This window comes from Scyliorhinus torazame, chromosome 3 (assembly GCF_047496885.1).
Source record: "Scyliorhinus torazame isolate Kashiwa2021f chromosome 3, sScyTor2.1, whole genome shotgun sequence".
Taxonomy (NCBI): Eukaryota; Metazoa; Chordata; class Chondrichthyes; order Carcharhiniformes; family Scyliorhinidae; genus Scyliorhinus; species Scyliorhinus torazame.
In genome coordinates this window covers 271,336,218-271,408,306 of record NC_092709.1, presented here as the reverse complement: position 1 = coordinate 271,408,306, position 72,089 = coordinate 271,336,218, and positions in this window count along the sequence as shown.

The following is a 72,089-nucleotide window of genomic DNA, read 5'->3' as shown; positions in this document are numbered from 1 at the left end:
TTGGGCTTTCAGGAGGATGGATTTCTGGCTGCAAGAGGACTGTGGCTGTCTTCCCAACTTTTGCAAGTTGAAAGCTCTGCAGGTGTCCCCACTGAGGAGTGAAGAAGGCTGATTTTGCACAACATATGTAACTTCTGTGATCTGTTTATCGTTACTCCTTGATAATTCTTTAATCTTTCCAATGAATGTGATTTGGACTCCCCCTGCAACATAGAGTGGAGTGTCCTTGGTTCAGACCCAACAGCCTTGGAGCCATGGTTCTTTGTCCAATAAGATGATTACTCTGATGCCAGAACCTAATTTGAAATTGGTAGATGACCACTTACTGAGTGTTCACATTCCAGTAGGGGGAGCTGTCTATTTTGATGTCACCAAGGAAGAAGGGCTGTGTGGCTTCTTGGTCAATGATCTTGACTCGATTAATGGCTCCTGAATTGTCTGCCAGATGTACAGGGAGTGGGTGACAGAGGCTGCTGAAGGAAATTAATGTAGTAACTATCACTAGAGAAAAGGTACCGGGGAAACGAATGGGGTTAAGGGCAGAAAAATCACCTGGACATGATTAGTAGTAGACCATAGAATTTACAAAGCAGAAGAAGTCCATTCAGCCCATTGAATCTGCACCGGCCTCTTGGAAAGAGCACTTTATTCCCATAACCCAGTAACCCACCCAACCTTTTGGGCACTAAGGGCAATTTAGCATGGCCAATCCACCTAACCTGCACATCTTTGGACTGTGGGAGGAAACCGGAGCACCCAGAGGAAACCCTTGCAGACACGGGGAGAACAAGCAGACTCCACACAGACTGTGACCCAAGCCGGGAATCGAACCTGGGACCCTGGAGTTGTGAAGCAACTGTACTAACCACTACTGTGCTACTGTGCTGCCCAGTACATCTGAGGACTTTAAAGGAAGTAGTTACAGAGATAGTGGATGCACTAGTAGTAATCTTTCAAGAGTCTTTAAATTCTGGAAAAGTCCCAGAGGATTGGAAAGCTGCCAATGTAACATCCTTATTCAAAAACCGACAGACACAGGAAACAGGTAACTATAGCTTACCATCTGTCATTAGAAAAAATGATAGCGTCCATTATAAAGGATGTAATAGCAGAACATTTAGAAATACATGATATAATCCAGCAGAATCAGCATCACTTCATGAAGAGGAAACCATAATTTTTAAAGAATTCTTTGAGGTGGTAATGAACAAAATAGATAAAGGGGAACCAGTAGATGTAATATACTTGGATTTCCAAAAAAGCATTCGCGAAGGTACCGCACAAAAGGCCACTTAATAAAGTGAGAGCCCTTGGTGTTAGGGGTATTACATTAGCATGGATAAGGATTGTCCACCTAAAGAAGTAAGATAGTTGGCATAAGAGGGGCATTTGCAGGATGGCACCCTGTAACTATTGGAATGCCACAGGGATCAGTGTTGGAGCCACAATTATTTACAATGTATATTAGTGGCTTGCACAAGGGAATGAATGTACTGTTCCCAAGTTTGCGGATGACACAGAAATAGGTGTGAAGGCAAGTGGTGATGATGGCAAAAATAGTCTATGGAGGGATATAGACAAGTTAAGTGAGTGGGCAAAAACTTTGTAGATGGAATATAATGTAGGAAAATTAGAAGTTATTACATTTTGGGTGAAATAAAAAAGGAGATGAATATTACTTAAATGGAGAAAAGCTTCAGAACATTGAAGCCCAGAAGGATTTGTGGGACCTTGTGCATAAATCGCAAAACATTGGGATGAAAGTTCAGCAGGTAATTGGGAAGGCAAATTAAATGGTGGCCTTTATTTCAAAGAGAATGGAGTATAAAAATAGGGACGTCTTGCTAAACTATACAAGACACAGTTACACCCTACCTAGAATTCTGTGACCAGTTTTGGTTCTCTTATCTAAGGAAAGATATACTGGCATTGGAGGCAGTCCAGAGAAGGTTCATGAGGTTGATCCTGAGTATGGGGGGATTTTCTTATGAAGAGCGGTTGAGTAGATTAGGCCTGGACTCACTGGAGTTTAAAATAACGAGAGGTGACCTTATTGAGACATACAGGATTATTTAGGGTGCTTGACATGGTAGATGCTGAGAGGTTGTTACCCCTTGTGGGAGAATCTAGGACCAGAGGGCACAGCCACAGAGTAAGGGGTCACCCATTTAAGATAGAGATAAAGAGGAATTTCTTCTCTCAGAGAGTAGTGAATCTTTGGAATTCTTTACAACAGAGAGCTATGGGCGTTAGGTCATTAAATGTGTGCAAGATAGACAGATTTTTAATCAGTACAGGAATCAAGAGTTAGGGGAAAATGCAAGCAAGTGGAGTTATGGATTATTACATCGGATCAGTCTTTTTTTTAAGTAACTTTATTGGCTTTTCATGATTTACATTAGTGTATACGGAACATACCGGGAAAAAACATGCGGCTGGATTCTCCGTTTGGGAGATTAAGTCCCCATGCCGGCGTGAAAACGGTGGTGTTTTACCCCAGGAAAACTGGCACAAAACGATCACCGATTCCCCGTTTTGCTGGGGGTTAGTAGGGGGGCAGTGTAGAGCTCGCAGCTCTAACTGCCGATACGGCCCTGAGCATTTCCGGTTCCATGGCCGCGCATGGACACAGCGGCGGCCTGCAGCGGCCGTGCCGTGCTTCATGGCGGACTCAGCCCGTGGACCCGGACCACAAAAGTAGTGCCCCCGTTTGCCCGCCCACAGTGCCCCCAGCCTCAAATAAAGCTCCCCCTGCTCACGAATTGGCCCTCCCCCGACTGTGGTGGGGCCGGACTGAGTCCGCAGCTGCCATGCTAAGTTCACGACGGGTGAGGCCATGAGAGTTCCATGCTGTTGGGAACTCGGCCGGTCGGGGATAGAGCATCGCAGGGCAGGCCTCAGGCAATGGGCTGAGGCTGTGGATACTTGGCTCGTGTACTCCTCAAGTACGCCGCTTTTCAGCGGGCGCAGAGTACGAAAATCGGCGCCGCCTCCGATATTGGCGTCAAAACGGATTCTCTGCCCCGTCGCCGAACATGGGGCGAAATTCTCCGTTATCGGCGGAAAGTCCGCCGATCGGCGCAAAAAACGGCGCAAATCCGACTTGAGTCACGTCGGAAAAATGGGTCGATAGTCTCCGGCCCGAAATGGGCTAGCAGCGACGTAACGGGATCCGCGCTTGCGAGTGGTTCACGCCGTGCAGCGTCATACGCGCCGCACGGCGTGACGGCTCATAAGGCCGCGTTGCTCCCCCCCACCCGACTGGAACACCCGACCGCAACACCCGACTGGATGGCTGGCCGCCGCTCAGCCCCGAGGTTCGAGTCACGGGATGTGGAGGCGCTCCTGGACGCGGTGGAGCAGAGGAGGGACGCCCTGTATCCCGGGCACGGCCGCAGAGTTGCCCCACGCCACAGCCGGCGTCTGTGGAGGGAGGTGGCAGAGGCCGTCACCGCTGTGGCCCTAACACCACGGACAGGCACCCAGTGCCACAAGAAGGTGAATGACCTCGTCAGAGCAGGCAGGGTGAGCCTCCCCATATCCCCCCTCCCCCATATCCCCCCCTCCCCCATATCCCTCCCTCCCCCATATACCCCCTCCCCCATATCCCCCCCTCCCCCATATCCCTCCCTCCCCCATATACCCCCTCCCCCATATCCCCCCTCCCCCATATCCCCCCTCCCCATATCCCCCTCTCCCCCAGATCCCCCTCCCCCATATCCCCCCTCCCCTATATCCCCCCTCCCCCATATCCCCCCTCCCCCATATCTCCCCTCCCCATATCCCCCCTCCCCCATATCCCCCTCCCCCATATCCCCCCTCCCCCATATCCCCCCTCCCCCATATCCCCCTCCCCATATCCCCCCTCCCCCATATCCCCCCTCCCCCATATCCCCCCTCCCCATATCCCCCCTCCCCCATATTCCCCCTCCCATATCCCCCCTCCCCATATCCCCCCTCCCCCTATCCCCCCCTCCCCCATATCCCCCCTCCCCCATATCCCCCCTCCCCCATATCCCCCCTCCCCATATCCCCCCCTCCCCCATATCCCCCCTCCCCATATCCCCCCTTCCCCCATATCCCCCCCTCCCCCATATCCCCAAGTGAATCCAGCCCTAACCTTAACCTCTGCAATGCACGCGCAACCGATGGCGTGCATTCATATACCTGCCTAACAGTGTTGCCTTTTACCCCTGCCACCCCGCCCCCCCCCCCCACAGGAGAAGCGCGCACACAACAATAGGGAGCATGTGAGGACTGGAGGAGGCCCCGCTGATGAGATGCCACTGACCGAACACCAGGAAAGGGCCCTGGAACTGGCTGGTGGACCTGAGGACCAGGAGGTTGCTGATGCAGAGGTCGGGGGCGTAGTAGCAAGTGAGCCACCGACAGCCCGTCCCCATATCCCCCCTCCCCTATATCCCCTCCCCCGTATCACCTGATCACTCCCTGATGTCTAACCATGCATGCTTCATTGTGTATCGCAGGACCAAACGTCCAGGCACCCATCCCCGCAGATGCAGACCGCCCGCAGGATGCCCCTCGGAGGCCACGGGAGACGGAGAGACCCGCACCCTCCGGCATGCGACGCCCGCAGGATGCCCCTCGGAGACCACGGGAGACGGAGAGACCTGGAGCAACAGGGAGACGACACCCCCGTCACGTGCGGGAGCGACCACCCAGCGATGAGGGGGGCAGCCACAGGCCCCTGTCACATCCGAGCCAGGACACCACTACCCAGGACACCACTACCCAGGACACCACTACCCAGGACACCACTACCCAGGACACCACTACCCAGGTCACCACTACCCGGGACACCACTACCCGGGACAGCAGTACCCGGGACACCACTACCCAGGAAGACGAAATACCGGACAGTGACTCAGAGTGGATGGGTGGAGACGAACCCCCACCCCAAAGTGCCATGGACTCAGAGTGGGACGAAGAACATGACACAACGCCACTGCTGTCACCAACATCCTCCACCATCGCAGAAACACTCACCTCGGTTGGGCACTTTAGTGATGAGGCGTCTGGTACACTCACTGGTGCGCACAACACAGCCGTCCCGGTACAGCAGGTGGAGGTAGGAGCAGCAGAGGGGCCGGGCGGTCGGAGGGCAGCCCAGCCCAAGCGAACATCTGCCGCCCAGATGGATCCCGGGTTCCTGGAGTTTCCACACCCACACATAGATCCGATGCAACCACCGACCCGGAGACGAGCGAAGAGGGTGACGGGCGGCTTGCGGCGGCTGCGGTCGCAGGTGGAGGAGTCCACCCGCGTCCAGGAGCTGGAAGTGGTGCCGGTCATGCGTGCCACCCAGGCCGACACTGCACGGGTGGCGTCCGCGGTGGAGACAATGGGTGCGACGGTGTCAGACATGGGGAACGGTTTGCAGGCGGCATCTGTGGCCCAGGAAATGGCTGCCCTCTCACAGGAGGCCATGAGCCAGTGCCAGCGCCAGATGGCAGAGGCGCTCAACGCCATAGCCCAGTCTCAGCAGGCCATGGCCCAGTCTCAGCAGGCCATGGCCCAGTCTCTGCAGGCCATCGCTGAGGGCATCGGCGCCAATGGCCATGTGCGAGCCGGTGTCGCACTGTCACAGACAGGGTTTGCCAACCCCCTGGGCTCCATGGCTGCAAACCTGCAGACCCCTGTCGATACCAGCACGGGCCTCCAGGACTGGCAGCGCCAGATGTCGGGGGGGCGTCGGATGGCCAGTCCGTTCGCATCCCCCACCCATGTAGAGGCCTGGGGGCCATCGGGCACCCCGAGGGAGGAGGAGGTGGTGTGGTCCGTCCCGGCTCCCTCTGTAGGGGAGGTCCCGGTACTCCGCGACACCTCGGACTCCCCCCCCTTCCGTCCCAGGTGCATCGGGTGGGCAACGGGCAGGACAGGCTGGCAGCTCGCCATCCCAGTCGCCCGGGCCGCAGCCTGGCCCATCTAGGCCAGGACGCCCCAGGAAACGGCCGCCAAAGGGATCCAGTGTCAGAGGGCAGGAATCACAGGAGTCCACCTCCAGTTCTGCTGTACCGTCTGGGGAACAACGTAGACGTAGTCAAAGGGCCCGTAAGGCCAAACAATTAGACACTGAGTAAGTTGGCATGGTTGCAGGGCACAGATGAGTTTTAGGGGCTAGGGCACATGCATGAACGCCTTTGGTTATTGAAGTCAATGTTACACCTACAGAAGCTGCCTTTGTGCTCTGTCCAAAGTGTGCGGGGGTGTCATGTACGTTGAGCGGAAGTGTGTGTGTGAGGGGTGGTCTTACCTCAGCCCCAGGTGAGTCTGCCCCCTTCCCCCTGGGCCGCCATCAACATCCCCCGGGCAGAGGACGGGACCGTGCGCTGCTGTGTCACAGCCGCATGCAGGGATGGTCCGGGTGGATGGTGGTACTGTGGCCATGGGTCAGACATAGTCCAACGATGTAGAGCCAGGAGCTCACCGCAGGGCGGGTTGTCATCATCCTCCATGGCCTGCGATAGACACGCGTCCACCCGCAACTGTGTGAGCCCGGCCCGTTGTGCCGCAGGTGGATCGGCAAGTGGGGGGGGGGGGGGGGGGGGGGTGGTGTGCATGCGGGTGGGGTGGGTTGGGGAGGGGGGTGAGGGTGCTGGGTGGGTGGATGGGTGGGGGTGTGTGGGTGGTCGGCTGTTGCCATGGTGTGCGGTCTGTGGCCATACTACCCGATTCCCACGCCCATCTAGTCAGTGAAGCGGGCGTCTATCAGTCTGTCCCGTGCCCGCTGGGCCAGCCGGTAACGGTGGACAGCCACCCGCCTGTGTCTACCCCGTCTGCCCTGACCATTACCCCCATCCCCCTCATCTGGGGAGGACTGCGCCTCTTCCTGCTGCTCCTCCACTCCGCCCTCCTCTGCCTGCGGCACATCGCCCCTCTGCTGGGCTATGTTGTGCAGGACGCAGCACACCACAATGATGCGGCCGACCCTATCTGACCGATACTGGAGGGCACCCCCAGAGAGGTCCAGGCACCTGAAACGCATTTTCAGCACGCCAAAGCACCTCTCTATCACTCCCCTTATCGCTACATGGGCATCATTGTAGCGGTTCTCCACCTCATTGCGTGGCCTCTGTACAGGCATCATCAGCCACGATCGCAATGGGTAGCCCCTGTCGCCCAGCAACCAGCCCCTCAGCCGGGGATGGCGTCGTCATACATGCCGGGGATGGATGACCGCGACAACACGAATGAGTCGTGTACACTGCCTGGGTGACGGGCGCAGACGTGCAGGATCATCATGCGGTGGTCGCAGACCACCTGTACGTTCATCGAATAGGTCCCCTTCCTATTAGTGAACACGGCCCTGTTATCTGCAGATGGTCGCACGGCGACGTGCATCCCATCGATCGCGCCCTGGACCATGGGGAACCCGGCCACGGCAGAGAAGCCCATTGCCCGGGCATCTTGGCTGGCCCGGTCCACGGGGAAGCGGATGTAGCGGTGCGCCATGGCAGATAGGGCATCTGTCACTGCCCGGATGCACCGGTGCACCGATGTCTGCGATATGCCGGACAGGTCCCCACTCGGTGCCTGGAATGACCCCGTTGCATAAAAGTTCAGGGCCACCGTAACCTTGACGGACACGGGGAGAGGGTGTCCCCCGCCAGTGCCACGCGGTGACAGGTGTGCCAGTAGGTGGCAGATGTGTGCCACGGTTTCCCGGCTCATCCGGAGTCTCCTCCTGCATTCCCGGTCCGTGAGGTCCTGGTATGACTGCCTGGGCCGGTACACACGGGGCGCCCTCGGGTGCCTCCGTTGCCGTGGGGCCGCGACGTCCTCCTCCCCCTCCTCGTCCTGTCGGTCGGGTGTCCCTCCAGCCTGGGCGGCTGCCGCCTGCCCCTCTGCAGCAGCCTGCGCCGCCTCTCTGGCACGCTCCTCCTCCTCCTCCTCATCCAGGGCAACATAGACATGAGCGGCTGCCGCCACGGCGGCCAACATCGCTGGATGATCTGAAAACATGACGGCCTGGTGGGGGGAGGGGAACGACGACATGTCATCATTGCCCATATCCCCTCCTCCAGGTGGCATGGACCGCATGGGTCCAACTGTTGGAGGCTGGCACCTGGCCAGGTGGACCAACTCACTTGCCCTCCCATCCCCCTCACCGGCACGGACCCCCCCCCAACCTCCACCCCGGCACGGACACCCCCATCCCCCTCCCCGGCACGGACCCCCCCCCCCCAACCTCCACCCCGGCACGGACACCCCCATCCCCCTCCCCGGCACGGACCCCCCCCAACCTCCACCCCGGCACGGGCACCACCATCCCCCTCCCCGGCACGGACCCCCCACAACCTCCACCCCGGCACGGACACCCCCCCCAACCACCACCCCGGCACGGACCCCCCCCCCAACCTCCACCCCGGCACGGACACCCCCCTCACCCTCCACCCCGGCACGGACCCCCCCCCAACCTCCACCCCGGCACGGACCCACCCCAACCTCCACCCCGGCACGGACCCCCCCCCAACCTCCACCCCGGCACGGACCCCCCCCCAACCTCCACCCCGGCACGGACCCCCCCCCCAACCTCCACCCCGGCACGGACCCTCCCCCCCCCAACCTCCACCCCGGCACGGTCACCCCATCCCCCTCCCCGGCACGGACCCCCCCCAACCTCCACCCCGGCACGGACACCCCCATCCCCCTCCCCGGCACGGACCCCCCCCAACCTCCACCCAGGCACGGACACCCCCATCCCCCTCCCCGGCACGGACCCCCCACAACCTCCACCCCGGCACGGACACCCCCATCCCCCTCCCCGGCACGGACCCCCCACAACCTCCACCCCGGCACGGACACCCCCCCCAACCTCCACCCCGGCACGGACCCCCCCCCCCAACCTCCACCCCGGCACGGACACGCCATCCCCCTCCCCGTCACGGACCCCCCCCCAACCTCCACCCCGGCACGGACACCCCCATCCCCCTCCCCGGCACGGACCCCCCCCCAACTTCCACCCCGGCACGGACACCCCCATCCCCCTCCCCGGCACGGACCCCTCCCGGCACTCCCCCGGAGCCCAGCCTACTCTAACCACCCACCTCCCCCCCGCCGCACACACACACACACAACCCGAGACACACCTCTCCTCACGCATTCAGACTGCGGCCACGCCATCGCCTGCCCAGAGCCAACCCCCCAGGCCGTGACTCACCTCCACGTTGCTCGGCGTGAACCTGGAGCACCGGGTCACGCCAATGAAAAGGAGGTTTAATTTACGTCGACGTGAACGGTCATCACGTCGACGGGACTTCGGCCCATCCGGAAGAGAGAATATCGGCAGGCCGAAAATCGGCTGCCTTGCGCAGACCCGTGACATTCTCCACGGCAGCGGCGCCATTAACGCCCCGCCGACTTTTCTCCCTTCGGAGACTTCGGCAACCGGCGGGGGCGGGATTCACGGCGGCCAACGGCCATTCTCCGACCCTCTGGGGGGTCGGAGAATGACGCCCATGAATACCGCATTGGGGAGCGGTGAATCCAGCCCATGGTGTACAATAACAGAGATAAATATATCAATAAACTAACCATAAATATCAGAAGGGTAAAAAAAATCACATGGAATAACCAAGTAAGTTAATATGCAAATTTTGATATAGCTACTACAGCCACGAATAGCCTGTGGTATATTTACATTGCCTCAATCGGTTGTGGTGCAGGACTAGGTAGATGGCCTTATTCTCTGAGTCTCCTTTCATTTCTCAGTGTTTCTTGGGCCAACCAGCTATTTCCATGTTGCCCCGGTCTTTCGTGTGCGGGGACTTTCACCCCTCAGAGTGTAAGGTATACTTCCCCTCTTCTCCTTGATGGTGTGTGTGTATGTCCCTTCCCCCACCCCCTCTGATTGTTCCTCCTTCACCTCCCCTCTGTTCCCTCCACCATTACTTTCTCCACCTTCCCTCTCTACCTGTCCCTCCACTCTGCCCTCTAGTCATTGGTTACAAACAGGTCTTCAAAGAGGCTGGTGAATTTTTTCCACACATGGTAGAATCTTTCATCCGATCCCTTAATTGAGTATTTTATTTTATACAACTTTAGGAACTCGGCTCGTTCGGGGAGCTAGTCTGAGGCTCTGGTTGGTGCAGCCGACCTCCATCTGAGCAGAAGCCTCCGTCGGGCGATCCGGGAAGCGAAGGCCAGTGCGTGACCCCTCTCCCCATGAGAACTATGGATGCTCCGATACCCCAAGACCGCGACAAATGAGCACAGTTCCAGTTTCACCCCAACCACTCTGGACATAGCCTTTAAGAAGATCGAGTCTAGTGCACGATCAGAACATGGTGGTTGGCTGGACCCCCCCCCCCCCCCCCGAAACTACTCACATTTATCCTCTACCTTCGGGGAGAATCCGCTCATCCGTGTTTTGGTTAGGTGTGCTCTGTGGACAACCTTTAGTTACATTAGGCTCAGCCCTGCACATGAGGAGGTGGAGTTGATCCTGTGCACCGCTTTGATCCAGAGTTCTCCCCTTATTTCCATGCCCAGCTCCTCCCCAATTTCTGTCACGTTTTGTCCAGTGGGGTCCTGACCTCTTCCAAAAGTCATCCATATGTGTCGCCACATTTGTCTCCCCCTAACCATAAAGGTTTGGCTGGATAGCTCGGGGAAGTCTTGGTCTGCTGGCAGAAAAAAATCTCGCAGCTGTAATTCCTGAAGCTTATTCCCTTTTGTGAGTTGAAGCTTCTCTGATAGTTCCCCAAAGTCGCTATTCTACCATCCATGTACATGTCCCTCACCATCAGTACCCCTACATTCTCGTTCCATGTCTTGAACGTGGTGTCTATTCTTGTCGGTGTGAATTTCTGGTTCTTTCAGATGGGGGCCTCAACTGACATACTCCGAGTTTAAGTGGTGCCTGAACTGGTTCCCGGTCTTTAATGTGGCTACTACCACCGGGCTCCTCGAATGTGTGTGGGGGGGCTGGGAGCGAGGTGGTGGCTAGCGCCCAGAGAAACATCCCCATACAGGAAACCCAACCTCGCCCCCATACTCTCTCTACATTTGCCGCTCAGTGGTACAATAGGAGGTTCGGCAGGGCCAGCCCTCCCTTGTGTTGGTCTCTTTGCAGGATAGCTTTCGTACCCTTGGATACTTTCCCACCCAGACAAAGGCTGTGATTAACTTGTCAACCCTGGTCAAGAAGGATTTGGGGGACAAACATTTGGCGTGTCCTTAATAAGAAGAGGAACCTTTGCAGTACGTTCATTATTAGAATCTGTACCCTTCCCGCTAGGGATAGTGGGAGTGAGTCCCACCTTTGCAGGTCCCTCTTCACCTCCTCCATCAGGTAGGACAGATTCCACTTGTGGAGCTGCGTCCAGTGTGAGTTATCTATACCCCCAGGTCCTTGAATTTGGCCTGGGTCAGCTTGAACAGTGGCGCCTCAGGCTCTGCCCCCCCCCCCCCCCCCCCCACCCCCTCCACCCTTGACGGGTCACTGGGAAGACTTTGCTCTTTCTCAGGTTGAGTGTGTAACCTGAGAATGCTCTGGACACCCTCAGGAGTTCCATTATCTTGCCCATGCTAGCTAAGGGGAGCACAGCATCCACATAGAGTGAAGCTCTGTGGTCCCTGCCCTCTCTCCGAATGCCCGTCCACCCCTCCACTGATCTAAGAGCAATGGCCAGTGGTTCAATTGCCAATGCGATCAGCAGTGGGGACAACAGCCACCCCTGCCTCGTTCCTCTGTGCAGTCAAAGATATTCAGAGTTTGTGGCATTCATCCACATGCTCACCATTGGAGCGCTGTACAGTCATTTAATCCACAAGGTGAACCATGGTCCAAATCCAAACTGTTCAAGTACCTCCATGAGGCACCTCCATTCTACTCGATCAAAGGATTTCTCAGCGTCCAGGGAGATGATGACTTCTGGTATTTTCTCCCCGTTGGGGTCATAATTCAGCGGGAGTCTGATCTTCCCTGTTAGCTGTCTTCCCTTGACAAACCCGGTCTGATCTTCCGCAATCACTTCTGGCAAGCAACTCTCAAGTCACCTCGCCAGAGCTTTCACCAGGACCTTGGCGGCAGTGTTCAAGGGTGAGATGGGTCTATATGACCCACATTCTGTCAGGTCCTTGCCTTTTTTGGAGATCAGTGAGATTGAGGCCTGTGCCAGCACAGACAGCAGGGATCCCTTCGACAGCGAGTCGGCGAACATCTCCCGTATGTGCGGGGCCAGTCTAGCCAAAAACCTTTTGTAAAGGTCTGTCGGGCCCCAGTGCCTTACCTGACTGCATGGAATTACTGCATTCCATGATCTCATGCAGCCCTCGCAGTGCTTCCAGCCTCTGTTTCTTGTCTTCTCCCATAACTGGTATATTCAGTCCACCGAGGAACTGTTTCATCTCCGAGTCCCCCTCTGGGAAGTTTGCAAAGGTCTCAGTGATCTCGATTTGGGCCATGACCATCTTCCCATTCCCGTCCTTTACCTGTGTTACCTTCTCTTGAGGCACCCTTTTTCCTTTGCTGATGTGCCAGGAGGTGGCTGGCCTTGTCTCCATGCTCGTAGAAGGCACCCCATGACTGGCGGAGCAGGTGGGCTGCTTTCCCAGTGGAGAGCAGATCAAATTCCATTTGTAGTTTATTCCTCTCTGCCAGTTGCTCCACGGTCAGGGCCGTGGAGTGCCACTGATCCACTTCCATTATGGAGTCAATCAGTCGCTGCCTGGCCGCCCTTTCCTTCCTGTCCCTGAGGGCCCTATAGACTATTATTTCCCCCTGATCATCGCCTTCAGTGCCTCCCAGAACGTGGAGCGTGAGACCTCCCCTTTCTGGTTGCAGACACAAACGCGATAGCTTTCGGAGAATACTTTGTCAGCGAGGAGGGGCATGTCCTGTCTCTTTGTGGGAGCGTGTTGGGCATGGCCCACCTCCAACCTTACGTCCATGTAGTGTGGAGTGTGGTCTGAGATCACTATCACGGAGTATTCCATCCCTACTACCCCTGGAAGCACCGATTTCCCTACTATGAAGAGGTTTAGGCGTGAATAGGCTTTGTGCACGTGGATGAAGAAGGAGAACTCCTTCTCCCTCGGGTGGTTGAATCTACATTGGCCTACCTCCCTATCTGCTCCATAAAGCCGTTTAGCTCTTGTGTCAGTCCTGAAATGGCTCCCATCCTGGGATTGGATCTGGCTATCTTCAGTTCCTGAGCACAGTTGAAGTCTCCCCCCAACCCCCATCCCAGTTTGGAACATATATGTTTACCAGAACTACCAGGGCCCCTTCCAGGATCCAGCTGACTATTACGAATCATCCCCCTGTGTCTATCTCCGTGTTTGTCGCTGTGAACGCTCATTTTTTGTTAAATAGTATGGCCTTCCCCACCTTGGCCTTGTGTCGAAGAATGCCAGAAATGTTTGTCCCACCCAGCTTTTCCATACCCTCAGTAGGTCCTTCCCTCTCAGGTGTGTTTCTTGTAGGAAGGCTACGTCCATCCCAGGCTCTTGAGATGGGCAAAGATTCTGGATCTTTTCACTGGCCCATTGAGGCCCCTTATGTTCCAGGTGACTATCCTGAAGGGGGTGTTCTCTACCCCGCCTCTTATGGGATCAGCCATGCTCACCCTGTGGGCATGGTTCTGCTTATCCGGGCACGCCCTTGTTCTTGGGCCATTTAAAGAGGCCACCACTTCCTTCCACTTTTCCACCATCTCAACATGCAATCTGTTGTAACCAGCACTCTACCCTCCCCTCCCCCATCAATCCCCCATCTCTCCTCCGAACCCCTCTACCTGTGTGATGACCCCTCCCTTTTCCCCGTTCCTCCTTTGACTCCTTCTCCTTTCCTGCTCCCCCCATTCCCTCGCCTATCATCCCTTGCCCCCTAGATTGTTATTTCCCACCCCCCCATCTCCTGCCAGGCACTTCCTCCTTCCCGAAAGGTGCACCGTGGCCTCCTCCTTCTATTTACTTGCGTGCGTCATCTTATTCGCTCATGTAGCAGTTCCCCCCAATGATTGAATTCTCATTTTTACTACCCCCTCTGATTCCCCCCTCTGGCCTTCCTTCACAACCTCATGTATAATTGCCTCTGTTCCTTCTGGGCGTTATTGTCCGTGTTTAGACCGTCATCCTTTACTAATGCTTCTTAAGTTTGTTCTTCCGGACGCACTTGTTGGCCTCCTCTAGCGAGTCGAAGTAATACTCCTTGCCCCGGTAAGCGACCCATAATGTGGCGGGTTAAACCGCACCTTACTCTTGAACAGTGGGGAATTTAAGGTGGCGCCATTAAATTCTGCTCTGCCTTTGGCAGTTCTGCTCCAATGTCTGGTACAAGCGGATGGAGTGTCCTTCCCACTTGCATGCCCTCATGTTTTTTGCCCATCTCAGGATCTGGTCTTTGTTCTGGATCCTATAGAACCTCACTACCATTGTCCGCAGTGGTTCCCCTGCCTTGGCCTCTGTTGAAGCAGCCTGTGGGCACCTCAGAGAAGTGCAAAAATAATAGGTTAATAACAGTTAGAGTTTTCCATTTCCCAATATTAATTGGAATAGTCAAAGTGTGAAATGTGTAGAGGGCGTGTAATTCTTCAGGTGCGCCCAGGAATTCATTTTGGGCTAACATCTAGAAAATCCTATAAGGGAGCGGCCAGTATTGGACCTAATTTTAGGGAATGAAGCCAGGCACGTGGTACAAGTCTTAATGGGGAAGCATTTTGGTGAGAGTGACCATAACTTGGCAAGATTTAAGGTAGTTATGGAAAAGAACACAGTTGGACCGGAAATAAAGATTCTGAATTGAGGGAAGACCGATTTTAATGTGATAAGACAGGATCTGGCCAAAGTGACTGGAAGTAGCTGCTTGCAGGAAAGTCCACATCTGAACATTGAGAGTCGTTCAACAGGGAAATATAGAAATATAGAGTGCAGGGCCAACATATCCCCATAAAGGTAAAGGGTGAGACCAACAAGTCCAGCAAACTCTGGATGTCAAGAGATATACAGAGTTGGATAAGGAAGAAGAGGGAGGCTTATGGCAGATACAGAGGGATCAAAACCATAGAAGCCCAAGAGTAATATAGAAAGTGGAAGAGGGAAACTTAAAAAAGAAACTCGGAGAGCAAAGAGGGCATGTGAAATAACTCTGGTGGGCAAAATAAAGGAAAATCTCAAGGTGTTTTATATGTATATTACAGGCAAGAGGATAATCAGGGAAAAAGTAGGATCCATTTGGGTCCAAAGTGGCAGACTGTGTGTGGAGCCTGAAGATGTAGGTAAGGTTTTGAATGAGTTTTTTGCATCTGTGTTCATTGTGGAGAAGAACCATGTAAGTATAGCCACCCCTACAGGTTCCTTGTAGTGGGTGAGGGCCCTGAGGTTCCACCCCCCCCCCCCCCCCCCCGCTCCTGTCTGGGCCCTTTCCCATCTATTGTGGGCCAACTTCTCCTGTGGGAACACAGAAGGAGTAGTGTGAGCTGCATGCCTCAGGCATCGGGGGGCATGGCGGGGGACAGGTGGGTGCACCATTGCTGAACATGGGTTGGGTGTGCTGGTGAGTGCGCACATCACGGTATTGTGCTGGGGGGGGGGGGGGGGGGGTTATGCGGTGCAAGGCTCAGGGCTGTGGGGGTTGGTCGGCAGGATCGGTGCCACGGGACCGATGCCAACTCACCCGTGTGACTGGGTGGAGGTCGTCGAGCTTCTTGCGGCACTGGGTAGCGGTCCTTCTGGTGACACACCCCGAGCTGATGGCCACTGCCTCCCAGGTGCCACTGGCTGACCGTCCAACCTGCCCGGGGTAACAGGGTAGCTGGTCTGGATTCGACAGCGTCCATCTCTGGCCTGGTCAACATCTCCGAATTGTGTAGCTGGCCTGCATGGTGGCATGGCTGTATGCTGGTGTTTACTCTGTAGGATTGATTTAAGTGCTGCTCACCCTCATTAGCAGGGTGCTGCTGGGTGCGGTCCTAGCGAACAGCCGCTGGGACTCTCATTTTTGATGTAAAGCCCGTGGGACATCATTAAGTACTCTAATTCAGACAGTTTTAAAGTGGGGGTCCCGACCCGCGGGTGGGTATCTGGAGGGTCATTGAGCCAGCCATCTAGGCGTTCCCGATCGCGGGAATTCACGCGCAACCGCAGCAGCAGCTGGCTTCTAGCATTGCCGGCTGCGAGCGGCTTTAAAAATGGCAGCCGCGACCAGCTAAAAAAATGCAGCCGCACTGCGCATGCGTGCCCGCTCGTCAGTGAGCATGCGGCCCGGGACTGTTGGGCCCTGGACCCGGGGTCAAAGAGCAACAGCTATGACCTCGATCTGTTTTGCATCCCTAAACGTTACTCAAATGATCTGGAGAGAGTATATACTCTCCATGGTTTAATCATGGACAGAACTGAACATTTGGCAAGTGATGTAATTAAAGCCATGGGTAATTATCATCACATCGTCGCCCTCTGTGTACTGAAGGGAGGCTATATGTTTTTTGCTGACCCTTTTAGATTAAAGCATTGAATCGAAACAGTGACCAGTCAATCTCAATGACGGTGGGCTTCATCAGTTTGAAGAGTTACTTTAATGATCAGTCAAAAGGGGAGCTACTCAGAGTTTACGAATTGAGGTATGAAATCAACACCTTCCTCCTCGAGAAATTGTTCTCTCTGGCTGATTCGTTTGCTGATGAAACTTGGATGCTAACTGTGTCTTACCTCTCCTCCTGTGAGCCTGGTGTGAGATTGTGAAGACCAAGCAGGATCACCTCTCGCATTAAAGGCAAGAGGAAAAAGTGGGTCGCGAAGGTCGGCCGATGTGGGTCGCGAAGGTCGGCCAGTGTGGGTCGCGAAGGTCGGCCGGCGTGGGCCATGAAGGTCGGCCGGAGCGGGTGGTGATAGTCGGCCGCCGTGGGTCCCGAAGGTTGGCCGGTTGGTAAAAATGGGTGCCTGGAAAAAATGTTTGAAAAACACTGCTCTGACTAATGTTAAATACCGGCGATGGCCTCGCCGGATCAGCGCCAAGGTTCTCCAAGACTACCTTCAGGACACGCGACAACGCAAAATCGCCGAGCCGAAACTTCTAGCCACGTTCCGCACACATGAGTACGGCCTCAACCGGGACCTTGGATTCACGTCGCATTACATTCATCCCCCACCATCTGGCCTGGGCTTGCGAAATCCTACCAACGTTCCTGACTTGAGACAATTCACACCTCTTTAATCTGGGGTTATCCCTATCTCTGGATCTGTAAAGACTTAATTACCTGCAAATGCTCGCATTCTAAGCATTGTTTTGCATCTTTGACTTTGTCGATATATATGTTTCTGGAACATACCTCTTCATCCACCTGAGGAAGGAGCAGTGCTCCGAAAGCTAGTGTTTGAAACAAACCTTTTGGACTTTAACCTGGTGTTGTGAGACTTCTTACCAAGGAAGTTGGTTATGGTGGTTGGAGGTCAATCATCTCAGCTCCAGGACACCACTACAAGAGTTCCTCAGGGTAGTGTCCAAAGCTCAACCATCTTCAGCTGCTTCATCAAAGACCTCCCTTCCATCATAACGTCAGAAGTGGGAATGTTTGCAGATGACTGCACAATGTTCAGCACCATTCGCGACTCCTCAGATAATAAAGCAGCCCATGCCTAAATGCAGCAAGACCTGGACAATATCCAGGCTTGGGCCGACAAGTGGTAAGTTACATTCATGTCACACAAGTGCTGGGCAATGACCGTCTCCTACAAGAGATGATCTAACCATCGCCCCTTGACATTCAATGACATTATCATCGCTGAATCTCCCACAATCAACATCCTGGGGGTTACCATTGATCAGAAACTGAACTGGACTAGCCATATAAATACTGAGTCTACCAGGGCTGGTCAAAAGCTAGGAATCCTACGGCGAGTAACTCATCTCCTGACACCTCAAAGCCTGTCCACCATCTACAAGGCACAAGTCAGGTGTGTAATGGAATACTCCCAATTGCCTGGATGAGTGCAGCTCCAACAACACTCAAGAAGCTCAACACATCCAGGACAAAGCAGCCGCTTGATTGCTCCTCCTTCCACAAACATTCAAACCCTCCACCACCGACGAGCAGTGGCAGCCGTGTGTACCATTTACAAGATGCACTGCAGGAACTCACCAAAATTCCTTGGACAGCACCTTCCAAACCCATGGCCACTGCCATCTAGAAGGACAAGAGCAGCAGAGACCTGGGAACCCCACCTCCTGGAGGTTCCCCTCCAAGTCACTCACCAGCCTGACTTGGAAATGTATTGTTGTTCCTTCACTGTTGCTGGGGGCAACATCCTGGAATTCCCTCCCTCACAGTGTATCGACACCTCAAGGACTGCAGAGGTTCAAGTAGGCAGCTCACCACCACCTTCTGAAGGGCATTTAGGGATGGTCAATAAATGCTGACCTAACCAGCGATGCCCACATCCCAAAATGAATTTTTAAAAAATCTCAGCCTTAGATGAGAGGTGACAAGGTGAAGGATGGTGGTGATGAAGATGGAGAAGTCACTGAGCAGAGAAAACCAATTATGTCCGCTGTTCCGTGGTTTTGTCAGAAGCTGCACTGATTGAGGATTTGGGCGATGATCTTCCTGTGGTGGATAGTAGGGAGATTCGTCGATAGTTCCCACAGTCCACTTTGCTTCCTTTCTGGAAGATGGTGATGATGACAGTATCCCTACGGTCGGCAGGAATTTCTTCTCTGTTTCAGGATCACCTGATAGAGGTGACAGGTGAACTCTTCTCCGTCAAGTTTGAAAATCTCCCCTAGAGTCCTGTCTAATCCTGTGGCTATTCCATTCTTCATGTGTTTAATGGTGGCTTTGACTTCTTCTATGCTTTGTGGGAGTCCAAGATCATCTTTGATGGGGAATTGGGAGATTTACAAGTGACAAAAGATGAAAAGCGAGAGAGGTGAAAAGAACACGCCATGATTCGAACTGAAAACAGGCGACCGAACATACCGCTTGACATTAAGTCCACAGATCCAAATTGGCCTCATCAGCCACCTTCAGGCTCGTGGCAGAAAATTATCCACACCAGCGAGTCAAAACCAATAATAATAAGGCAATAGAAGAACAGCGAAGATCACTCATTTAAGGAAAGAATTTTATTCAATGAATATGCAACTGGTCAATGATCACTGCTACAGAATAATGGTTACTAACTGATTTACAGGACAAATAATTAGAATAATCTGTGCCAAGTGTCTAGGCAGCTGTCATGTCGCCTTAATCTTGTGCCTGCCAACCATTCAGCAACTGTTCCACTTGTAAGGTATGTCAGAGGTTAGTTCCCAGGAGACTAGATGTATCTATCCCCCACAACACATGGTCGGTGGCGTGCCCAAGGTACAGTTAAAGTCACGGGGCCACAAGGATTATCACTCAGCATACAATTCTGATTCTGAACCAAAGGTTAGATGCCTTGATGTTCTATGATGTTGAGGGCTGGAGGAGAAGGTGAATGGACACAATCCCAAAGATGCTCATATATCGCAGTTGTGTGCTTCATATTGTGAAATCTCATTATCCAAAGAGGTAATAGAATAAAGAACAAAGAACAATACCGCACAGGAACAGGCACGCCCAGATCTCTCTGATTTTCTATATTCCAAAGAATTTTGCCATTTACTGTATATTTCACCTCTATCTTAGACCTACCAAAATGTATTACCTCATATTTGTCCGGATTAAACTCCATTTGCCATTTCTCTGCCTAAGTCTCCAACCTATCTATGTCCTGCCGCATCCTCTGACAATCCTTAACACTATTTGCCAGTCCACCAACCTTGGTGTCATCCGTGAACTTACTGATCAGACCATGAGGAAGAATGATCCGCAAATCTCAGGCTGATGAGATCCTGCAGTCAAAACAAGCAAGCCTCTCATGAATATTGTTAGAAGAGGCACTACATATCTGCCCTGCTTCATCTCCTCCCATTCTCCGCATTGCCCACACCAATCCATACCCTACCTTCCTCTTACCTGCATCCTCTCACCCATCCTACCTCAGCCTCTCCCATGACTCCATGCCCTCTCTCCTGCCCATCCCACCACTAGTTTCCCAACCCATTCCATTGTCTCCCATCAATCATATCCCCTTCCACCTGCACATATCACCCCTCCTACCCACTTTCCTCAGCCCATCATACCCACCATGGCACACCTCCTCCAGCCCACCCACCTGCCCCACCCCCTCTCACCCACCATAACCTCTCCCACCCTCCTACTCCACTTGTCCCTGCCTGTCTCATCTCTTCCAAGAGGGAAGAGCCCCCCTCACCCACCCAACCCCGTAAACGCTTTCCCCACTCCCTTCCAAACACCTGACATCTTCCTCCAAACCTTCCCCCTCCCACCCTGCCCACTTTCTCCTTCTGCACTTCAACCCCTCCCTTCTGCAAGGCTCATCTGCTCATGCCTATACTGGTCTCACCCATTTCCCATCACCATGGCTACTGTAGCTCCTGCCCACTCCTGTCCAACCAGAATCCCTTTGAACTGCTGCCATTTTGTTTAATGTATAAACAGTTTTCTTTCATTCTTCTTCCTGCAGCTTCAACGTGAAGCTTCATCTGTCAACACTTGATATGTTTGGAGATGAAATGATTGCAAAATGTTCTATCCAATTCAGATGCAACACAATCAGCAATTATCAATTCCCTGAATACTGACCTTGCTAATGAACAGATTTTTTTTAAACAGAACTGTTTGGGCCAGCATATACTGCCTATCCCTAACTGCCCTTCATTTCAGAATCAAACATATTGCTGTGGGTTTGGAGTCACATGTAGGCCAGACAATTTCCTTCTCTCAAGGACATGAGTGAAACAGATGGGTTTTTACAACAATCAAAAGCAATAGTTTCATGGTCATCATTAGACTTTTAATTCCAGATTGTTATTGAATTCAAATTTTTCCATGGTGGGATTTGCACCCAGGTCCTCAGATCTTGCCCTGGATCTCTGGATTACTAATGCCAGTGACAATACTACCATGCCACCACCTCCCCTAGATGTGGTAAATACAAGACTGTTTGCTGTCTTTTCCACAAACCTGACAACTTGTAAAGCTTCCTGAATCGAATAATGGTCAAACAGATCACTGTCACGAGAGTGACAAAAATTAAAGAATGTTCACAAGATAACAAAACACCAGCACTTTAAACTGCTTCCAAGAGAAGAAATAAAAGAGTTGAAATAGCTACAACAAAAATACTGAAAAATATCCTGTTGCTGTCTGTGTTTAGAAATAAACACATAAATAAAGCATGATTGTTTCCAAAATATTACCTTTATGAACGATGGAAAATTTACGACTGGTCTGCAGAAGCATTTCAGCAAAGGAGAAGTTAAGTCAGAAAATGCACATTATTTTTCTTTTCAAGCAAAGTAAAATAAATCTTTCTGTGCTTCGTCATTTATGACTTGGTAATTAAATCATGGGGAGTTGTGGTAGTGCAAAGAATCTGTTCTAGTTCAGGATTTTTATAAAAAGTGGCCAATCACAGTGCACCTGCAATGCTGATCATTGAAGATTTCTCAAGCAATTGCCACCTACTGAAATGCCAAAGGTGTCGTGTTGGGTGTTCCGATACACAAACGAACCAACACGGTTGTAGATGGTACAACTCTGTTTTATTATTCTGTATAATAACAACTGTTAACTTCTGGCTGTGGTTCGTACTTCACCAGTTAACCTGTGGACCCAGCCCTAGCACTATCTTAGTGAGGCACTCAGCACATGGTGTATGCCTGAGTGGCACGCTGTGAGCTCTGTGCTCTGAGCTATCTCCTGGTAGAATCAGCGGGAACTGTGGCGTTCTCTGTTTTATAGTGCGTGGGCTCTCACTGGTGATTGGCTGTGATGTTATGTGTGTGTTGATTGGTCCATCTACCTGTCCATCAGTGTGTGTGTGTGATTGCACCATGATATGTTAATATGGTTATCATGACATCCCTCCTTTTCACAAGAATATGTGCCTCCATGGCAATAAATATTGGTGTGTACTGAGTGCGGATGAGTATGTGTGTGCAATATTTACAACATGTACATGACACTAAACTATATACATAGGAAGGTGTCAGGTGCAACAGAGCAACGAGGTTGTACCACAAACAAAACAAGTGCAATCATCAAATATCGAAAGAGAACTCCTGGAACGACAAAAAGAGAAACACATCAACATTGTTGCACAACAATTCAGTGAGTCCAATGTGCAAACAGGCTCATAAGTCCAGTCTAGTAGGTGGGCGACGAATTCGGGTTGACCGCCTCAAGGGTAGGTCAGGATCCACCGGCTGAGGAATGGGCCTGGCCACGGGTGCTAGAGGAATAGGCAGAGTGGCAGAAAGCTCCACGAAGTCGACATCAGGGACAATAGGAGGGCGTGGCACCGGTGCATGATCACGTAGCGAGCGCGGAAGCAGCCGAAGGGCCTGCCGATTACGCCGGCAAATGGAGCCATCAGGCATGCGAACCAGGAACGAGCGGGGAGCCACGCGGCGGAGAACCTCGGCAGTTGCCGATCAGCCACCCTCTGGTAGGTATAGGCGGACGTTGTCTCCAGGCGCCAGGGCAGGAAGATCAGTTTCCCGAGTGTCATGTGACACCTGCTGCTGAGCACGCTGCTGTCGCATCCTTTGCAGTACTGGAGTATGGTCGGGTTTAGGAACAGGAATGGACGGCACAGTGGTCCTGAGGGCACGACCCATCAACAGCTGGGCTGGTGAGAGGCCTGTGGACAGTGGGGCCGAGCAATAGGCCAGCAGGGCTAAACAGAAGTCAGATCCGGCATCAGCAGCCTTGCAGAGGAGCCGCTTCATGATATGGATGCCCTTTTCCGCCTTGTCATTCGACTGGGGATGCAAAGGGCTGGACGTCACATGTGTGAAGCCATATGAAGCGGCAAAAGAAGACCATTCTTGGCTCGCAAAACAGGGCCCATTGTCCGACATGACGGTAAGCGGAATGCCACGGCGAGCGAAGGTTTCGTTACATGCTCTGATTACAGCTGATGATGTCAAGTCGTGCAGGCGTATGACCTCCGGATAATTGGAAAAATAGTCAATTATGATGACGTAGTCCCTGCCGAGCGCATGAAAATGGCGCACACCCACCTTTGCCCAGGGGGACGTTTCCAACTCATGGGGCTGAAGTGTCTCAGGGGGTTGTGCTGGCTGAAACCTTTGGCAGGTGGGGCAGTTGAGCACCATGTTGGCAATGTCGTCGCTGATGCCCGGCCAGTACACAGCTTCTCGGGCCCTCCGCCTGCACTTTTCAACCCCGAGATGGCCTTCGTGCAATTGTTCGAGGACAAGCCTGTGCATGCCGTGTGGGATCACAACCCGGTCCAACTTTAGGAGGACACTGTCAATGACGACCAAGTCGTCCCGGCCATTGTAGAATTGTGGGCACTGCCCCTTGAGCCACCCTTCCGTCATGTGGCGCATCACACGTTGTAGAAGGGCGTCAGCTGCAGTCTCACGGTGAATGTGGGCCAGACTTGCATCAGTCGCTGGCAGATTGGCCGATGTGAAGGCTACATGTGCATCGAACTGACAGACGAACCCCCCCGATTCGGGCGGTGTGCTCACTGCTCTGGACAGGGCATCCGCGATGATGAGGTCCTTTCCCGGGGTGTAGACAAGTTGGAAGTCATACCTCCGGAGCTTGAGCAGAATGCGCTGGAGGCAAGGGGTCATCTCATTGAGGTCCTTTTGTATGATGCCGATCAGGGGGCGATGGTCGGTCTCCACGTTGAACTGCGGAAGACCATACACATAGTCGTGGAATTTATCGATGCCGGTTAACAAACCCAGGCACTCCTTCTCAATCTGCGCATAGCGCTGTTCTGTGGGGGTCATGGCCCGCGAGGCATAGGCGACCGGGGCCCATGATGCAGCTACGTCCCGTTGCAGGAGTACCGCCCCACTGCCGGACTGGCTGGCATCAGTCGAGATCTTTGTGTCTCGATTAGTGTCGAAGAACGCCAATACCGGGACGGTGGTGAGCTTGATCTTGAGCTCCTCCCATTCCTTCTGGTGTGCGGGCAGCCACTGGAACTCTGTAGTCTTCTTCACCAGGTGGCGAAGAGCCGTTGTGTGGGAGGCAAGGTTGGGAATAAACTTCCGCAGGAAGTTGACCATCCCGAGAAAGCGTAGCACTGTCTTGTCTGCCGGCAGCGGCATGGCTGCGATAGCTGTCACTTTGTCGGCATCCGGATACACCCCTGACCGGGATATGTGGTCCCCCAGAAACTTTAGCTCAGTTTGGCCAAAAGAACACTTGGCTCGGTTGAGGCGCAGGCCGTGCTCTCGTATCCGAGCAAAGACGCGCTGGAGACAACTGATGTGCTCCTGTGGTGTGGTGGACCAGATGTTGACGTCGTCAACATAGGGCACCCCTTCGATGCCCTCCATCATCTGTTCCATGATTCGATGAAACACCTCGGATGCCGAGATGATGCCAAACGGCATCCTATTGTAGCATTATCTGCCAAAGGGAGTGTTGAAAGTGCACAGCTTCCTGCTGGACTGATCCAGCTGAATCTGCCAAAAACCCTTTGAGGCATCAAGCTTGGTAAAAATTTTAGCCCGGGCCATTTCGCTCGTGATTTCTTCCCGTTTGGGTATGGGGTAGTGTTCCCTCATGATGTTATTGTTCAGGTCTTTCGGGTCGATGCAGATCCGGAGTTCGCCAGAAGGCTTTTTTACGCACACCGTGGAGCTGACCCATGGCGTAGGCTCCGTGACCCGGGAAAGCACTCCTTGGTCCTGGAGATCCTGCAGCTGCTGCTTGAGGTGGTCCTTGAGTGGTGCTGGGACTCTACGAGGTGCGTGAATGACCGGGGTGGCATCCGGTTTGAGCCGTATTCTGTAAGTGTAGGGCAGTGTGCCCATGCCCTCGAAAACCTCCTGGTTGTGGGCGAGGAGCGAGTGAAGCTGTGCCCTAAAGTCTGCATCCAGGAAATTGGACGTGCCTTCTGGAGACAGAGTGTGTACCCGCTGAACGAGGTGGAGGAACTTGCATCCCTGTGCGCCTAACAGAGAGTCCTTCGAGGATCCAACTATCTCAAAAGACAGTGTGGCTGTGTATGAATTGTGTGCAACGTCGAGCTGGCAGGACCCCATGGCCGGGATAACGTTCCCGTTGTAAATGACCAGCTGACAGTGGGATGGCCGAATCGGTGGTTTGACCTTCAAGGTGTGGAAGGCTGACCAAGCAATGAGATTGGCGGAGGCACCAGTGTCTAAGCGGAATGTGATTGGTGATCGGTTGACCGTTAGGGTGGCACACAATTCATCGCCCGGATTAACGCTGTGCACTGGCATCGGCTGGTGGGTCCTACTTGGGGACATCCGATTTCTGTCAATTATCGCAACGCGGAAGGGTTCCCGGTCATCGGTAGCACCGGTCTGTACGTCGTCAGGGTATGACTTGGTGTATGGAGGCTGAATGGCCCGCACATCCCTGCGACGCTGGCGGAATTGCGGAGCGTTGGCAGTTTGAGCTGCTCGACAGCAGGCAGCGTAGTGGCCCATCTTGCCACAGCGGAGGCATTGTCGAGTTTTGGCTGGACATTGCCGTTTTAAGTGTGCGGATCCACAGTTGCCGCACGTCGTGACGTCATGCCGTTCGTTGCGCCACCGCGCATGCGCAGTTCGGTCCTGCGTAGAGCGCGCCTGCGCGTCATGTCCCTCTGCGTCGACGTCCCCTCTTTTGGCGCGTACAAGCGCGGGAGGCCTCGGAAAGCGCGCGAAATGGCTGCCCTCGTCTGGGCTGCGGGCCGGGAGGAACTCGATCGACTGGACCCACTCGGCCTCATAGGACCCCTGCCGTGCCGATTCGGCCGCCTGGAATTGGGAGTACCGGCTGGTCGCGTTTTCGTGGAGGACGCAGGTCTCGATGGCGGTGGCTAGGGTGAGGCTCTTTATTTTGAGCAGCTGCTGGCGTAGTGTGTCCGGGGTGACCCCAAAAGCTATCTGGTCCCGAATCATGGAATCGGAGGTGGCCTCATAGCCGCAGGACTACGCGAGGATACGGAGGTGTGCCAAAAAAGATTGAAAAGTCTCATCCTTACCGTGCAGGCGCTGCTGGAAGAGGTACCTCTCGAAGCTCTCATTCACTTTGACGCTGAAGTGTTGCTCAAGTTTTAGAAGGACCGTCTTGTACTTCATCTTGTCCTCACCTTCCGTGAATGTCAGGGAGTTGTAGATGTGGATGGCGTGTTGCCCCGCCGTGGAGAGGAGGAGGGCGATCTTCCTGGTGTCCGATGCATTCTCCCTGTCTGTGGCTTCTAGGAAGAGCTGGAAGCACTGTTTAAACAGCTTCCAGTTGATGCCGCGATTTCCAGCGATTCGGAGCGGCTGCGGTGGGCTGATGGTGTCCATGGCGCAGGATGGCGGATCTCTGAAGAGATGCAGGTTTGTCTCACAGTTGCTGGTGAGTTACTAATCCTGGTACCATGTCGTGTTGGGTGTTCGGATATACAAACGAACCATCACGGTCGTAGATGGTACAAAAGGGTGTCAAACCTTTGGTGGGTAAAGCTGCAGGGGATGCAAAATGTATTAACAAACGCTAGGCAAAATGAGGGAGACAATCAATTATCAAATCAGGCCAATGACATAATTAGCCTAGTGGAGACTTCAGGTAGATTCTTGGGAAGGAAGAAGGGGCTGTGTATATGAAAAGGAGGCAATCTGTGTGGCAGAATGTCACAGGGAGAACAAACTAACTGCGAGTGCATCAGGTGACCTGGCAGCCCATCCTGAATAAGCAGTTGGGAATACGTTTTTTCAAGGCAGAGTGAAGGACACAAGGACACGCTTGGAGCAGGATGTACAGTTCTGTCAGTTATACTACAGCAAGGATATCCAGGTTTCCCAGCAGCGAACACAAAACAAACTAGCTGACAGCTCGTTGAAGAAATCTGAGTTATGGGTTGCCACGAAAGATTGTTTTCCCTGAACAGGAAATGATTCAACAGAGATATTAATTACATTGCCGAAAAGAGACATGTTGCTGAAGCTATTTGTCTTGCACTCATCAGGACAAATGCAAGAATGCCAAATTTCAGATTGGATTGGATTTGTTTATTGTCACGTGTACCAAGGTACAGTGAAAAGTATTTTTCTGCGAGCAGCACAACAGGTCATTAAGTACATGAAAAGAAAAGGCAGCACGGTAGCATTGTGGATAGCACAATTGCTTCACAGCTCCAGGGTCCCAGGTTCGATTCCGGCTTGGGTCACTGTCTGTGCGGAGTCTGCACATCCTCCCCGTGTGTGCGTGGGTTTCCTCCGGGTGCTCCGGTTTCCTCCCACAGTCCAAAGATGTGCAGGTTAGGTGGATTGGCCATGGTAAATTGCCCTTAGTGTCCAAAATTGCCGTTAGTGTTGGGTGGGGTTACTGGGTTATGGGGATAGGGTGGAGGTGTTGACCTTGGGAAGGATGCTCTTTCCAAGAGCCGGTGCAGACTCGATGGGCCGAATGGCCTCCTTCTGCACTGTAAATTCTATGATAATCTATGAAAAGGAAATAAAAGTATATACATAATAGGGCAACACAAGGTACACAATGTAACCAGATAACACCGGCATCAGGTGAAGCATACAGTGGTGTAGTGTTAATGAGGTCAGCCCATAAAAGGAGTTTAGGAGTCTGGTAACAGCGGGGATTAATTTTTTTTTTGAGTCTGTGCGTGTTCTCAGACACTGCAGGAGAAAAGGTGCTGATTGTTTGCAAGTTGACTCTGATTCGCCAAGGCGTTTCCATATAGAAATAAATGGGGTACTCTAGGCTCGAGAACCTCCTGGAAAATTCAAAGAAGGAGCAAAGTTTGAACTCGCTCCTTTGATTTGTAGAAATTGGTTCTCTGCACATGAATGCATATGTGTACGAGGTAGCCCCTCCCAGTCCTGCTACCTCCAGCTTGCCACTTTTCTTCCTGACCATTTCCCTCCTCCACCATCCAGGTCCCTCTTGCTTACTGCTTCCCTCACTGACCTTTCCACTCACCACCTTGCCTGCTCACCGCTTCCTTTGTGACTCTCCCACCTGCCACCCCACTTGTGCTCCCTCCCGCTCACTGCCTGTCTGACTCCTATCGCTCACCATTTCTTGCTCGCTCCCTGCTTGCATCTCCCTCACTTTGAGTGAGGGCTCAGGAGTGGTATGGCGAGAAGGAAGAAGGGAGCTGAGGGGTTTGTGCTGGGAGGGAGGGAGCAGGGCAGGTGGTTGCGAAGAAGCAAGAAGTAGGGAGGTGGCAAGTGGGCGAGGTGAGGGGGGAAGAGATATGTGGAAAGGTCAGGGGAGGCAGTAAGCAGGTGGGCCACAGAGCAAAGCAGTGAGCTGGAGGAGCAGGGGAGGCAATGAGAGGGAGGATTGCAAAGGGAGGCATTAAGCAGGAGGGTCAGAGAGCGGAGCAGTGAACCGGGGAACTGGGGGAAGTGATGAGTGGGAGGGTTGGGGAGGGTGTCTTTGAGCAGGAGGGTTGGAGAGGGCAGCGGTGAGCCGGAGGGTTGGGGGGGGGGGGGGAGGGGGGGGGGTGAGTGGGAGGGTCGGAGAGGGGAGCGGTGGTCTGGAGGGCTGAGGGAAGGGGTGAGTGGGAGGGTCAGAGAAGGGAGCAGTGAGCCGGAGAGCTGGGAGAAGGGATACATAGATATATAGATGCATAGAAGGTAGGCGCAGGAGGAGGCCTTTTGGCCCTTCGAGCCTGCTCCGCCATTCATCACGATCATGGCTGATCATCCAACTCAATAGCCTAATCCTGCTTTCTCCCCATAGCCTTTGATCCCATTCTCCCCAAGTGTTATATCCAGCTGCCTCTTGAATATATTCAAAGTTTTATCATCAACAACTTCCTGTCGTAATGAATTCCAGAGACTCACCACTCTTTGCGTGAAGAAATGTCTCCTTATCTCTGTCCGAAATGGTTTACCCTGAATCCTCAGGCTGTGACCCCGGTTCTGGACACACCCATCATTGGTAACATCTTCCCTGCATCTACCCTGTCTAGTCTTGTTAGAATTTAATAAGTCTCTATGAGATCCCCCTCATTCTTCTAAACTCCAGCGAGAACAATCCCAACCTAGTCAAACTCTCTGCATATGACAGTCCCGCCATCCCTGGAATCAGTCTAGTAAACCTTCGCTGCACTCCCTCGAGAGCAAGAACATCCTTCCTCAGAGAAGGAGACCAAAACTACACACAATACTGCAAGTGTGGCATCACCACGGCCCTGGACAATTGCAACACATCCCTGCTTCTATACTCGAAACCTCTTGCAATGAAGGTCAACATACCATTAGCCTTCTTTACCATCTGCTGCACCTGCATGCTTACCTTCAGCGAATGGTGCACACTCCCCTCTCCCAATTTACAACCATTCAGGTAGTAATCTGCATTCCTGTTTTTGCTTCCAAAATGAATAACCTCACACTTATACAAATTATACTGCATCTGCCATTGGTTTTCCCACTTGCCCAACCTGTCCAGGTCTTGCTGTAGGATCCCTGCATCCTCGTCACAATTCACCCTCCCACCTAATTTGGTATCATCTGCAAATGTTGAGATGTTACATTTTGTTCCCTCATCCAAATCATTAATATATGTTGTGAATAGCTGGGGTCCCAGCACTGATCCCTGTGGTACCTCACGAGTTACTGCCTGCCAATTTGGAAAGGGCCCATTAATCCCTACTCTTTGTTTCCTCTCTGCCAACCAGTTTTCTAACCACCTCAATACATTTCCCCCAATCCCATGCGCTTTAATTTTGCACTATAATCTCTTATGCGGGACTTTGTCAAATGCCTTCTGAAAGTCCAAATATACCACATCGACTGGCTCCCTCTTGTCGACTGTACTAGTTACCTCTTCAAAGAATTCCAACAGATTTATCAAGCATGATTTTCCCTTCATAACCATGCTGACTCTGACTAATCCTGCCACTGCTTTCTAAATGTTCCACTACAAAGCCCTTGACAATGGATTCAAGCATATTCAACACAAACGATGTTAGGTTTACTGGTCTAGATTCCCTGCTTTCTCTCTACCTCCCTTTTTGAATATCGGAGTGACATGAGCTACCTTCCAATCTGCAGGGACAGTTCCAGAGTCCATAGAATCCCGGAAAATGACCATCAATGCATCCACTATTTCCAGAGCCACCTCCTTAAGCACTCTGGGATGCAGATTCTCAGGCCCTGGGGATTTATCCGCCTTCAATCTCATCAGTTTTCCAGCACCATTTCTCTACTGATGTTGATCTCCCTCAGTTCTTCCCTCTCACTAAACCTTTCATTCTCCAATATTTCTGGGATCTGATTTGTGTCCTCATTTGAAAAGACAGAACCAAAGTATGGATTCAATTGCTCAGCAATTTCTTTGTCTCTTATTATGCATTCCCCTGTTTCTGTCTGTAGGGGGCCTACATTTCTCTTTACCAATCTCTTTCTCTTCACATATCTATAGAAACTCTTAGTGTCAGTCTTTATGTTCCCTGCAAGCTTCCTTTCATACTGTACTTTCCCCATCTTAATCAATCCCTTCATCCTTCTTTGCTGAATTCTAAACTGCTCCCAATCCTCAGACCTATTATCTTTCTTGGCCAATCTGTATTCTTCTTCCATGTATCGGATACTATTTCTAATTTCCTTTGTAAGCCATGGATTGGCTCTCTTACCCCCTTTGCTTTTGTGCCAGACATGAATGAACAGTTGCTGTAGTTCCTCCATGAGTTTCTTGAATGTTTGCCATTGTCTATCCACTGTCATCCCTTAAAGTAACTTTCCTCAATCTATCAAGGTCAACTCACGCCTCATATCCTCATTGTTCCCTTTATTAAGATTCAGCATCCTAGTCTCCGAATCAACTACTTCACTCTCCACCTTGATAAAAAATTTGATCATGTTATGGTCGCTAATCCCCAAGGGGTTTCGTACAGCCAGATTGGCAATGAATCCCTTCTCATTACACAGTACCCTGTCTAAGATGGCCTGCTCTCTAGTTGGTTCCTCCACATATTGGTCAAGAAAACCATCCCATATACGCTCCAGGAATTCCTCCTCTAACGGCATTGTGGCTAATTTGATTTGCCCAATCTATGTGATGATTGAAATCATCCATGATCACCGATATTCCCTTGTTACATGCATCTCTAATTTCTTGTTTAATGCCATTCCCAACCTCACCACTGCAGTTTGGGGGTCTATATATGACACCCACTAATGTTTTTGTCCCTTGGTATTTCTCAACTCTACCCATACAGATTCCACATTGTCAGATGTGGAATCTGTATGGGTAGAGTGGGAGTGGGAGGATCGAGAGGTAATGGTGAGCCGGAGAGCTGAGGGAAAGGTGGATGGGAGAGTCAGAGGGGGAAGCGGTGAGCTGTAGGGTGAGGGGAAATGGTGTGTTGGAGGGTCGGAGAGGGGAGCGGTGAGTTGTAGGGCTAGGGGAAGAGGTGAGTGGGAGGGTCGGAGAGGGGAGTGGTGAGCTGTAGAGCTAGGGGAAGAGGTGAGTGGGAGGGTCAAAAAGAGAAGTGACAAAGCGGCGGTTTGATTTTTAAAAACACTGAGCATGCTCAGTAACTGTGCGAAAATAATAATGGAGGCAGCACTTTCAGGTGAACATCCCTAATTCACAAACTGAGCTGAAATGAAAATGCACCATAACAACACACTTTAAAAGGGGAATACCTATATCCATTCTCAAAAACATTTAGGATGAAGGGGTTTTGTGGTAAGTGTAAGTAAAATCAAGCGTTCATAAAGTGTTCATTAAGTACATGAGGTGTAGACAAGGTTAAAACATTTGGCAATCTGCAAACAGTGGGACGGCGTACAGTCTTCAATCAGGGATGAAGAAACAAACACTTAATTCAAAGGGTTTTGGTCAACTATAAGTGTTGTTAGTTTTGACTGCAAGATGACATATTCCAACATCTCGGCCAGAATGTGCTCCCTTGACAGATTGCTCTATGTTTGGCTTCCAGGAGTAAACAGCTCGATATTTCTTCAAAAACCCAAATTGTGCCTTGACATTCACTTGACATAAATTGAACACAAAAGCTGTGGCATGATACTTTCTAATATTTAAGTAGGCTGCTTTGATGAGAGCTGTTGCAGCTTTTTAATATGCATCTGCAAATATGTCACAATTCCTTGAAAGCAAAAATGAAGAGCATTGGCAGCTGAGAAAAGTTAATAAAACCGAAACCACTCTAAAACAGGATGACAAGAATCAATCATCTCTGCCATATAGAACAAATGGAAAATTAGTTTTATATAAATCATTTTGCACAAATATTAAAGAGAGCCATTCTGACTTTATACATAGGAAAATAACATTAAAATAATCCTTGGAATGATTTTGTCATTCTAGAATTGAATGTATAACATGGGAACAGTCTGTTTTACCTCCAAAGTTGAGCATAGAGATCCTGAAAGACAGTGTGCAATCTAACATGCCCATTATGTGCACAGTGTGCCCTTGCAACTTTGAATCAAGTCATATTTTAGTTGTCTAATAAACTCGCCCAAATCTGCCTATTTTTAACCATAGTAATTAGGGTTGTGTTGCATTCAAACAGCTAATTCTAAATCAGTCACAGGTATCCTGGGCAGGGTCCAGCCTGGAAAATGACATTTCTACAGATATTTGAAGAGATCATCAACCACCTTCAGGTAATCGGTGGTTAGTTAACTTTTGTGGCTAGTGTGTTGAATTTTACCTTTTTGTTTCATGGGTGGGTGTATTGTGGGTTTAGCTACTTGAGCTGACACTTGTGGAAGTAACTTCAGAAATCTTCAGAGGGTTGGTGTAATGTGTTGGTTAGTTAGATCTGAAAGATTCTTGGTAGCCTTGCGTCAGTTAACTATAAGTCTTTGTTGCCTCTTAGAACTATTTACAAATATTAAACAGGAATTGAAGAATTTGGATTGGGTGTGGCTATTGGATAGTAAATCAATATCGGAATGTGGGAGTCTTTTAAGCGACAGTTGATTTAGATTCAGGAAAATCATGTTCCTGAGAGAATAAAGGATAAGTATGGAAAGTTTAGGGAGTCAAAAAGGAAAAGGAGGCTTTTGTACAGTCTAGAAGGATGGGGACAGTCAAAACCCTTGACGTGTATAAAGATAGTAGGAAGGTACTTAAGCGGGAAATTAGGAGGGCTAGGAGGACGTCATGAAACGTCCTTGGCATGTCGGATTAAGGTGAATCACAAAGCTTTTTATTCATATGTAAAAGGCAAAAGGGTGCCCAGGGAAAAGGTTGGACCACTTAAGCACAGTGGGGGATTCTATGTATTGAGCCAGAGGAAATGGGCAAGGTACTAAATGAGTACTTTGCATCACTGTTCACCAAAGAAAAGGTCTTTGTTCTTGGGTCGGGTGTGTGGACAGTCTGGGTAATGTTAACATCAAAAAGGAGGAGGTATTGTTTTTTTTGAAAAGATATTAAGGGCGATAAGTCTCCTGGGCCGGATGGGATTTACCCCAGAGTACTGAGGGAAGCAAAGGAGGAAATTGCTGGGCCTTGACTGACATACTTCTACCCTCATTGGCTACAGGTGAGATCCCAGAGGACTGGAGAATAGCTAATGTGGTACACCTGTTTAAGAAAGGTATCAGTAATAATCCTGGAAACTATAGGCCGGTGAGCCTCACGTCGGTAGTAGGTAAATTATTGCAGAGAATTCTCAGGGACAGGATTTATAACCATTTGGAAACAAATGGACTCATTAACAATAGACAGCATGATTTTGTGAAGGGGAGGTTGTGCCTCACTAACATGATTGAGTTTTTTGAGGAGGTGACAAAGATGATTGATGAGGGGAGGGTGGTGAATGTTGTTTACATGGACTTCAGTAAAGCCTTTGACATGGTACCTCATGGCAGACTGGTACAAAAGGTGACGTCACACAGGATCAAAGGTGAGGTGGTAAGATGGATAAGAACTGGATCGATCACAGAAGGCAAAGGGTAACAGTAGAGGGCTGTTTTTCTAAATGGAACTTTTTGACTAGTGGTATTCCACAGGAATCTGTGCTGGGGCCTCTGTTGTTTGTAGCATACATAAACGATTTGGAGGAAAATGTAGCCGGTCTGATTTATAAGTTCGCGGATGACACCAAGAGAAAGAGAAAAGAGAAAATCGTTTATTGTCACAAGTAGGCTTCAATGAAGTTACTGTGAAAAGCCCCTAGTCGCCACATTCCGGCGCCTGTTCGGGGAGGCTGTTACGGGAATTGAACCGTGCTGCTGGCCTGCCTTGGTCTGCTTTCAAAGCCAGCGATTTAGCCCTGTGCTAAACAGCCCCAAGGTTGGTGGAGTGGTAAATAGTGTTGAGGACTGTCATCAGATACAGCAGGACATAGATAGGTTGGAGACTTGGGCAGAGAAATGGTACATGGAATTTAATCCAGGCAAATATGAGGTAATGCATTTTGGTAGGTCTAACATAGTGGGGAAACATACCGTAAATGGAAAAACTCTTGGGAATATAGAAAGTCAGAGAGATCTGGGCGTGCAGGTCCACAGATCTTTGAAAATGGCAACATAAATCGACAAGGTAGTCAAGAAAGCATACAGAATGCTTGCCTTCATTGGATGGGGCATCGAGAATAAAAACTGGCAAGTCATGCTGCAGTTGTATAGAACCTTGCTAAAACCACACTTGGAATATTGCGCACAATTCAGGTCGCCACACTACCAAAAGGATGTGGAGGCTTTGGAGAGGGTGCAGAGGAGGTTCACCAGGATGTCGCCTGGTCTGGAGAGTGTTAGCTATGTGGAGAGGCTGAATAGACTTGGACTGTTTTCATTAGGAAGACAGAGGTTTAGAGGTGACCTAATAAGAGGTCTACAAGATTATTAGGGGCATGGATAGAGTGGATGGGCAGGCACTATTTCTCAGGGTGGAGGGGTCAGTAACCTGGTGGTATAGGTTTAAGTCCATGGGCCAAAGTTTAGGGGAGATGTGCAAGGCTGGTCTTTTATGCAGAGGATGGTGTATGCCTGGAATGCATTGCCAGGGAGGTTGCGGAAGCAGATACATTGATGGGTTCAAAAGGCATCTTGACAAATACATGGATAGGATGTGTATAGAGGGATACAGCACCAGGAAGTGCTGAGGGTTTTGGCCAAGGGTAGTAGCATGACTGGTACAGGCTTGGAGGGCCGATGTACCTGTTCCTGTGCTGTATTGTTCTTTCTTCTTTGTTCTTTACAAGCTTGGTATATGTCTCCACATTTGATGGTACACACGTTTCTGTCTAGCACTAGACTGACTCTGGGTGCCAGTCATGTGCAGTCTTATATCACTGTGTAGGCAGTACTGTACTCAGTGCTATATGAACCCGATATGTGCCAGACCCTGGTACGACAGGGCAATTCAACTTTGGGCTTTTAAAGGAACCAGCTAACTTAAAACGGCTGCAACAATCTGTACCTCAAGCAAAGAACTTAATTGTATATTATTTAGCCTTTTATTTGGACTCTTACATTTCTAACGACTGATTGTGCAATGTTATATATTTCATTATTTTTTTCTCAGACTTAGGAGCTAAAAAACTTGCTCTTTCTTTCACTCAGGTAAAGCTTGTGATTGGCTCCTTATTGTTCACTGCATAGACAGGAAAAAAGGACATTTCGATTTAGGGTATCAATGGGGAAAAGAAACTTAAAGAACCTTTGTTGAGACCAACCGAGGAGGCTGAATAGAGGATAGCCCATTTACTTCTGCTCACCTGGTCATAAAAGTAGAATAACCTGTCTATGATGAAACATTTAGTGTGTGCAACAAGAATAACCAATTGTGAGAGAATGGCAGCGGCAGAGTGGCAGTAAGGGAAAAGACACTGAACGATATGGTTCGATGAGAGGAAACTGAAGTGAGGGAAGTCATGATTTTATCAATGCTGTTATCGGAAAATGGCCCGTGGCTGTGCTGACAGTGACGACAATACTGTGAGTGGGAGTTTCACTAAAGCAGCCCCTCTCACGCCGTTAGGAGATTTTTGATTTTGTGCAACTCACTTTGTTCTCCATGTTCCAGCACCACTGTTGATTTTCTCCCAACAGAAGCTTGTTGATTTCCACCAGGTTTTCTGGGAACGTGCTCACTTGATTTACCATGCAAAGGAATATTTGTAATACTGTACTGTTTTAGGCTGTGGCAACTCTCCAACTGTTGCAGCCTACTTCTCCAACCTACCCCTCCCAAGTCATGTCTAATGGCATCATAATTGCCCTTCCCCCAGCTATAACTCTTGCCCTGCGGGGTATACTTATCCCTTGCCATCACTAACGTAAACGTCACCGAATTGTGGTCACTGTCCCCAAAGTGCTCACCTATCTCCAAATCTAACACCTGGCCTGGTTCATTACCCAAAACCAAATCCAATGTGGCCTCGCCTCTTGTTGGCCTGTTAACATATTGTGTCAGGAAACCCTCCTGCACACATTGTACAAAAAAACGACCCATCTAATGTACTCGAACTATATCTTTTGCAGTCAATATTTGGAAAGTTAAAGTCTCCCATAATAACTACCTTGTTACTTTCGCTCTTATCCAGAATCATCTTCGCCATCCTATCCTCTACATCCCTAAAACTATTAGGAGGCCTATAGAAAACTCCCAACAGGGTGACCTCTCCTTTCCTGTTTCTAACCTCAACTCATACTACCTCGGAAGAAGAGTCCCCATCTAGCATCCTCTCCACCACCGTAATACTGTTCTTGACTAGCAGCGCCACACCTCCCCCTCTTTTGCCTCCTTCTCTGAGCTTACTAAAACACCTAAACCCCGGAACCTGCAACAACCATTCCTGTCCCTGCTCTATCCATGTCTCCGAAATGGCCACAACATCGAAGTCCCAGGTACCAACCCATGCTGCCAGTTCCCCTACCTTATTTCGTATACTCCTGGCATTGAAGTAGACACACTTCAAACCACCTGTTTGGTGTATGCTTGATCATTTAACTGCATCGTGTTGCAGTCCATGTTACTCCAGGGTGAATAACACAACAGTTATGCACTGTTCTGACTGTGCACCGGTGGTGGAGGGAGTGAATGATTGTGGAAGGGGTGGCAATCAAGTAGGCTTCTTTGACCTGGACAGTGTCAAATTTCTTGAGTGTTGAAGCTGCACTTATCCAAGCAAATGGGGAGTATTCCATCACACTCTTAACTTGTGACTTGTAGATGGTGGACAGGCTTTGGGAAGTCAGGAGACTCACTGCAGGATTCCTAGGTCCTGACCTGGTCTGATAGCCACAGTATTTATATGGCTAGTCCAGTTCAGTTTCTGGCCAGGATATTAAGAGTGGGGATTCAGTGGTGGTAATGGCTCCTGAATGTCATGGGGTGATGGTTAGATTCTCTCTTATTGGAGATGGCCATTGCCTGGCACTTATGTTGCACGAATGTCACTTGCCTCTTGCCAGCCCAAGCATGGATATTTTCCATCATTTATTTTACCCCCTTGTCTAAGATGAGAGGCAGCATGATATCACAAGTAGCTAGCACTGTGGCTTCACAGCGCCAGGATCACAGGTTCGATTCCCCGCTGGGTCACTGTCTGTGCGGAGTCTGCACGTTTTCCCCGTGTCTGCGTGGGTTTCCTCCGGGAGCTCCGGTTTCCTCCCACAGTCCAAAGATGTGCAGGTTAGGTGTATTAGCCATGCTAAATTGCCCTTAGTGTCCAAAGGGTTTGGAGGGGTTAATGGGTGACGGGGATCGGGTGGAAGTGAGGGCTTAAGTGGGTCGGTGCAGACTAGATGGGCCGAATGGCCTCCTTCTGCACTGTTGCTCTATGTTTTATGATGTTTGCACAAGAGCACTTACAATCGGGATTTAGCATGTAAAAAGCTCGATGAATCTGTCTAAATTAAGCTCTGGATGGGCACGCTATGTTTAGGGAGACATTCCAATTACTTAAGCCCAGAGAGTTTAGGTGTAAATTGGCAGAGTATATCAACACTAAAGCATAACAAGCTAAACCTGGATAACCTAGGAGCGCAGAGCCAGGAACACTGCATTCATTAGGGCATTGACTTAATTGCAGTCAGCCCAGCCATGTGGCAAGAATCCCAGTCCTCGTGCCAGATCCAAACCTCCAGAATTCATAAATGAATCAGGTTGTCTATTCAATTATCAGAGAATATTTTTTAGCTGCTTAGTTCAGGTATCAAATCACACCAGCCAGAAAGTTGACCTGATTTTGAACTTCATTGTTAGCCATATCGTTTTGGAACCATCTCCATCCCATAGAGACTCTACATATTCTACATCAGACTCCCCCCTTCCAAGGAGTGTAATCACTAACTAAGTATAAGACAATACTTAGGGGCCAAAGTAGTACAGTGGTTAGCACAGTTGCTTAACAGCTCTAGGGTCCCACATTCGATTCCTGGCTTGGGTCACTGTCTGTGTGGAATCTGCACATTCTCCCCGTGTCTGCGTGGGTTTCCTCCGGGTGCTCTGGTATCCTCCCACGGGCCAAAGATGTGCAAGTTAGGTGGATTGGCCATGCTAAATTGCCCTTAGTATCCAAAAAGGTTGGGTTGGGTTGGGTTATGGGGATAGGGTGGGGGTGTGGTCTCAGGTAGGGTGCTTTTTCCAAGGGCCGATGCAGACTCGATAAGTCAAATGACCTCCTTCTGCACTGTAAATGCTATGATTCTATGAATGCACAGGGCAGAACCTAACCTTCACTCAGCTGACAACTGGTAACTGGAATATCTGGAAAATGGCATGGTCAATAAAACAACTCTAATTCTGCAGAAATTGTGTGAGCTCATTGCTAGTATTCTCCAGACAAAAACATAGATATATGTTAGACTGTGTTAACTGGTTGTTTCACCAATTGGAAGTTTGAAGGCACAACATGTGTTCAATGCCTCACCCATTTCCTTGTTCCTCTTGATAATTTCTCCTGTCTCTGCGTCGAAAGATTAAAGCTTACTTCAACTATTCTTTTCCTTTTTAAAGACTTGTGAAAGTTCTTCCAATTTTTTTTGAATATTTCTGGCTAGTTTTCTATTTTTCCCATTTTTAACAACTTTTTGGTAACCTTTTTCTGTTTTTGAAAACATTCACAATTCTCAGACGTGCTATTGTTTTTGCAATATTATAAGCCTCTTCCTTTAATCTAATACTATCCTCAGCTTGCTGAATGAACCACAGATGGTTCTTACTCAGTTTTGTTCTTTAATGGAGTGTATTTTTGCTGAACATTTTAAATTGTTTTTTTCCAACTGTTCATTTGCCTCCATACCTTTCAGTCCATTTATGCAATGAACCATAGACAATTCTCTCTTGTACCTATGTAATTAGCTTTGTTTAAGTTTAAGATTTTTGTTTGAGATTGGAATATGTCACTTTGAAATTTAACATGGAATTGAATGGTGTTATGGTCACTATTTCTCAGTGGATCTTTTACGATAACATTACTAAATAACCCATGCTTTGTTACTAGATCTAAGTGAGCTTTATACCTAGTTCGTTCCGCTATGTATTGCTCCCGATAAATTGTTGTGAAAACATTCTACAAACTCATCTCTAGATCATTCTTGCCAATTCAATTTTTCCAGTCTATATGAAGTTTAACGCCCCCCACCCCTCCCCAACGCAATCATTAAATTATTTTGTTGCAATTCTCAAATAATTTTTTGTTTAATGTGAAGTAAATGTTTCCAGCTGCTTGAGCTCAAGATTAGGATTTCCGAGCTTGATGACTGGAGGGAATCACTGCAGAGTATCAGGATGGGTGAGAGTGTCCTGTTGTGTTGAATTTGGACATTGTTATATTTTATATTTGTGGCAGTAATGTTATTAAAATACACACAGGCAGTATGTCTGCTAAAACTACAAACAAAGAGTCGTAAAAGGTGAGGTAATCATTCATTCCAACCACTTACTTGGTTACAGATAAAAGGCTCATGAAATATTGTTTATATTTTTGAATGGTTCCCTGGAGTGTAGATAATTTGTGAGGGGTGTATTTATTTCGAACTAAGCAGTTATCGAATTTTAGTGGGATACTGGTGATATAATTAATGGGAGGAGCCAGGTCTGTCTGTAGCTTTACAGCCTACTATAAGATTTTAAGTTGAACATCAGTTTGCCATAGGATTTGAGTCTGACAAGACAGAAGTGGACTGGATCTGCTCTTGCAAGTATTTTTTTCCAAAAGTCTCTACACAGCTAAGCAGGTAGCCTGTTTTGTTAACTCTATTTATAAGTAAGAAGTCTTACAACACCAGGTTAAAGTCCAACAGGTTTGTTTCGATGTCACTAGCTTTCTGAGCGCTGCTAGTGACATCGAAACAAACCTGTTGGACTTTAACCTGGTGTTGTAAGACTTCTTACTGTGCTCACCCCAGTCCAACACCGGCATCTCCACATCATTATTTATAAGTGGCATTTGAACAATATTGGGTTGCTTAATTGGAATTCTGGGCAGGTGTCGGCAGCAAATTCAGTTTTTTTTGCTTTCTGCTTAAGAATTGTTTAACTGATAACAGTAAAGGTATTTCTTTGATGCTAATGTGGCGAATTCTGCATTTAAATTAAAGTTTGTTCCAACATAAATGATAGCTATTGGTCAGAGTCATCACTCCTGGGGTGAAGTATTCTTTCTTCACAGTTTTACAAATTAAAAAAAAATCATTGGGGGTCTCATCTGTCAGTCTAACACTATATCATATGATCCAGGAAGTGATAATTTCAGAGGCAGTGTTGAGATCCAGCTGATGCTAATGCTGAATGGATCAGATCCCACAGTGGAGTCTGGCTTGATTGATCCTAACTTTTATATTTTAGTTGTGGAGAACAGTTACTGAACAGATTCACAGGAATCTGCTGATGAACTTTTCACAAAATAAAACATTTATTAAACATGAAAATTTAACTATATTACACAGACAAAAAGATTGGAAAGATGTCAATACAAACACCAGCAAATGAGTCAGAATATACCACTCCTTCATCTCAACTATACCTTTACAGGTAACACAATTTACTATACTCATGTTACGCTCTTAAACTCTCAATAAGTATGTATTACATGATAGGCGAACTATGGTCAGAAATACCACATTCTAAAATCAAGTGACACGTGCCACCAAAGCAGAGTCTATGGATTTCTCAACAAGCCGCCTCAAATCCAAGTTCCACCATAAGCCAACCGGTCACACTGAAACTCTGCCTTTCTTATGAAGGCTTGCAATCTCCACATTCAAAATCTTGCCTTAGAATTATTTCCCAAACAACACGTTTACTCAGATGTCTTCAACAAGGATCCAGCTCCAGAGTTTCAAACTCTCCTTTTGCTGTTCCTTTCCCCTGGATCTCCTCATGCATTCAAGTGTCACCTTCCATGCACATTCTCAGATATTTGGCCATGCCAACCTGAATATCACTGCTCCAGAGGGCTGCAGTAAGGAGTCACCAACCTTTGACTGTCTCCTCCTCCGATGTATTGGCTTCTCTCAAGCCAACTTCATTCAATGTTTGGTCCTTGCAGCTCTGTATGTTTAGGTTGGAGGGTTTTCCTCTGCTCATTACTTTCATGTTTAGTTAACAGGACCTGTTTCAGAATCCTGTTCTTGCCCCTTAACTAAACTATCTTCTTTGGACCTCTTCCTGTCCCATTCACTGGCTTGGAACATTTTTTTAGGATCTGTTCCCTGTCCCTCTCCCATGTTCTGCCCACTGGTCACTTTCTTTTGGAATGGCACTCCTCTCCCATGTCACATGATCTTCTTTTTGTGTCGTATCACTTTTAGATCGTCTGGATTGGTGCGCAGAGCTGGTTCCCTGGCTAAAGATAGAAAAGAAACAAAGTGCACATGTGCACAGGGCTATTTACTTGCCTAAATAAGATGAAAATTGACCAATTACAACTTCTCAATTTATTAAGTCCATCTTTAACCTGACTCTATATGTTGAAATGAGTTCATAACCTCCGTATAAACCCCCTGGAAGACAAATTCTAACATCAGCCGATATCAGTGACTGACTCGCTCCAGTGCCTCTCAGTAACTTTATTGGTTTGCCTCCCTGATTAGAAGTTTTGGGTGTCGGAGAATCCCGCCCTTAGTCTCAGGAATGGAGAATCCCGCCCTCCGTCTTGTTTCCGTGGACTGGATTCTCTGGTTTCCGACGGCAAAATCGCATTCGGCGATTGGCCAGAGAATCCGTTTGAACACCGAAATCGGGGGCGGCGCCATTTTTCAGATGCTCCGCCCCCTCCAAAACACCTCATCGGTGAGTACGCCACCCACCGTTGGGAAGGCCCCAGGACGTCACCTGAAGGCCCTCCCCCATGATCCGCCCCCGATAGGCAGACTTCCAACAGCTTGGGGCACGTGTGCTCTGCGGTTTTGTCAACCATAAGACCATAAGACATAGGAGCGGAAGTAAGGCCATTCGGCCCATCAAGTCCACTCCACCATTCAATCATGGCTGATTTCAACTCCATTTACCCGCTCTCTCTCCATAGCCCTTAATTCCTCGAGAAATCAAGAATTTATCAACTTCTGTCTTAAAGACACTCAACGTCCCGGCGTCCACCGCTCTCTGTGGCAATGAATTCCACAGACCCACCACTCTCTGGCTGAAGAAATTTCTCCTCATCTCTGTTCTAAAGTGATTCCCTTTTATTCTAAGGCTGTGCCCCCGGGTCCTAGTCTCCCCTGCTAATGGAAACAACTTCCCTACATCCACCCTATCTAAGCCATTCATTATCTTGTAAGTTTCTATTAGATCTCCCCTCAACCTCCTAAACTCCAATGAATATAATCCCAGGATCCTCAGACGTTCATCGTATGTTAGGCCTACCATTCCTGGGATCATCCTTGTGAATCTCCGCTGGACCCGCTCCAGTGCCAGTATGTCCTTCCTGAGGTGTGGGGCCCAAAATTGCTCTCAGTATTCTAAATGGGGCCTAACTAATGCTTTATAAAGCTTCAGAAGTACATCCCTGCTTTTATATTCCAAGCCTCTTGAGATGAATGACAACATTGCATTTGCTTTCTTAATTACGGACTCAACCTGCAAGTTTACCTTTAGAGAATCCTGGACTAGGACTCCCAAGTCCCTTTGCACTTCAGCATTATGAATTTTGTCACCGTTTAGAAAATAGTCCATGCCTCTATTCTTTTTTCCAAAGTGCAAGACCTCGCACTTGCCCACGTTGAATTTCATCAGCCATTTCTTCGACCACTCTCCTAAACTGTCTAAATCTTTCTGCAGACTCCCCACCTCCTCCATACTACCTGCCCCTCCACCTATCTTTGTATCATCGGCAAACTTAGCCAGAATGCCCTCAGTCCCGTCATCTAGATCGTTAATATATAAAGAGAACAGCTGTGGCCCCAACACTGAACCCTGCGGGACACCACTCGTCACCGGTTGCCATTCCGAAGAAGAACCTTTTATCCCAACTCTCTGCCTTCTGCCTGACAGCCAATCGTCAATCCATGTTAGTACCTTGCCTCGAATACCATGGGCCCTTATTTTACTCAGCAGTCTCCCGTGAGGCACCTTATCAAAGGCCTTTTGGAATTCAAGATAGATAACATCCATTGGCTCTCCTTGGTCTAACCTATTTGTTATCTCTTCAAAGAACTCTAACAGGTTTGTCAGGCACGACCTCCCCTTACTAAATCCATGCTGACTTGTCCTAATCCGACCCTGCACTTCCAAGAATTTAGAAATTTCATCCTTAACAATGGATTCTAGAATCTTGCCAACAACCGAGGTTAGGCTAATTGGCCTATAATTTTCCATCTTTTTCCTTGTTACCTTCTCGAACAGGGGGGTTACAACAGCGATTTTCCAATCCTCTGGGACTTTCCCTGACTCCAGTGACTTTTGAAAGATCATAACTAACGTCTCCACTATTTCTTCAGCTATCTCCTTTAGAACTCTAGGATGTAGTCCATCTGGGCCTGGAGATTTATCAATTTTTAGACCTCTTAGTTTCTCTAGCACTTTCTCCTTTGTGATGGCTACCATACTCAACTCTGCCCCCTGACTCTCCGGAATTGTTGGGATATTACTCATGTCTTCTACTGTGAAGACTGACGCAAAGTACTTATTTAGTTCCTCAGCTATTTCCTTGTCTCCCATCACAAATTTACCAGCATCATTTTGGAGCGGCCCAATGTCAACTTTTGCCTCCCGTTTGTTTTTAATGTATTTAAAGAAACTTTTACTATCATTCCTAATGTTACTGGCTAGCCTACCTTCATATTTGATCCTCTCTTTCCTTATTTCTCTCTTTGGTATCCTCTGTTTGTTTTTGTAGCCTTCCCAATCTTCTGACTTCCCACTACTCTTTGCCACATTATCGGCTTTCTCTTTTGCTTTGATGCATTCCCTAACTTCCTTTGTCAGCCATGGCTGCCTAATCCCCCCTCTGATAACCTTTCTTTTCTTTGGGATGAACCTCTGTACTGTGTCCTCAATTACTCCCAGAAACTCCTGCCATTGCTGTTCTACTGTCTTTCCCACTGGGGTCTGCTCCCAGTCGATTTTCGTCAGTTCCTCCCTCATGCCCCTGTAGTTACCTTTATTTAACTGTAACACCTTTACATCTGATTCTACCTTCTTTCTTTCAAATTGGAGATTGAATTCTACCATTTTATGATCACTGCCTCCTAAGTGCTCCCTTACTTTAAGATCTTTAATCAAGTCTGGCTCATTACATAACATTAAGTCCAGAATGGCCCGTTCCCTCGTGGGCTCCATCACAAGCTGTTCCAAAAAGCCCTCCTGTAAACATTCAATGAATTCCCTTTCCTTGGGTCCACTGGCAGCATTATTTACCCAGTCCACCTGCATATTGAAGTCCCCCATGATCACTGTGACCTTGCCTTTCTGACATGCACTTTCTATTTTGTGGTGCATTTTGTGCCCCCGGTCCTGACCACTGTTAGGAGGCCTGTACATAACTCCCATTATGGTTTTTTTGCCTTTGTGGTTCCTCAACTCTACCCACACAGACTCCACATCATCTGACCCTATGTCATTTAGTGCTATTGATTTAATTTCATTCCTAATTAGGAAGGCAACCCCGCCCCCTCTGCCCACCTCCCTGTCTTTTCGATAGGTTGTGAATCCCTGGATGTTTAAATGTCAGTCCTGAACCCCCTGCAACCATGTCTCTGTGATGCCTACCACATCATACCTGCCAGTCACAATCTGGGCCACAAGCTCATCTACCTTGTTCCGTACACTGCGCGCATTTAAATATAGCACCTTTAATTCTCTACTGACCGTCCCTTTTTGTTTTCTTAGTGTGCTGGACCTTGGTTTACTGAGCCTTTCCATACACTGTGTCATATTTTGTGGGATGGGGACTATCGTAACCTCTCCTGAGTTTTGTCTTTTCGTGCTTTTTTGTATTCCTAAGCAGCTACGCTTCCCACTGATTACTTCACCTCTTGGTTCCCTTCCCCCCCCAATCTTTAGTTTAAAGTCCTATTGACCAACCTTGCATGGCAGACTGTGTCCAGCGCCACCACAGTCGGGGGCAGGGGGGGGGGGGGCATTCTGCTGGCCACGGAGGCTTCAGCGGAGGCTGGGGGACTGGTGGGAGATGGTCTAGGGGTGATGAGGGGTTTACAGGGGATCACTATCTGGCAAGCAGGGTCCATGCATGGCCAGCGCCATGTTGTACGGCGCAACCGGCGCAGGTCACCGCCATGCGCATACGCGGCCACTAACCCGACAATTCTCCGTTCGTATCTGCAGGTAAAGCCGTGGCTTTACATGGCACGGCTGCTAGCCCCCCCCACCGGGCGGAGCATCAGTGTGGGGGCAGCGCCAACCTTTTGGTCGTAAGATGAGACACATGCTCCAGACATAGCCTCAAAATCGGAGAAATCAGCCCCTTATTGCATTCCTCCCTCGCTAACTTACCTCTCTGGAGTTCAAGCTTTCACATTTTCAATTCTCTTTCTTTATTTTTCTCCTCTTTTGCCAGTTCAGTTTTTTCATTTCCAGTCATGTTGCTCTCTTTTTCTTTCTCCTTTCTTTCGATTATTTTCTGTACATACCTTTCTCTTTATTTTTCAAGCAGTTCAAGATTTTTCATTTGCAGCTGAAACTTTGCTAACTCTCGCTGCGATTTATTAATTTCCGATTTCTCCTCTTTTAATTCTAAATGCTGGATTATTACTTTAATCACATCATCTTTACGGAATCCTGCCTTTATTTCTACATTCAATTCATCTGCTAACTCTCCCAGTGTAGTCTTAATCAAGGATTTCAAATAATCTACTGTTATATCTTCCACTCCCGTAAAATTCTTAGCAACAGTCAAAGCCATTTTTGAATTCTGTGCTGCACAGCAAATCCTCTAATGACCATTAATTGTCAGAAAGCAGGACTTCTGCTCCTCACTTGGAATAAAATCCTGCCTTGGAGAGCTTCCAGTCCATCAAAGGGGGCAGCTGCTCTGCAATCCCTCCAGCAACAGTGCTGCAGTGGCCCAAAGAGGCACTGCATGAAACTGCCAGAGCCGAAGTCCTGGAAACCAGTGGTAAGTGTCAGGCATCCTGGTGGGGAGGGTAGGAATGACTTTTGGGTCACCAAGGGGGCGATCAAGGTCTCAGGGGATAGGCCGAGGGAGAGGGATGTCTGCTGGCCATCGGACCTTAAGAGAATGTTGCCCCCAGTCAGAAGGGGCAGCACGGTAGCATAGTGGTTAGCATAATTGCTTCACAGCTCCAGGGTCCCAGGTTCGATTCCCGGCTTGGGTCACTGTCTGTGCGGAGTCTGCACGTTCTCCCCGTGTGTGCGTGGGTTTCCTCTGGGTGCTCCGGTTTCCTCCCACAGTCCAAAGACGTGCAGGTTAGGTGGATTGGCCATGCTAAATTGCCCTTACTGTCCAAAATTGGCCTTAGGGTTGGTTGAGTGGGGTTACTGGGTTATGGGGATAGGGTGGTGTGGGCCTCGGTAGGGTGCTCTTTCCAAGAGCCGGTGCAGACTCGATGGGCTGAATGGCCTCCTTCTGCACTGTAAATTCTATGATTCTGATGGAGGCACCACCGCCCCATCCCTGCCTGAGATTTAAAGAGGTTCATTTTTTGGTTTCCTCCCTGAGCTGTCATCCACCCACAAACATAAATATTGAGGCTAGGCAGGAATTGGCCCTGATAAGTGGCCATAAGTTGACCTTTAAGGGGCCTTAACTGGGGCAGGCTTCCGATCTGAGGCTCTTCTCACTGGGCTCTAAAATCATAAGAACTAGGAGCAGGAGTATGCCATCTGGCCCCTCGAGCCTGCTCCACCATTCAATGAGTTCAGGGCTGATCTTTTGTGGGCTCAGCTCCACTTTCCGGCCCGAACACCATAACCCTTAATCCCTTTATTCTTCAAAAAACTATCTATCTTTATCTTAAAAACATTTAATGCAGGAGCCTCCACTGCTTCACTGGGCAAGGAATTCCATAGATTCACAACCCTTTGGGTGAAGAAGTTCCTCCTAAACTCAGTCCTAAATCTACTTCCCCTTATTTTGAGGCTAGTTCTACTTTCACCCGCCAGTGGAAACAACCTGCCCGCATCTATCCTATCTATTCCCTTCATAATCTTATATGTTTCTATAAGATCCCCCCTCATCCTTCTAAATTCCAACGAGTACAGTCCCAGTCTACTCAACCTCTCCTCGTAATCCAACCCCTTCAGCTCTGGGATTAACCTAGTGAATCTCCTCTGCACACCCTCCAGTGCCAGTACGTCCTTTCTCAAGTAAGGAGACCAAAACTGAACACAATACTCCAGGTGTGGCCTCACTCACACCTTATACAATTGCAGCAGAACCTCCCTGGTCTTAAACTCCATCCCTCTAGCAATGAAGGACAAAATTCCATTTGCCTTCTTAATCACCGGTTGCACCTGAAAACCAACTTTTTGCGACTCATGCACTAGCACACCCAGGTCTCTCTGCACAGCAGCATGTTTTAATATTTTATCATTTAAATAATAATCCCTTTTGCTGTTATTCCTACCAAAATGGATAACCTCACATTTGTCAACATTGTATTCCATCTGCCAGACCCTAGCCCATTCACTTAGCCTATCCAAATCCCTCTGCAGACTTCCCGTATCCTCTGCACTTTTTGCTTTACCCCTTATCTTAGTGTCGTCTGCAAACTTGGACACATTGCCCTTGGTCCCCAACTCCAAATCATCTATGTAAATTGTGAACAGTTGTGGGCCCAACACTGATCCCTGAGGGACACCACTAGCTACTGATTGCCAACCAGAGAAACACCCATTAATCCCCATTCTTTGCTTTCTATTAATTAACCAATCCTCTATCCATGCTACTACTTTCCCCTTACTGCCATGCATCTTTATCTTATGCAACAACCTTTTGTGTGGCACCTTGTCAAAGGCTTTCTGGAAATCCAGATATACCACATCCATTGGCTCCCCGTTATCTACCGCACTGTTAATGTCCTCAAAAAATTCCACTAAATTAGTTAGGCACGACCTGCTCTTTATGAACCCATGCTGCGTCTGAAAAATGGGACAATTTCCATCCAGATGCTTCGCTATTTCTTCCTTGATGATAGATTCCAGCATCTTCCCTACGACCGAAGTTAAGCTCACTGGCCTATAATTTCCCGCTTTCTGCCTACCTCCTTTTTTAAACAGTGGTGTCACGTTTGCTAATTTCCAATCCGCCGGGACCACCCCAGAGTCTAGTGAATTTTGGTAAATTATCACTAGTGCATTTGCAATTTCCCTAGCCATCTCTTTTAGCACTCTGGGATGCATTCCATCAGGTCCAGGAGACTTGTCTACCTTTAGCCCCATTAGCTTGCTCATCACTACCTCCTTGGTGATAACAATCCTCTCAAGGTCCTCACCTGTCATAGCCTCATTTCCATCAGTCACTGGCATGTTATTTGTGTCTTCCACTATGAAGACCGACCCAAAAAACCTGTTCAGTTCCTCAGCCATTGCCTCATCTCCCATTATTAAATCTCCCTTCTCATCCTCTAAAGGACCAATATTAACCTTAGCCACTCTTTTTAATCAATATCAATTGAGGATGAGTATTTAGTGAATGTCTCAGTCTGCTGGAAGAAAAATATTTGAAACTGAGCCAGCCTTGGTGTGAGGAAGTGGTAAATCTTCAGTGATTTCAATATTGAAATCGCTGCGAGGTCAGAACACACAGGAAATCTGCCCGTCTAATTTCACGCAATCCCCCACCCCAGAACTCACTTGAGGGTGGGGCAGCGTAAAATTTAGGCCAAGGATTTTAATCCCGCAAGAGATCCCAGTTTATTATGATCCCAGTTTATGTTAGTACTGGCCAAGTCAGATCCCAGTGTGAAACTTGGCTCGGTAGCTCCTAACTTTGCCTTTTTATAAACCCTGGAGGTCAATCACTGAACACATTCGCAATCTGCCACTGTACATCTAACACAAAGAATAAAACATTTATTAAACAAGGAGAATGAACCATATTACATTTGACAAAGGTTTGGAAAGATTTACCCTTCCGGCACAAAAAAGCCACTGAAGATTTACCACTTCCTCACACCAAGGCTGGCTCAGTTTCAAATAGTTTTCTTCCAGCAGACTGAGACATTCACTAAATACTCATCCTCAATTGATATCTCCTCTCAAGACACCCAAAATCCACAATCTAACTTCACTGGCCAGAATTCTCTGGTTGGGGATCTCTGCTCCCGCCGGCAGTGCACTCCCGACCATGGGTTTCCCAATGGCATGGAGTGACTTCAATGGGAAATCCCAGTGACAATCGGTGGGAATGGAGAATCCCACCGCCAGCGAATGTCGTGTTGCCAAGAAATACGGGGCTGGGGATCAGAGAATCCAGCCCACTATTACTTTAATTTCAGAGCAAATACATGAGTTCCCTAAACTCAGTTCCCAGCTGTCTGTAGAATTTCTTCCAAGTGAGTTTTAGACTTTCTTCCTGTACCCTCTTATATCCGCACATGAACAGATTGAACAACCGTCTCTCTTTTCTCGCGACTCTTTCTCTTTGGTCCCCAATGCAACAGTAGTTTTTTTCTATGTGATATTTTTGTTGTAACTTCACTAAACTACTACCCCCTTGGCAGCCAATCTCCTCTCTTCAAGAATTGTAAAAGCACATTGGAAATGCATGTATATAAACAGGGTCCCAGACAGAAAAACACAAAACAAAACTACACCCAGATTTCACCTTTCTTTTAAAAAAAAAAAAAATTTTTATTCAAGGTTTTCATAAAATATCAATAACAAAATGAGAAAGAAAAAAGAACCCAACAGGGTTAAGTACAAAACACAATCTAAAAAAGCAACCCCCCAAACCCCTCCCCCCCTGTACATAAATAATAAATTAACATTAACACCCCGACTTAACACAACAGGTGTACACACACCCTCAGACCCTCCAGTGTAAATAACATAAACAAAAATAAAGTAAACCCCCCCCCGACCGAGCTGCTGCTGCCATTGACCAATGTCTATCGTTCTGCCAGGAAGTCTAAGAACGGTTGCCACCGCCTAAAGAACCCTTGTACCGACCCTCTCAAGGCGAATTTCACCCTCTCCAATTTAATGAACCCTGCCATATCGCTGATCCAGGATTCCACGCTTGGGGGCCTCGTATCTTTCCACTGAAGGAGACTACTTCGCCGGGCTACCAGGGACACAAAGGCCAGAATTCCGGCCTCTTTCGCCTCCTGCACTCCCGGCTCTTCTGCCACCCCAAATATTGCGAGCCCCCAGCCCGGTCTGACCCTGGATCCTACCACCCTCGACACCGTCCTCGTTACGCCCTTCCAAAATTCCTCCAGCGCTGGGCATGCCCAGAACATATGGGTGTGATTTGCTGGGCTCCCTGAGCACCTAACACACCTGTCCTCACCCCCAAAGAACCGGCTCATCCTTGTCCCGGTCATGTGTGCCCTGTGCAGCACCTTAAACTGTATGAGGCTGAGCGTCGCGCACGAAGAGGAAGAATTCACCCTCCCTAGGGAATCTGCCCACGTCCTCTCTTCAATCTCCTCTCCCAACTCCTCCTCCCACTTACCTTTCAACTCCACCACCGAGGCCTCCTCCTCCTCCTGCATCACCTGGTAAGTTTCCGAGATATTCCCCACTCCCACCCACCCCCCCAAGAGCACCCTGTCCTGTACTGTGTGTGGCAGTAGCCGTGGGAATTCCACCACCTGCCCTCTGGCAAACGCCCTTACCTGTAAGTACCTGAAGGTGTTCCCCGGGGGGAGCCGTACTTCTCCTCTAGCTCACCCAAGCTCGCGAACTTCCCGTCCACAAACATGTCCCCCAACTTTCGTATCCCTGCCCTGTGCCACCCTGTGCCACCCCGAAAACTCTCCACCTGTTCTTCCTGGGGTGAACCGGTGGTTCCCCCGTAATGGGGTACACGCCGAAGCCCCAACTTCCCCCCTATGCCGCCTCCACTGCCCCCAAATTTTGAGGGCCGCCACCACCACTGGGCTCATGGTATACCTCCTTGGAGGGAGCGGCAGCGGCGCCGTTGCCAGCGCCCCCAGACTCACACCCACACAGGACGCCGTCTCCAGCCTCTTCCATGCAGCCCACTCCCCCTCCATCACCCACTTGCGCACTATTGTCGCATTGGCGGCCCAGTAGTACCCACAGAGGTTGGGAAGCGCCAGCCCCCCCCCCCCCCCATCTCTACTCCGCTCCAGGAACAACCTTCTCACCCTCGGAGTCCCTCGCACCCACACAAGCCCCATTATACTCCGGTTAACCCGCCTGAAAAAAGCCTTCGGGATAAACACGGGGAGGCACTGGAACAGGAACAAAAACCTTGGGAGCACTGTAATTTTGATTGACTGCACCCTACCTGCCAAGGACAGCGACAACACGTCCCACCTCTTGAACTGCTCCTCCATTTGCTCCAGCAGCCTTGTAAAGTTAAGCCTATGCAGGGCCCCCCACCTCCTGGGCACCTGGACCCCCAAATATCTGAAGCTCCTCTCCGCCCTTTTTAGTGGAGCTCACCAATCCCCCTCTCCTGGTCCCCTAGCTGAACTACGAACAGCTCGTTCTTCCCCATATTGAGCTTGTACCCCGAAAAGTCCCCGAATTCTCTAAGGATCCTCATTACCTCTGGCATTCCTCCCACCGGGTCCGCCACATACAGCAGCAGGTTGTCCGCATAAAGCGACACTCTATGCTCCTCCCCACCCCGCACCAACCCCCTCCAGTTCCTCGACTCTCTCAGTGCCATAGCCAGGGGTTCAATCGCCAGTGCGAAGAGCAGGGGGGACAGGGGACACCCCTGTCTCGTCCCTCGGTTCAACCGAAAGTACTCGGACCTCCTCCTATTTGTGGCCACACTCGCCATCGGGACCTCATACAACAGCCTAACCCACCTGACAAACCCCTCCCCAAACCCGAACCTCTTCAGCACCTCCCACAGGTACCCCCACTCTACCCTATCGAAGGCTTTCTCAGCGTCCATCGCCACCACTATCTCCGCCTCCCCCTCCCTCGCCGGCATTATGATAACGTTCAAAAGCCTCCGCACATTCGCGTTCAACTGTTTCCCCTTCACAAACCCCGTCTGGTCTTCATGGATGATCTGCAGCACACAATCCTCAATCCTCGTGGCTAAGACCTTCGCCAGCACCTTGGCATCTACATTTAGCAAGGAAATCAGTCTGTAAGACCCACATTGCAGGGGATCCTTGTCCTGCGTCAGGATCAAGCAGATCAGTGATGGGACATCGTCGGGGGTAAAGCCCCCCCACTCCCTTGCCACATTAAAGGTCCTAACTAACAGCGGGCCCAACAGGTCCATATATTTTTTATAGAACTCGACCGGGAAACCGTCCGGCCCCGGTGCCTTCCCCGCCTTCATGCTTCCTATCCCTTTGATCAGCTCCTCCAGCACAATTGGGGCCCCCAGTCCCGCCACCAGTCCCTCTTCCACCTTTGGAAACCTCAATTGGTCCAGGAAACGGCCCATCCCTCCCTCCTCCCGTGGGGGCTCAGATCGGTAAAATTCCTCGTAGAAGTCCCTGAAGACCCCATTGATGCCAACCCAACTCCGCACCACGCTCCCTCCCCTGTCCTTAACTCCCCCGATCTCCCTAGCTGCGACCCGCTTCCGAAGATGATGCGCCAGCATCCGGCTTGCCTTTTCCCCATACTCGTAGACCGCCCCCCCGGGCCTTCCTCCACTGCACCTCCGCCTTCCTGGTGGTCACCAGGTCAAATTCGGCCTGGAGGCTGCGCCTCTTCCTCAACAATCCTTCCTCAGGCTCTTCCGCATACCTCCTGTCTACCCTCACAATCTCCCCCACCAGCCTCTCCCTCTCCCCCCGCTCCCTCCGCTCCTTGTGGGCCCTAATGGAGATCAGCTCTCCCTTCACCACCGCCTTCAGTGCCTCCCATACCATCCCCACTCTGACCTCCCCGTTGTCGTTGGTCTCCAAGTACCTCTCTATACTTCCTCGGACCCGCTCGCTCACTTCCTCGTCCGCCAACAGCCCCACCTCCAAGCTCCACAGCGGGCGCTGGTCCCTCTCCTCCCCCATCTCCAAGTCGACCCAATGCGGGGCGTAGTCCGAAATGGCTATTGCCGAATACTCGGTATCCTCTACTCATGCTATCAGCGCCCGACTCAAAATGAAAAAGTCGATTCGAGAATAAGCCTTTTGGACATGTGAAAAGAATGAAAATTCACTAGCCCCCGGCCTTGCAAATCTCCAAGGGCCCACCCCTCCCATTTGGTCCATAAATCGCCTCAGCAATCTAGCCACCGCCGGCTTCCTACCCGTCCTAGACCTGGAGCGATCCAGTGCAGGATCCAACACCGTGTTAAAGTCACCCCCCATTATCAGCCCCCCCACTTCCAAGTCTGGGATCCGACCCAACATACGCCGCATAAAACCCGCATCGTCCCAGTACGGAGCATACACATTGACCAGTACCACCCTCTCTCCCTGCAACTTAACACTTACCATTATGTACCTACCGCCATTATCTGCCAAAATGCTCGATGCCTCGAATGACACCTTCTTTCCCACCAAGATCGCCACCACTCGATTTTTGGCATCGAGTCCCGAATGAAACACCTGACCTACCCACCCTTTCCTCAGTCTTACCTGGTCTGCCACCTTCAGGTGCGTCTCCTGGAGCATAACCACATCCACCTTGAGCCCCTTCAGGTGCGCGAACACGTGGGCCCGCTTAACCGGCCCATTCAGTCCCCTTACATTCCAGGTTATCAGCCGGATCAGGGGGCTACCCGCTCCCTTCCCCCGCCGACTAGCCATTACCCCGCCTCGGCCAGCCACGCGCCCGCAGCCCACACCCGGCCCGTTCCCCACAGCGACATACCCCCGTCTTGACCCACCCCACTCGCTCCAGCTCCTCCTTGATCTTAGCAGCAGCAACTCGATTCCCCCCCACCGCCCAACTCCCCCCGGCTAGGACACATCCTAGCTGGTTTACTCCCCCCATTGCACTTCCGCAAGTCAGCTGACTCCTGCTGACCCCGGTTACTCCCGCCTCCCCTTCGACTCCTCCCATTGTGTGGCACACCCTCCTCTTCCACTCCCCATCCACAGGCTCACCCCCTCCCCCCTCCGTTCTAAGCGCGGGAAACAATCCTTGCTTCCCCCCCCCCCCACAGTCTTGGGCGCAGGAAAAAAGCCCGCGCTCTCCACCCGCCATGCCCCGCCACCAACCAAAACAGTGCCCAACCCGCCCCATCCACCCTCCCCAACCCGAAAGAGAAAAACACAGAGAAAAAGAAGCCCAAAACAATGCAAAGGCCCCCCCGAACCAAAAATAGGCAAAACATATCCACTGCAGTCCCCAAACGCCCATCCCGACCGTCAGTCTGTGCCCAGCTTCTCGGCCTGAACAAAGGCCCACGCCTCCTCCGGAGACTCAAAATAATGGTGCCAGTCCTTGTAGGTAACCCACAGTCGCGCCGGCTGCAACATGCCAAACTTCACCGCCTTCCTGTGCAGCACCGACTTCGCTCGATTGTACCCGGCCCTCCTCTTCGCCACCTCTCCACTCCAGTCCTGATATATCCGAACCTCCGCGTTCTCCCACCTGCTGCTCCTCTCCTTCTTGGCCCACCTGAGCACACACTCCCGGTCGCCGAACCGATGGAACCTCACCAGCACCGCCCGCGGAGGCTCGTTAGCCTTGGGCCTCCTCGCCAGCACTCTATGGGCCCCTTCCAGCTCCAGGGGCGCCTGGAAGAAACCCGCTCCCATCAGCGAGTTCAACATGGTGACCACATAGGCCCCCACGTCCGGCCCCTCCAGCCCCTCCGGGAGGCCCAGAATCCGCAGATTCTTCCGCCTCGACCGATTCTCCATCTCCTCGAACCGCTCCTGCCATTTCTTGTGGAGCGCCTCGTGCACCTCCACCTTTACCGCCAGGCCTAAGATCTCGTCCTCATTGTCAGAGATCTTTTGTCGATCCTCTTGGATCGCCACCCCCTGGGCCGTCTGTGTCTCCAGCAGCTTATGAAAAGAAGCCTTCATCGGCTCTAGCAGTTCCGTTTTAATTTCTCTGAGGCAGCGCTGGATACCCTCCTGTTGCTCCTCCGCCCACTGCCTCCACGCTGCCTGGTCTCCGCCCGCCGCCATTTTGTCCTTCTTCCCTCCCTTCTTGTGGTCCACCACCACCTTTTTTGTCGCCCCGCTCCTAGTTAAAGCCATATACTGACGGGGAGCTATTATTAACTCCTTCCCACACCGGGAAACGTCAAAAAAGTGCCCTTGGGGGCCCTGAAAAGAGCTCAAAAGTCCGTTTTTGTGGGAGCCGCCGAATGTGCAACTTAGCACCGCACAGCCGCAACAGGAAGTCTCGCGAGGGAATCCTTTTGGCAGTGTTCGCTTCACCAATCTTACCCAAAAAGTCTGTGGAAACTCCTGAAAAAGGTCTGAGAGTCCGTTCCAGACGGGAGCTGCCGAATGCATGATCTACTCCTCCATGGCCGCCACCGGAAGCCTCGTCCCCGCTTCTTCAGTGGCCTTGGAAGATCTTTTCACAGTTGTTCCCTCTGCTACTAGAATTCACCTTTAATAAAGGCCCTCAAGTCAGCTTGCAGCTTTAAGCTTGCCCTTCCCCCGCCTGCATGCTGGACGAGGCTCTGTTTATCCTGCAGTTACAGCCAAATCTTTTACTGTTTCTGCCGGGTCTGGTAACCAAGAGACATACCATTCCTGGGGGACACTGTCGGGGGAATGTTGCAGTCTTCTTCCCACACCGGGAAATGTCAAACAAATGCCGTGGGGGCCCTGTAAAGAGCCCAAAAGTCCGTTCCAAGCGGGAGCTACCGAACATGCGACTTATCTCTGCATAGCCGCACCCGGAAGTCCAGGTTTCACCTTTCTTAGCATACAAATACAAAATAACAATTAAATTTAAAGCTGTTCCTAACAACATGAAAAGTTCAGGGTTGTATACTGGTGGCCATCAGGAAGAGTAGGAATAAGTGGAATAAGAAGGACTTAAGTACAGATGTCTTCAGGGTATGTGTCACTCTTAAGCAGACACCCAGCATTGGAGCTTGCTGGGAGTACTCTGAAGGGATGCAGTCCAGGCCATAGCAGCAACAGCCCAGGGACTTTAAGGATTGGAAGAGCAAAGTGTATAACTGTGGTGGTTGTTGTAGGAGATTCCATCGTCAAGGGGATTTGGCAGGGGGGAGGGGGTGGGGGGGGGGGATGCACATACGCATTTCTGTAACCATCATCTTGAGTCCTACATGATGTGTTGCCTTCCTGGTGCAAGGTAAGGGACATCATGGAGAAAATAATCATGTCTAAATTGAGGTTACTGAGCATGTGCGTAAATGCACTGAGCGCTAATAAGATTGGTGCATTGCAGGTGCAAATTGCCATGTGGAAATATGATGCTCAAAGAGGGCAGGCCTGTGTATTTAATATTTCTAGGGATTTTTTTTTTTGAAAAGATAGAAATGGAATGAAATTGTAAGATGATGTGGAGATGCCAGCGTTAGACTGGTGTGAGCACAGTAAGAAGTCTCATAACGCCAGGTTAAAGTGCAACCGGTTTGTTTGGGATCACTAGCTTTTGGAGTGTAGCTCCTTTATCAAGTGAGTGGTAAGAGGTGGCAGATCTGAATAGGGATATCATTGCAGTGCTGTACAGAGAGGATGTTCCAGCGAGCAGGGACAGAATCCCTTCGGCTGGAGCTAAGGAACAAAAGATTTGCAATTATATTGCTTGGTCTAGCCTGTAGATCACCACTTAGTTGGAAATATCTAGAGGAACAAATTTTCCAGGAAATTATAGAGCAGTTACAATTGGAGACCTTGATTATCTGAATGCAGACTGGGATAGTTGTGGTATAAATGACATAGTTCCTGGAGTGTGTTCAGGAAAATATTTCACAGTAATATGCCTTTAAGGGATAGCAGCATGTCATCACTAGAAGGGAAGTGTGTCACATGATCCAGCCTCACTTTGGTCTGTGAACACAACACAACAACACAACACACACACAGCTGTGATGCTTATGTCTTCAAGCTTCCTACCTCTATAGCTGTTCTCATGTGCCTAGTTTCAATAATGTACAAACAAACATGTTTACATAATTCCTTATGAGTGATTGGTGCATTTATATCTTTATAAAAACATGACACAATACGCTTTCAGTCCAATGAGACAGGAGGCACTGCTGGATCTAGTTCTTGGGAATTAAATGGGTTAAGTCGGGGAACATTTAGGGGAAAGTAATTATTGTATCATAGGTTGGTTATGGAAAAGAACAAGGAAGAATCCAGAGTCAGAATAATGAATTTGGAGGAAAGTCAACTTCGATGGAATGAGAATAGATCAGTTTCAGAATCAAATGGCAGACAACATAGCATCTGAACATTAGGCTACTGTTAGAAAATAGACAGTTCATGCAGACAAAGTTTATTTCCGCCAAGGGAAAAGCTGGACAAACAAATCAAGAGCTCCATGGATGACAGCATAAAGAATTAAGAACTTAAGAAATAGGAACAGGAGTAGACCACATGGCCCATCAAGCCTGCTTCACCATCCAATACGATCATGGCTGACCTTGGATTTCAACTCAATTTTCCCACCTTCTCCCCATATCCATTAATTCCCAGACAGACCAAAAGTCTGTCTATCCCAACTTTAAATGTATTCAACAATGGAGCAGCCACAACCCTCTGGGATAGAGAATTCCAAAGATTCACAACCCTCTGATTGAAGTAATTTCTCCACATCTCAGTCCTAAATGATCAACCGCTTATCCTGAGACAATGTCCTGTGTCTATGATTTCCTAGCCCGCGGAAGAAATCTCCCAATGTACGCCCTATCAAGCCTCTTTATAATTTTCTGGGTCTCAATGAAATCAGCTCTCATTCTTCCAAATTTCAAAGCATAAAAGCCCAATTTACAGTCTCTCATCATAGGACTACTCCCTCATCCCAGGGACCAATTTCATCAACTTTCGCTGTAGCGCCTCCAAAGCAAACATACATTTTCTCAATAAGAAGTGCACACAGTACTCCAGATGAATTCCACCAAAACCAAAGAGATAGAGATTAAGGTAAAGAAGAAAAAATGTGGTTATGGCAGATGTCAGGCAGACAATGAAACATAGAACATTGAACATACAGTGCAGAAGGAGGCTATTTGGCCTATCAAGTCTGCACCAACCCACTTAAGCTCTCACTTCCACCCTATCCCCGTAACTCAATAACCCCTCCTGACCTTTTTGGACACTAGGGGCAATTTAGCATGGCCAACCCACCTCACCTGCACGTCTTTGGACTGTGGGAGGAAACCGGAGCACCCGGAGGAAACCCACGCAGACACAGGGAGAACGTGCAGACTCCGCACAGACAGTGGCCCAGCGGGGAATCGAACCTGGGACCCTGGCACTGTGAGGCCATAGTGCTATCCACTTGTGCTACCGTACAGCCCTTAAACCAAAGATCCAGACTGAGTGTTCAGAGGGGAAGTGAAAAAGCAAATAAGAGAAGTGAAGAGGGAGTATGAAAAGGTACTGGCAGTTCATACAAAATGGAATCACAAAGTCTTTGACTGGCATATAGAAAGTAAAAGAGTGATAAAAGGAGAAGTGGGATTGATTAGAGACCAAAAAGGGAATTCATACACAGAGGCTAGGGGCATGGCTGAGGTATTAAATAAACACCGGTCTTCACGAAGAAAGAGGGTGTTGTTCAGGTTATGGTAAAATAAGAGGTAGTTCAGGCACTTGAAGGGTTTAAGATTGATAAGGAGGAGTTATTGGATTGGCTATCTGTTTGGAGTAGATAAGCCACCAGGACTGGATGGGATGTATCCAAGAATATTGAAGAAAGTCAGAGTGGAAAGCATGGAGGCACAGCCTGTACTTTCGTTGTCTTCCTTAGACTTAGGGATAGTTTGGGGGATTGGAAAATTGCAAATATTATACACTTGTTCAATAAAGTGTGTAAATAATAAGCCCAGCAACTATAGGCTAATCCATAACCTCAGTGGTGGGGAAGCTTTTGTAACCAATAATTCAGGACAAAATGAATAATCACTTGCAAAAATGTGGGTTCATTAAGAAAGCCAACATGGATTTTTTTCAGGACCAATCACTCTTAGTTAACTTGTTTGAAATTCTTGATGAAGTAACAGAGAAGATTGATAGGGGAATGCTATTGCTGTGGTGTACATGGACTTCCAGAAGGTATTTGATGAAGTGCTGCACAATAGACGTGTGGGAATAGCTCATGGAATAAAAGGGACAGTGGTAACATGGAAAATAAACTGGCCTAGTAACAGGAAACAGTGTAATTGTTAATGGATGTTTTTCATACTGAAGGAATGTTAGTATTGGCGTTCCCCAGGGGTTGATATTGGGACCCTTGCTCGACCTTTTTTTTAAATTTGCAGATGGTATGAAACTTCGAAGCATTGCGAACTGTGAGGATGATAGTATCAAGCTTCAAAGGGACATAGACAAGTAGGAGGAATGGGCAGACAAATGCCATATGAAATTTAATGTAAAGCAGTGTGAAGTGATTAATTTTGGTAGGAAGAACATGGAGAGACAATAGAAAAAAGAGTATAATTATAAAGACGGTGCAGAGGCAGGGGGACCTGGGTATTTATGTGCATAAATAATTGAAGGTAGCAGGATAGATTGAGAGAGCGGCTAATAAGGAATACAGTATCCAACCTAGGCTTTATTAATGGAGGAAGTTGTGTTAAACCTGTATAGAATACTGGTCTTCACTGAAGCATTACGTCCAGTTCTGGCCACCACACTTTAAGCAAGATGTGAAGGCTTCTTGAAGTGCAGAAAAGATTCACAAGAATGGTTCCTAGGATGAGGAACTTCAGTTATATCGCTAGATTGGTTAAATTGGGACTGATTTCCTGGAGGAGATACGATTGAGAGGAGATTTAATAGAGGTAATCAAGGTCATGAGGGCCCTGGGCAGAGTAGATATGGAAAATATGTTCTTATTAGTAGAAGGAGTGAGAATACGAGGTCTCAAGATTAAATAATTGGAAAAAGAAACAATATTGATATGAGGAAAAACTTTTCACGCAATGTGTTGTTCGGATCTGGAATGTACTGCCAAAGCGTGTGGTGGAAGCAGGTTCAATCAAGGCTTTCTGGAGAGAATTGGTTAATTATCTGAAAAGGAAGAATGTGCAGGGCTATGGGAAGAAGATGGGGAGAAGCACTGGGTAAATTTCTGCTCCGGGGAGGCAACGCAGACATGATGGGCAGAATGGCCTTCTTCTGTGTTGTAATAGTTCTGTGATTCTGTAATCAATGTCTTTGTTTTGTACACACTAAAACTTAGACAGACCTGTGACACAGTAGTGATTTAATATTAAGGGAGACATATTTCCCCCTATACAAAAGTAGTAATCAGTCCATACATTTGTTTACGACAGCTCAAACAAAGGTTATATTGGGCCCAATGAGTGTGCGTACCCAGCGTGTCAACTTTTACTAGCTCAAGCTGATGGAATGACTGTTGGCAGCCCATGTAAGCACTACTACTGCAGGTCTAATCAACTCTAATGTAATGCATTGCACTGTGTAGGAGTGAAACCCTAAGCTCTAACTACATCATATTGATCAAGAAAAGATGTTGGGAGCAATGTCAGAACTTGAAAAATAATTAGTTGATCTATACAGGATTAGTTTGAGGGAAGGCTAATTGGTCATTCACCTTAGTGTTGCTGTCATCCCAGCTGTGAGATGGTTCAGCCTCTGTATAGCAAATACAGACATATTGACGAGATTATTTTTTGCATCAATGTATTTCAAACAGATGTCCTTGGAGCCGCTGATTGGAGACACAAAAGTCTTTCTCCTAGAACTGAAAACCTGCAAAACGAAGGGCAAATACAAGGTACTTTGTGGATTCAAATTAAAACAAATCTTTTAATCTCCAGCCAGTCATATCAAAATCACCCTTTTAGTTACTTCTGAGTTTCTTTTTCTCCCATTGCTACATAAACACTGACGTGCCAGGTTTTTCAATATTCTAGCTCCTTCAAGGACAGAGGTTATATTTTTGTAGCAAATGGGAGATATAATAATCATTAGTTGAGTAAATGCAAGCCAATGCAGTTGTGCATTTGTTCTGTTGTCGGGACGTATTTCTCCTCTTTGGCATGTTGTTTGCCGATTAACATGTCAGTGCGTATATTTATTTCTACAAAGGCGGAGTGCTACTTGACGTGACTACTGAGTCAGACTGATGTGCACATGGCATGCTAATCAAGTTCTTTGTTATCCCATTATATGTATGAGCCATCACTATGGCACTCCATTATTTAGTTTTTGTGATGTGCATGCCATTGCCATTTTTGACCATATAAGAATATACCATAAATTTTGAATGATATTGGTCAGTTATATTTTTAATTCAGTTGCAAAAATAGTAAGGCTTTAAATACCCTTGGGCGAGGCTAAGTGAAGAAAATATTAGCTTACTTTATGTATTGTATAAATATTGGCCACAAGCAACTCCATATAACATTCAATTAGACATTGGCCTATAAAACCCTCCTTGGAATAGTCACAATGCAAGCTCATGCACCTATTAATTAGACATTGACCCATTAAACCCATTACAAATGTGTCACAGCTAATGACACATTCAGACTCAATTTAAAAAACAGAAAGCAAAATACTGCAGGTCAAATGCTGGAAATACGAAATGAGAACAGAAACGATGAAACCACTCAGCAGACCTCTGTTCTGGTCTTTCTTTATCTCACCCTGAAGGACTCGCCCTCAGCAAAGGTCTCCGTTTCATCCCCATATGCCATAACTTCAATGCTTTTGAACATAATGCTGATCTCTTCTTTGGCTATCTTTGGCCAGATTCACTTTGTGGCCAGCAGATACCCCTGCAAAACGGACTCTTCAGAATCCCTGTTCCACTTAAGTCAAGATTCGTGTCACTTACCTTTTCTTGGAGAAGTGCCAGACTGACAACAGACATGACAGCATCTTCAGTCCCCTCACTTAAATATCTCTCCAAACTCTTTCACTTTCTCTCTCCAAAGATGCTGGGCACGATTGAACAGCCATGCAGTGCCCGAAAAGCAGCTCACCACGGCTCAGCATGGCCGATTGAAGCAGGGATCTATCCGGCTTGCAAAGCCTTGCGAGATCTCATGCAATCTTATGAGACGTAAATTGTGGGCAGAATCATTTTTAGGCAAATCTGCATATTTTTTATCATAGATTATACAGTGCAGAAGGAGGCCATTCAGCCCATTGAGTCTGCACCGGCTCTCTGAAAGTGCACCCTACCCAACCGCACACCTCCACCCTATCCCCATAACCCAGTAACCCCACCCAACACTAAGGGCAATTTTGGACACTAAGGGCAATTTAGCATGGCCAACCCACCTCACCTGCACATCTTTGGACTGTGGGAGGAAACCGGAGCACCCAGAGGAAACCCACGCACACACAGGGGGAACGTGCAGACTCTGCACAGAAAGTGACCCAAGCGGGAATTGAATATTAGAGCGAGACAGCTAGTCTCACATGAATGTGCAGTTTCCTGAGGTATCTGAGGCATTGGGATCTATAGTGCATTGGGACTTGGGGGGTCAGGGATCACTTTGGGGGTTGTAGAGATCAGGATGCCATTTAAAAATGGGTTCCCGATCTCTCGTTACACTGAGGAGTTCTGGTGAGCGGAGCTCCTCAGTGCACAAAATGGGGCTATATGCGTCCTCTTCCCCCTATCTAATTGGGTTGCTATTTTCTAAAGCGGCAACCCGATTAGATAGGGGGAAGAGGCGGCTCTGAGCGCTGGGAAACACAGGGCTAAACGTGCTCGCTGCAGGACTTTATTCCCATTTAGTTAAATCCCACCTACTGTCTTTTACTGCAAAATGGGTACAATCGAATCAGCTACCGTTTTGCTCCTTGCCAAATGTTTCATTCCCTTAACCTGGATAGAAAGATGACGTTGGGGTACAAATGGCAGTCAATTTGCAATTATATACCATCTCCAACAGTTAAAATTACTCCAATAAATATACCAAGCAACATTTCTCACTCTCTCAACTCTAATTTCTTCATTGAACAGGAGACTTCAAATTTTTGAATGTATTGCACAGTAAAAAAATGATTTCTGTTGTAACCAAGAGCTTGATTTCACAATGGATACAGGAAGGGTTCAGATGAACTTCGTGAGAAGAGAAAAATGCAAAATGATCATTAAATCAATTATAGTTCTTGACAAAGTTGTCCATTTTACAAAAAGCGTACAGGTTGCAATATTTGTTTAAAGTAGATCTGGCAATGATTCTTACTGAATGAAAGTAAGCCTGCTGTCTTAGATTATAAGGCCATTTTACTTATGCTAGAGAATGTAAAGGTAAAGTCGCCATAGTCCCAGAGAACCATCGGCTGCTTTCCCTTTTGAGGGGGAGAGCGGACTAGTGGTGATTTAATCTGATCTTCAGATGAGGGGAAGGTTGAGAAGGCGGGTCCTTCGTTTTTTTAAAATTTGTTCTTGGGATGTGGGCATTTCCGAATGGGCCAGCATTTATTGCCCATCCCTAATTTCCCTTGAGGGAGCAGTAAAGAGTCAACCACATTGCCGACGGCCTGGAGTCACATAAAGGCAAGACCAGGTAAGGACCTGGTCTTAGTTCGGGGGAGAAGCCAATAATCTTTCAAACATAGACAAAAGTGCTGAACTCCAGAGGTGAGGTGAGAGTAACTGCCCTTGATATCAAGGCAGCATTTGATCAAGTATGGCACCAAAGAGCCCTGGCAAAACTAGAGCCAATGGGAATCAGGGGGAAAGCCTCCACTGGTTGGAGTGTACGTAGCATAAAGGAAGATGGTTGTGGTTGTTGGAGGTCCGTCATCTCAGTCCCTGAATATCTCTGCAGGAGTGTCCTTGGCCCAACCATTTTCAGCCGCTTCATCAATTCATCAATGACCTTCCTTCCAACATAAGATCAGATGTGGGGATGTTGCTGGTGATTACACAATGTTCAGCACCATTTACGATTCTTCAGACACTGAAGCATTCCATGTGCAAAAGCAGTAAGACATGGACAATATACAGGCTTGGGCTGAAAAGTGGCCAGTAACATTCGCACCACAGAAGTGCCAGACAATGACTATCTCCAATAATGTGAGGTCTTGCACTTTGGAAAAAAGAATAGAGGCATGGACTATTTTCTAAACGGTGACAAAATTCATAATGCTGAAGTGCAAAGGGACTTGGGAGTCCTAGTCCAGGATTCTCTAAAGGTAAACGTGCAGGTTGAGTCTGTAATTAAGAAAGCAAATGCAATGTTGTCATTTATCTCAAGAGGCTTGGAATATAAAAGCAGGAATGTACTTCTGAAGCTTTATAAAGCATTAGTTAGGCGCCATTTAGAATACTGTGAGCAATTTTGGGCCCCACACCTCAGGAAGGACATGCTGGCACTGGAGCGGGTCCAGCGGAGATTCACACAGATGATCCCAGGAATGGTAGGCCTAACATATGATGAACGTCTGAGGATCTTGGGATTATATTCATTGGAGTTTAGGAGGTGGAGGGGAGATCTAATATAAACTTACAAGATAATGAATGGCTTAGATAGGGTGGACAGTTAGATAGGGAAGTTGTTTCCATTAGCAGGGGAGACTAGGACCCGGGGGCACAGCCTTAGAATAAAAGGGAGTCACTTTAGAACAGAGATGAACATTGCCACAGAGGGCGGTGGAGGCCGGGACGTTGAGTGTCTTTAAGACAGAAGTTGATAAATTCTTGATTTCTCGAGGAATTAAGGGCTATGGAGAGAGAGCGGGTAAATGGAGTTGAAATCAGCCATGATTGAATGGTGGAGTGGACTTGATGGGCCGAATGGCCTTACTTCCGCTCCTATGTCTTATGGTCTTATGGTCTTAATAAGAAAGAATCAAACCATCACCTCTTGGCATTCAATGTCATTACCATCACTGAATCCCCCACTATCAACATCCTGGGGGTTATTATTGACCAGAAACTGAACTGGACCAACCATATAAATATTGTGCCTACAAGAGCAGGTCAGAGGTGAGAAATCCTACGTTGAGTAACTCACCTCCTGATTCCCCAAAGCCTGTCCACCACCTACAAGGCACAAATCAGGGGTGTGATGGAATATTCCCCACTTGCCTGGAAGAGTGCAGCTCCAACAGCATTCAAGAGGCTCAACACCATCCAGGACAAAGCAACCCATTTGATTGACACCCCATCCGCAAACATTCACTCCCTCCAGCACCGACACACAGTAACAGCCATGTGTACTATCTACAAGATGCACTGCAGGAACTCACAAAGGCTCCTTTGGCAGCATCTTCCAAACTCATGACCACTACCATCTGGAAGGACAAGGGCAGCAGATGTATGGGAACACAAACACTTGAAGTTCCTCTCCCAGTCACTCACCCTCCCGACTTGGAAATGTATCATCATTCCTTCACTGTCGCTGGGGCAAAATCCTGGAACTCCCTCTCTAATAGCACAGTGGGCATAGCTACATCACATGGACTGCAGCAGTTCAAGAAGGCAGCTCACCACCATCTTCTCAAGGGAAATTAGGGATGGGCAGAAAATGCTGGCCTAGCCAGCAAAGGCCACCTCCTGTAAAAATGAATTTGAAAAAAGGATAAAGATCCCTTTACATTTTCACAAAAATGGAAGTCACTCTACATGGTACATGCGTCAGATCACAAACCGATTCTTTGTCGGCCAACTTAACATTTTATTGCATAGTACACAGAGGAGGTAGTCCTCCATGTACCTTTCATGCCAATTTAGAAGGAGCCTATTAATAATCCAATTCTTCCACTCCTCACTAGGGCAATTTTTGTACTCTTTTTGGATCAGATTGTCAGTATGGCACATTAGTAAATTAATGATAGAATCTGGAAACAAACCCCAGAGATGAAAAAAAACGTTTACTTGATCAAGCCATCTAATTCCTAGCATGAATTGGTTTTGCACGATGTATGATTTCAGGGTGATATCGTTTTGGGGTAATGGTTATCGCAAAGATGTCCGATGACCTTTGCATGCCTTATACCAATAGTAGCTTTGGATATGCCCGTTTCTGGTGATGGCTCCCCTGCACTTTACCTTATGCTTTTCAATCTTCACCAGAATTCTTTTTACCACCAGCTTTTCCTCAGTAACTATTCATTTAAAATGAGCATATAGACAAAATAAAGCAAATTAAAATTGCATATTTGCCAATAGCGCAATCAAATTTATCTGATGAATCATTTGTTGTGATTTCTTCATTCAAAGTTTCAGTTGATGGTCTCATGCAGGCTTAGTACAAAAGCTTGGGGCATCACTGCACTTAATAATAGTTTTCACCACTTCTATGCTTTGTCGGTACATGCAGTTTCTGGACTTTGCTTTCATGCAATTTGAGCATCAATAAGAGCTGAAGGGTACATGTACTCATTTGCTGAGGATTTAAGAGTTGCTTTGCTTTTTCTGGAAGATTTTGAAAGAAAAAGGAGATTGAATTCAGAAAGTTTGTATGTCAGGTTAATAATGAATTGAAAAAATATGATTTGGAATTAGATCTGAAGGGAGTGGTATCCAAATTTCCCATCGACAATAGAATAGGCATGGTAAATGACTCTGAGGAAGGAAATATAAATGCAAGGGGATTATGGATATGATTGTAGAATAGTCAAAAGGCGGCACGGTGGAGCAGTGGTAGCATTGCTGCCTCACTGTGTCGAAGACCCAGGTTCGATCCTGGCCCCAGGTCACTGTCCATGTGAAGTTTGCACATTCTCCCCATGTCTGCGTGGGTCTCATCTGCATAACCCAAAGATGTGCAAGGTAGGTGGATTGGCCATTATAATTGTCCCTTAATTGAAAGAAAAAGAAAAACATTTTAAAAAGAATAGGCAAAAAGGTTTCAGAGATTTCAGTACCTGTAAATTCGAAATAGTGAATTTAGGTTGAAAAATGCTAGTAAAAGTAAAGGTAAAGTTGCCATAGTCCCAGATGACCATCGGCTGCTTTCCCCTTTGAGGGGGAGAGCTGACTGAGGTGATTTAACCTAAGGATCACCACACATCAGGTGAGGGGCAAGGTTGAGAAGGCCTTCATGAATAATATCAGCAGGTACAGGAATTTAACACATGCCCGATACCTCCATGCTCTGTTGCTGGTGACTGTTAGTCTGCAGCGCTGCTCAGGGCACCCTTTAATGATGCACCCCTATCTGTTTGGAGTCAGCTCCTGGATCTAAGATGCCCCACCCCACGATTGTGACAGCAAAGAGGCTCAAAATTCCGAGAGAACTCTCACCCTTGGTATCTTTGATTAATTTGTTCATGGGATGTGGGCATCATTAGCTGCGTCAAAATTTATTGCACATCCCTGAGAACAGATTTTCTTCCCTGAAGGGCATTAGTGAACCAGATGGGTTTTTACGGCAATTGACAATGGTTTAATGGTCATCATTAGACTTTTGATCCCAGATTTTTATTGAATTCAAATTTCACCATCTGCCATGTGCGATTCAAATCTGGCTCCCCAGAGCATTACCCTGGGTCTCTGGATTACTAGTAAAGTGACAATACCACTCCGCTATTTCCTCTCTTCCTGAGATGGCTTCAGACTGACTTGTATCTGTGAGATTCAGTGGTATCTTAAAAATCCTGTAACTTAATAGTATAATAGTTTTCTATGGAGTTTCCCCTACTAATTCCATTTGCATGGCACTGTGAATCACATGGGTACAGTTTAGCTATATTCTAGATGCCTAACTCCATTCTACCTTGAAAGTAAACGGGTAGCCTGAAGTATAACCATTTATAAAGCCTGATAATCATAACAATGGTAGGCCATAGATTGTAGAATGGGGCATAGAGGGGGAATGGTGTGGCATAGCGGGTGTGAGAGGGCATGGAGGGAGTATGGGGTGTGTGAACAGATATGGAGGGGGAATGGGATTTTGTTAGGGTGTGAGTGGTGAGGTTTAGTGACCATAGGAATGAGGTTGGTTGCTGGGCTGTTGTCCCAAGAACTGAGGCAGCCCTTTCAACTGGCCTACCTCGAGAACTACACTATTCGCGCACTGCATTCTTGGTAAGCAAAGGGGTGACAGGTTACCGGGAGTAGGCACGGTGCAGACATACTCTTTGTTTGCGTGTTAATATGCATTGTGACTCGCAAAAGGCACATTATACATTACCATGGCACGAGAAATGTAGCCCTGACTTGGGAGTGTGTTTGCGAAGCTGTAAAAGGGCACAACTTTAATTTGATGAGCGATAGAATGAAATAATACATAGGGTTATTGGAAAAGGGCAGTCATATGGATTGGAACGCCTTTCCCAATGACCAGCACTACCTTGCCTTCCAGTATTGTTGTGTCCTGATAGCCCATCCTCTAGTACTGCCAGCCCTCAGGGTCATATCTCATACTGATATCAGCATCCTTGGTAATACAGCTTTTCGTAATATTCCTATTTTTATGAACCCACAACTCACTGTGAGCAACACCCCATAAGATTTACGAATGTTCAATATAAAGGAAAATACATTGTTATCCTTTCAATTGATCTGTAGCAGGGATATCTGCAAGCAGAAAGTGGGGGAGACTGAGCAGGGGAATTGATCAGCCGCTGTGGGCCCGTCCATGCAGGGATTAGTGTCTTTAGCAGGCTTGGGAGATAGAGCCCGATGCCCTGAGAATGAGGGTGGCAGCAACAAGCAGGAGCAGAAGCCCAGGACTGGTGAGTTGCAATGTCGTAAGAGCCAAGGCTAAGAATAGGGCAGTTCGAAGCCTCTGACAGTGGCCAGTAAGTACAAGGAAGTGGAATTGACATGGGCATAGAGATACTGGAGATCTAATCAGACCACCCACGTTGCACCCCTGAGTCAGAGAAGCCACAAAAGAGGAAAGTCCCTTTTGTGTTTGGGAGACAAGATAACCGGGTTCACCCTGTCACGGAAAGTTAGTAATAGACGCCCCAACTTAACACTGCTACGCAGCTGATTAAAGATTGGGAGTTAAGCTCTGGACGTATCCAGGTGGACCTGGCGTGTCAGTCATGAATGTCCATTGTAAGAGTTCAGCTTTTCCATTAACGTTGATAAATATTTGTTGGCAGTGGAATAAAGGATCCCTGTTTTATAACCTTTCAGCTGTCTGTGTGCTTGAATGTCACATACAAATAGATCTACAGTTGGTCCAACATCCTCTCGACAGGTAAGCAGTTCACATATTTTGTGAAAATCAGCATCTCTTATTCTGGTTCTATCTACAACATTGGCTGTAATCTCAAATCAAATGGGACCATGCAAGTACTTGATTGCCTGACATGCCACCATTATCTGTGAATGGTTGTATCTGGGAAGGATAACTGTACAAAGAGGTAATTGCTCTTGTATAATGTTATATCCATTTTTGACTTAATGCTGTATGAAAATTGCATTGCCTGTCATCCTACTGACAACTGCATTCCATTAAATTCTATTTAAATTTCTCTGCAAAATAGGATTCTGTCAGCTTAACAAGACCTATTTGATCGTTGACGGCGTAGTCTTGTTATTGTAATCTGAATTGGTCTCAGCAAAGTGGAATGAGATGTATGTGAAAGGGTCAACACACATGTCACCAGTAAAACATATACCATTACTTGACAATGCACAACATTATCTGATTGCAAATTGTATATCTGAGTAATCATTCAAACCGGAATACCAATAGAAAAGACAACCTTCCCTTTCCGCTCTCACTACTACTGGAAGCAACTGTTTGTTTATTTAAATACTGCTCTCCCACTAGGTTGCTGTGATTCCATAGAAAACATACACATAGTTATGTGATATATATAACTTGCTAAAAATTATTAAATCAAATTTAAGTTTCAGATTTGGGATTTGTCCATTCATAGTTTGGAGAAGTTGTATATGGAACCAAAGTTGTGACCCCAATCTGGTTCACACTCAAGAGAGTTGGAGTGGAAATAATAGAGTCCGTGGCGCAGTGGGTTAGCCCTGCTGCCTCACGGCGCCGAGGTCCCAGGTTCGATCGCGGTTCTAGGTCACTGTCCGTGTGGAATTTGCACATTCTCCCCGTGTTTGTGTGGGTTTCGCCCCCACAACCCAAAGATGTGCAGTGTAGGTGGATTGGACACACTAAATTGCCCCTTAATTGGACAAAAAATGAAATGGGTACTCTCAATTAAAAAAAAAGAAATGGGTGTTTAAGAAATGTACCTTTAAGAAATGGGTGTTTGTCAGTGATGTCAGAGGGTGGGTGGAGCTGGGCTGTCTGTCAGCTTTTTACTTTCGTTTTAGGCTGTTTGTTGCAGGGTGTGTTTTAGTTTCGTTTTCAGAGCCGGATAGCTGCAGTAACAGCCAGAAGAGGTATTAGTCTCTCTCTCTGTAATCTAAAAACTGTAAATAGATCCTTTGGTGATTTAAAACTAATAACTGCTCTCAGTAGTGACTTTAACCTGATGTGCTTCTGTTGAAAGTTTTTTAAAAAGTCTTATGGATGTTAAAAGGACAGCTTAAGGATTACTTAGTGTTCTTTTCTTTGGGGGTGATATTTGAATTGATGGTTGGTAAGATGTCCACTGTATGTTTTAAAAAGGTTAACTTGAGTTCATAGAATAAACCTTGTTTTGCTTTAAAAAATACTTTTCCATTTCTGATGTACCACACCTGGAGAGTGGGCCGTGTGCTCCCCATACCACAATCTATTAAACGTTGTGGGTCAGGTGAACTCCATGATACACTTTGGTGTTCTCTAAACCCTGGCCAATAACAAATTGGGGGCTCGAGGGGGATAAAAGTCTACCTATTGGGTTGGCTTAGTGAACTTAAAGACAGTGAGGGGTGAACATATTGTGGGTGCTTTTCAGGTGTAATATTTTAGTTTAAGTGGGAAGTGTGTTGTGGACAATGGCTCTTTCAGAGGCTCTGAAGTTTTGGGGGTTGGAGACGGTCATACGCAGTACCTTATGGACAGAGACTAAAAACAGACTTTTAGGTTTAACATTACCTGACAAAATGCGAAAAGATGAGGTAATTATGGCAGAGGCTAAGCATTTAAAGTTGCCTGAGATACACTTTGACTCATTAGAAATGGAAAAAATTTAAATATGTCCAAGCATTGCCAAGGTTTGAGGAGAAAGAGGTAGAAGCCTTTTTCATTTCATTTGAGAAGGTAGCTAAACAAATGAAATAGCCACAGGACATGTGGGTATTACTGATTCAAACAAAGCTGGTAGGTAGGGCTAGTGAAGTGTTTGCATCACTACCAGAGGAGGCATCTGGGATGTATGAGGTGGTGAAAAAATCCATCTCAGGTGCATATGAACTAGTGCCTGAAGCCTACAGACAAAGGTTTAGAAATTTAAGGAAAGATTTTGGTCAAACATACATGGAGTTTGAAAGGCTCAAACAGAGTAATTTTGATAAGTGGATAAGGGCTTTGAAAATAGACAAAATGTATGAAGCTCTCAGAGAAATTATACTTTTGGAGGAGTTTAAAAATTCATTTCCTGTTGTAGTGAGAACTCATGTGGAAGA